This window comes from Urocitellus parryii, chromosome 5 (assembly GCF_045843805.1).
Source record: "Urocitellus parryii isolate mUroPar1 chromosome 5, mUroPar1.hap1, whole genome shotgun sequence".
In the NCBI taxonomy this organism is placed as follows: Eukaryota; Metazoa; Chordata; class Mammalia; order Rodentia; family Sciuridae; genus Urocitellus; species Urocitellus parryii.
In genome coordinates this window covers 147,152,437-147,211,556 of record NC_135535.1, presented here as the reverse complement: position 1 = coordinate 147,211,556, position 59,120 = coordinate 147,152,437, and the positions used below count along the sequence as shown (strand labels likewise).

The following is a 59,120-nucleotide window of genomic DNA, read 5'->3' as shown; positions in this document are numbered from 1 at the left end:
AATTATCCACCCAGGACCTTGGGGCGGGTGCTACCTAGAGGTCAAGTATGAAGGAAGGAGGCAAAGGGGAGAGAGATACTTGCTTATTTCTACAAAAAAAAACCGTGTTCACTTAAAAAAAATTATTATTCTTTCCCAACAGCCTGAAATTTGTTCCAAAATTCTTTTGAAAGAGCAGTTTAGAGGCAGCAACTGGGGATTGGGACTAAACTTGAAAGAGTACTTTGAAGATGCGTCTTCTATCGAGCTACCTGCTTTTACTTGTTCTTACGTAGGGTAGGGGTTGCAGGGAGTTGATTTGCACAGAATGGGTGGCCTCCCATTTCTGCCTCCGAACTCTCCCAGCACCTGACAGCTCCTCTCACCTGGAAGCCCCAGGGGTCTATAAGCCCGTCCCCGGGAAGCTCTGGGGCGCGCGTTAAATGAACAAAGGCAAAACTCCTTCTGTGGTGTCGTAACGCCAATCCTGGCGTAGAGACGAGAAGGACCCCAGAAGTCCTCCAGATCGCAGTCATGCCCACCGGCGCCGAGCGTCAGCCCCGCAGCTGGGGTCTGGTCTGGCAGCCTCTGGGCATGCTCAGTGCGGCGCCTGCCGCGGGTCGCGCAGTCGGAAGCTCGCAGCGGCCGCAGCAGTGCGGGCGGCGCTGACGCGCGCGCGGCTGCGGAGGGGACTGGAGGACGGCGGGAGGGGGCGGGGCGCGGGAGGTGGGGCCGCCGTCGCCGTCAGGGCCCCAGGGAGCGCGGGGCGCCGCTGCCGCCGCTGCTCCGCTCGGTTCCGTCTCCTGGGCAGCGGCGGGACCGGCGGCCGCGGCGGCGGAGGGACGAGAGCTGGGAGCCGCGGTCCGCAGAGTTGGGCAGGGGAGCACCCCGCCTCCGCGGCGTCATGGGCCCCCTTCCCGGGCCTCAGCGGGCACCAGCCGCGGGAACCCCCAGGCCTCCTCGCGGCCGAGCCTGAGCGACCCCCGGGTTCTCAGGCACTCGCTCCCTACTCCGTATTTTTTCCTCCTTTCGCCACCGTTACCGCTTGTGCACTCGGTTATGGCAACAGAGCCGCCATCCCCCCTCCGGCTCGAGGCGCCCGGCGCCCCAGAGATGCGGACCCCACCGGTGAGCGATGCCGCCCCCGAAGGCGCCCCGCAACCAGCGGGCGACAGGCTGCGTTTCCTCAACGGCTGCGTGCCCCTGTCGCATCAGGTGGCTGGGCACATGTACGGAAAGGACAAAGTGGGTAAGTGAGGGTGGCGCGGGGCTTCCAGCTACCCTTCTGTCTCCACGAGCTCCCTGGCCAACCGAGGCAGCCTGGCGCTCACCACGGTGCTGGGACAACCCCCCACTCCGCACCCAGGGCTGCACGCCGCACCCCTGGCCTCTTCCGCCCTCCCCGGGAGCCTTGCTACCGGTGCAGAAAGGGGCTCGGAAAGTGGGGCTATTTCTAGGGTGTGAGGCTCAAGCTTACTGGAGGGGCGACGGGGAAAGGCGTGTCTGGTCTCCCCAGGGAAGGGTGGGTGTTCGTTGGAGACGGTGTTGTTAGTAAAAATAAGGAACTTCATTTTTACTGGACGGGGAAGTGAATTCTCCCTCGAGCGCAAGATCTGTTTATTATAGGCGAGTGGCTATTGCAAAAGAAAAGGAATGAAATGCAGATGATGCTAATCTAGTGCTTCTCAGTTGGGTGCAGCTGCATAGCTGGAGGGGGAAAAAAACAAAAAACTGGGCCTCCCCTCATACCCCCCCGGGAAGCTTGCTTGGCTTAACCAGGATCTCTGCCTCCTTGTCCCTTGACGGTGTGTGTGTGTGTGTGTGTGTGTGTGTGTGTGTGTGTACGTGTCTGTCTCTCTCCTGGATTTCTCTGGGAGGCGTGGTTCCAGTAGTGCAGAAACTCGGATTCAGGGTAGGAAATACACCCCGCTAGAATGATACACAGATAAAACATTCATAAAACTAGCATGGCCTCTGTAATACATTTTGTAAGTTCACAACTTTTAAGGTATAATATGAAGCTTATCTCAATTTAGGAACTGTAATTCACCTAGTTTACTCACAGTGGTTCCTAGAGCCATGATTACGTGAAGAATCTGATAGATGAGTACGTGTGAGTATTGCAGATCTTTGACCCGGAACAACCACTAGAGACTGTTTTTTGCTGGTATAATGATTCAGGTTTAGGTTGGTAAGTAATAAGGACATTTTTAGACCACATGACTAAGGTTAAGCCTGGTTAAGTGATAAACCTAAAGTCATACAGCTACTATGTGTTACCATGTGATACCCAGGGATTTTCCTTGGAGTATTGTTTTTTTCATTGTTCTGTACTTGCAGAAAGTACACAGACTGGGACTCAGTTACACTCATGAAATGTTGAAAGAATGACAATTGACTGCTCTGTTAGTACATCAAGTTAGGAAACAGTATTTAAGGTGCTTAGCGTAGACATTTCCTCCTATGGGTCATATCTGTGTATGAGAGTTTGAGTGTACCCATGGAGTCTCTGTTAATAGAGACTTACTTACTCATTTATATTAATAAATTGTGATGATACTATTCCTAATAATATTTTAGATAGAGGGCTAAAAGATTGTTTACCTAAGGGTCCTAGAGCCCAAGTTACATGCAAAGGGGGAAAAAGTCAAAATCCCAACATAAATAAAAACGATCTCTATGAAGATTGTTACTTAAGAACATAATCACTGCTTATCAAAGTATGTAATAGTGTTCTTATTAGAGTTACCTGAGATTAGTAAAAAATTAATTATGGTGACTTGAAATTACATTATAAACAGTGACTGAAAGAGTTGATTTGTCACTCAAATTTCCTAATTAAAGTAGTAGTTTACATTTTGGAGGATGTTTTTCCTGAATATTGTTTATTATTGTATTCAATTTAAAATAAACCTTTTTTTTTATTAAGGTTTTTTTGACAAGGAACTGTCTTTGTATCACCATAATACAGTTCTTCAAAGATAACGGGTGCTGGCAATCTAATAAATATTGTGGAATTTAATTCTCAGGTACTTACAGAGTCATGCATCTATTGTTAGTATTTTGAAAGGACACCTATATGATGATAATCTTCCCTGTTCATAAAATGAATAACTAGATGGTTAGTAATTCAAAGTTCATTATGTCTCTGCACTATCATGAATCACTTACAGTTTAAAGTACATTATTAATCAGACTTTGGTCTGTCAACTGAAGTAATTCTCTGTAAACTTTGTTAAGGATATTGTGTGAATATTTGTTTTTGTATTGTTTTTAAAGTTTTGTTCCTATTTACGTGGCCATATTTTTCCATTTTAGGTTTGATATCTTAAGTATCTCCAAAAAGGAGTGTTATTTTTGGTAGTTTAAAAAATAAAAAATGTGGAACTTGATAGAACAAATGTGCCTAAACAGAAAATTATGTTGTTGTAGCTAAGTATCAAGATTATATTCATATTTCTGATTATCAGAGTTATAGTTTACATTCTCCACTCAAATCTGTTTCATCAAATACACTTTAATTTTGAGTTCCAGGAGTAAAACTTTTTTTTTTAATTGTAAAAATGGTTCATAATCTTTTAGGGAAAAAAAATTCTTTAAGTAATGCCCTTCCCCACATTCTTATTCTCCCAGGGACAATCACTGGTAACAATTTTCCATGCATCCTTGAGCCTTTGTTTCTGGGCACATACATAAACACATTAATACAATTCTAATTTTTCACACAGATAGATATATCAGCATTTTTTTTTTCTTTTGTAGTGCTGGGGTTGAACCCAGGCAACCTAATAAATATTGTGGAATATAGCAAGGGCTTTACCACTGAGCCACACCCCCAGTCCCAGCTTTTTTTTTTAAATCCTAATTATATCGTATAGTATAAACATATTTTTGTACTCCTTGATTTTCAATGGGGTTACATCTTGATACACCTATTATAAATTGAAGAAAATTGAAAATGCATTTAATACTACTATCTGCCAAATGTCATAGCTTGGCATCATAATATACTTTTACCCTTGTGATTGTGTGCCTGTAGCTTTGGAAGCTGTAGCTTTATGCCACTGTCTAACAGCGTAAAACAATATGCAACATAATCTTAGACCTGGAAAAGATTAAAATCTGAAGTATGATTTCTCCTGAAGACCTATTTTTTTGGCACCAAAGTTGAATGATTGTTAAATTGAACCATTGTAAGTTGGGGACTGTACTTTATTCTTCCTGTGTTATATTCTGCAGAGTAGATATATAAAAATTTGCTTAACAATATATTCTTATAAAAGTATATTTTAGAGTTTGGCCATTATTTGTTATAAATAATGTACTAAACATTCTTTTACATTATAGCATACCTTGTATAACTTTCCTATTTCTATAAGAAAGTTTCACAAAAGTGTAAAATTACATTAAAAACAGTGACCCAGAGAGAGTTAATTTGTCATCCAAGCCTAATTAAAGTAGTAGTTTAGATTTTGGAGGATGTTTTTCCTTAATATTGTATATTATTGCATTCCATTTGAAATAAATTTTTTTCTATTAAGGTTCTATCAATTTAATTTCCCAAAGCTCTCTAGAGTTAGCATAAAATCCTTTTCTGTTTTAAGAACAAAGATATTCTCTTCTGTAGCCACAGTATATTTATTAAATGTGGGAAATTTAATAGTGATCATATTTTATAGCCCCTTTTCTTATTTTGTCAACTGTTCCAGTAACACCAATGTCTTTTATCCCATTTGTTTTTCTCAGGGGAAGAGCTGCTTAAGGATATCAAATTGCATTTAGTTATGTCTCTTAGTCTCCTTTAATTTGTAACATAACCTCAGCTTTTCTCTTTCATAATATTGTCATTTTGAAAAATAGGCTAGTTGTTTATAAAATGTTCTTCAGTTTGAGTTTCTGATTCAAGTGATGCATTTCTGGCTAGAATATTATATATGTGTACCCTTTATAAGGTAGCATGTCTAGAGACCTGTATCTGTCTGACCTTTATTAGTGGTTAATTTTGGTCAACTGGTCCAAGTGTCATCTGGCTTCTTCAGTTTATTGTTGTTATTTTTCCTCTTGCAATTAACAAGCTATCTATGGGGAGACACTAGAAGGTCATGCAGATATCTGGAAGCCTCATTAAACTGTGCCCCTAGATTTGGCATCTATTGATTATTCTTGCATAAGTCTTTGATGGTTACAAAATCATGAGTTTTCCAATTCTAATATTCCCTGTAAAAATTTTCATTATGAGAAAGAGCCCTCCTTTTACTTCTGTCCATGCATGTCTACATTTATGATTGGTTTGGAGTCATGGATTTCTGTTTTATAATGTTTAAGAACTTTTCTTGCCTCTCAAATTGTACTGAATCTTGCCATTGAGATTGACTTTCTGTCACAAAATTACTTTAGAGATTAACCTTCCTTTCTCACCCTGGAATCAGCCATTTGTCCAAGGAGCCCTGGTTAATTGGAATAATATTTAGAAACTCTGATTTGGGTGCTATATGTGGTGTAACTACTGAGTACCTTTGCTTCCAGGTCTTTTCAGTGGATGTAATTTAAATGAATGTATAAATATTCCAGGAATCATAATTTTGTACTTCTAATTTCATTCCAATCTGAGTGCTTTCTTTTCTTTTTTTGTTTCTGAATTTATATTTCTCTTCTTCCACATTGAGAACCCTGACTCCTGGTGTTATCATAGGTTTATGATTTTTGCTCAGTCCTATAATTTTCAGAATTTCTACTCCCATACTTCTGTAGAAAACAATCATAAAATGAAGAATTCAGCATGAGATTTTCTTATACTAAGGGTATGTGGTTGGCAACTGTTGAAAATTTTTTTAGGTTAGATTTTTGTTGTTATTTCTCCCCTCTTTACAGTAATAGCATTTATTTGAAATATTTGGTTTCATGTGTTTCTGTTTAAATTCATTTCCATTCCATTATATACAGGAATGCTTATAAACTAACATGCTTTTGAAAGTTGAAACTCCTCCCCTTTGTTCAGAATGCCTTGTAGATAGCCAGTTTTATTGTTTTTTGATTCGATTTTACTGAATTTCTTATATAAATAAGCCCATTTATGAGAACTTTATTTCCCCTTCTTTCTGAGGCAGCAGGTAGTATGCTGTATATACTGTTTTGCACTTTGCTTTTAACAGATAATTTATCCTACCAATCAGCATAGAGCTTTTCCTCATTCTTTTTTCGTTGCTCAGTTGTGTGCCACTGTGCATCTGTACCACAGTTTATTCATTTGGTTTCCTGAATTTGCTTTGGTCTTTTATTTGTTTTCATTGCTTTATTTATTTATCCTAATAATACCTCACTGTCTTGATTCAAGTACTATATAGTTAAGTAGTGATAAATAGTAGCTTAAGCATCTTATTTTCCATTTCAAGATTGTTTTGACTTTTTCTGGCCCTTTACATTTCCATATAGAGTCAGATCACCTTGTCACTTTCCCCAAGAAACCTGATGAGATTTTGTTTGAGTTTGCTTTAAATCTATAGATTGTTTTGGTGAGAATTAATTTCTTCATAATCTTGAAATATTGTGAACTTGTTATATTTCTCCATTTATTCAGTTCTTCTATAATTTCCTCTATAAGTTTTCTGAGTAGAGTTTGCTAGATTTTCCATAAGTATTTAATACTACTATGAATTGTGTTGCCTTTTAAAATAACTTTTATTTTGAAAAAATTCCAAACTTAGAAAAATGTTTCCAGAATAGTGTGATGAACTATACAGTTCATCTAGATTTACCAGCTACCAATATTTTACTACATTTGCCTTATTACTCTTTGTAGATGATGATTTTGTAAAACTATGTAATAACAAATTATAGACATCATGACCTCTTTCCTCTAAATAATTGTATAACTAAAAATAAGACTATTTCTTACCTAATCTTGATCAAATGATCAATTTCAGAATATAACATTTGGCTTTTGCCATTATTTACATAATATTTCTTATACTTGACCTTAGTTAAAGGCTGAAAAGCGATATACTAATATCCTTTATAGCAGTGCTTTTGACTGTGCAGCATCAGACATTGCATTTAGTTGTCATAACTTTTTTAGTTGCCTGGCATTTAGATCAGGTCTTTATTTTTTTTAATCTTTTTTAACCATGAAAATTTTCAAGAGTTATAGGCATATGGCATTTTATAATATCCTTAAATTATGTTTGACTGATTTTTTTTTCAGGTGTGATTAGATTCAGGTTTTGCATTTTTGGTGAAAACATTGTTATGTTGTGCTCTAAAAAATCATGTTAAGAGGCACAAGATGTTAATGATAGTGTTGATGTAACTTTGATCATATGATTAAGTGATGTCTGCCTAATTTTTTCCAATGTAAAATTATCATTTTTACTATAGTAATTAAGTAATTTGAGAGGAACATTTTGAGATGGTTGTATACCCTGTTCCTCATCAAACTTTATATCCAGTGATTAAACATCCATTGATGATATTTGACACACTCACTTATTAATATGATGGTTGCAAAACAAATAGTCAAACCTTTTCTGTTACTTTGGTTAATCAGCATTCCCCTCCTTATTTATTTATTTATTTATTTATTTAAAATGATATTGGTCATCAAACCCAAGGTCTTATGTGTACTAGGCTAGCACTCTACCCAGAGCTATGCCCTAACCTTTTTAATTTTATTTTGAGCAGGGTCATTTTGTGTTGCCCTCAGACTGAGGGATCATAGATCATAGATGTGTGCCACCATGTCCAGCTTTCTTCATTATCTATTAGGATGGAATATTCATTTCAAATTTGAATGAATAGATACTATCTATTATTGTTACTGGTGATTTTAATGCTGATGTTCTCCCAGATTTGGGCACTGGTAGCTTCTTCAGGCTTGCTACTATATGTTAATATTGCTTTTTTTCTTGTATTTTCACTTTCTGGCATAAAGGTTTTCTATGTTCATTTTGTGCTTTTCATGTTCACACCCTGAAATGAGCCATTTTTCTTCAAGGAAACTGGTTCCTATGGGGATGAATGGTGTTTAGAAATCAAGATCTGGATTCCAGGTGTGGTCATTGCTCCTTGCATGTAGTTCTGTTTATTCTTTCACCAGATTGGATAAGAAATATTTAATTTCATATTGTTGAAATTTTGAGTTCATTCTTATAATTTAGCAGAGTTTTTTGTTTTTGGTGTTTTTGTGCTAGAGTTTGAATCCAGGTCCTTGCAAATTCTATTAAGTATAGCCCCATACCTATAATGTATTTATTTGTTTATGTTTTTGTGGTGCTGGTGAACCAACCTGGGCCCTCACCCATGTGCTTTACCACTGACCTATCTGCCTAGCCCACCCCCCCACTAAAATTCAATACTACAGGGTTTTGGTTTTCTCCCATTTTCTGTTTATATCTCCTTTCTTCATTGAGAACTTTGCTCAAAACATTTGTATATTTAATTTTTGAAATATTTAAACCAACTTGCATTCCTGGAACAGAGTTCACATGTCCATGATAAATTATCCTGTATATATTGGTGGGTTTAATTTGCTTGTGTTTTGCTGAATTTTTTTTTGGCTATGTTCACTTGAGATCATGTTCTATATATTTTATTAAATCTGTTGTGGTTTTTAAAAATCATGATATATATTGGCTTTGTAAAATTGGGAACTAATTGATATTTTTTCTGTTTTCTGATGAATTTGGTAATTTTTTAATTGATATTGTTGTTTGATAAAATTTACTCATAAAGCCATTGGTCCCTGCAAGTTGTCTTAGGTTTTAAATTATGAATTCAGTATTTTTAGTAGACGTGACAATTCAGATTTCTTATTGTGTCAGTTTCAATAATTTATGTCTAAAGGAATTTGTTCATTTTATCTGAATTGTTGGTTTTACTAGTATGAAATTTCTGATTCTCTTACTGTCCTTTTAATGTTTGTAGGATTTGTAGTGATATTGTGTTTTTTCACTTATTCCCCAAGAGAATATATATTTTCATGTTATTGATCTCAAAGAATCACCTTTTGATTTCACTTTTTCCCTTTCCATTGTCCATTTCTTATTTCAATGACTTTTTTGCTCACATTTTTCTATGTATTTGGAATTAATATATTATTCTTTTGCTAGCATCTTAAATTGGAACTTTTTTTTCTTATATAAGCACTTAGAACTACACATTTCTCTTTTAAGAATTTGAATTGGATTCCACAAATTTTGATATGTTGAGTTTTCATTATTTAATTTAAAATACTTTCTAATTTCCTATTTGCTTTTTGATTCATAGATAGACATATGTTGTTTACTTTCCAATTATTTGGTATTTCCCCAAACATTGTGTTGTTATGTCCATTGTGGCTAGAGAATATTCTCTGTATGAGTCTAACTTATAGATTTTAAGACTTTTTAATGGCCTAGCTTGAGTTAGTAAATGGTCCATTTGTGCTTGAGAATGTGTATTCTGTTGGATGTAGCTTTTTTTGAAATGGAATTTGGCCATGTTGGTGTTGTGGTTTAGATATGAACCCAAAAGCTCAGGAGTGAGACAATGTAAGCAAGTTCAGAAGTGAAATGATTGGGTTATGAGTCTTAATCTAATTAGTGCATTAATCCCCTGATAGGGATTAACTGAGTGGTAACTATCTGTAGGCAGGTATAGTGTGGCTGGAAGAGGTTGGTTTTTGGATTATATATTTTGTCCTTGGAGACTGCGGGGTGTAGGCAGGGGCATACTCTCTCTCCCTCTTTCCCTCCCTCCTCTCTGCCTCCTAGTGCCATGCCCTGAGCTGCTTTCCTCCACACTCTTCTGGTATGACATTCTGCCAATCCCTGGGCCCAGAGCAGTGGAGCTGACTGTCTGTGGACTGAGACCTCTGAAACCCTCAGTGCCAGATAAACTTTTCCACCCCTAACGTTGTTCTTGTCAGGTCTTTTGGTTGCAACAGTGAACAAGTTGGTCACTAAACACTGAAACAATTGGTCAGGCTGGCTTCAAATCCTAGCCTCAAGTGATCCTGCTTCCTCAGTCTTTTGAGTAGCTGGGACTCTGGGGTGCATGCCACTAAGCCCCGCAGGATATGACATTCGATGTGTCGAATTGGTCAAGTTGTTTGATAATGTTGAAGTTTTATATATCATGTACTAATGTTTTATTGATTACTAAGAAAGTCATTGGGGTTTTATTTATGGTTTTGTTAATCCTTTCACTTCTGTCAGATTTTGCTACATGTCTTTTGAAACTGTTATTAGGTATGTATATATTTGTGTCTTCTTAATGAGCTGACCTTATTATTATAGAATGTTTTCCTATATATAAGAATCCTTTTCTTGAAGCTTATGGTGTCTGATATTGTGTAGTTTGATGTATAATAATATTGATATATCATCTTTCTTATGACCTGTACTTGCATATTACCCTTTTCCTTCATTTTTACTTATAACCTACATGTCTTTATATTTAAACTGTTTAGGATTTTGTTTTTTTCCATCTATTTAATATTCTGATTGTCTTAGCTCCATGTTTTTGTTTTTCATTTGTTTTTAGAATATTTCAGCCTTTGTCTTGTCAAATATTTTTTCAGTCCCTTTCTCTCATTTAAAAAAATTTCCCTTAAGTATTTTTTTATACTTTATTTATATAATTGAGTTTAAACAGAAGATACAGTTAGCATATGCTTATTTATCATGTCATAGTTTTACTTCTAATAATAAAAGCAAGACATGTTTCTGGAAGAAAAATTTAAAAAAAAGAAAAGAAAGAAAACTTACCTAGAATGTTCCTTTCATGGATAATTTTTTTTTTTCCCTTAAACTGGGGATTGAACTCTGGGGTGCTTAACCACTGAGCCACATCCTCATCCCTTTTTATATTTTATTTAGAGGCAATGTTTTGCTGAGTTGCTTAGGTCCTCCTTAAGTCGCTTAGGCTGGCTCTGATCTCTCAATCCTAATGCTTTCAGCCTCCTGAGCCCCTGGGATTATAGGTGTTTGCCATTGCACCTGGTGCAGATGGAAATTTTAACTTGTGTTTATTTTTACATAGTTATAGTCCTCCTGAATACACAACTTTTGTTGTTGTTGTTGTGGTGGTGGTGGTAAAAGACCCAATGTAAAATTGACCATCTTAACTATTTGTAAGTATGAACTAAGTGTTAACTGAGTTCACATTATTGTGCAACACATCTCTGGAACTTCTTGATTTTTTTTCTGTATTAAACTGCTTTTTTAAAAAAAATTTTTGCATTCTTTAATTTTGGAGGAAAATAAAACAACAACAAAAAACACAGTACAACATCTAACTCTACTGCCAAACTAGATAGGGGATAGGGGCTTGAGGCCCTCGTTTCTTGCCGTAAGATGCCAAGGACAGGAGAAAACCCACTAGAAAATCAATCAACAGAGGAAGCCAGGTGGGAAAGGGCCATTCAAGGCTGTAGGAGCCTTGGGGACACTATGTAGAGGTCAGATTTCTCAGTGGCAACTCCTAACCTACTACTTTTAGGCGAGAAAAACTTTATAACCATTGAATAATTCCCCTGTTCCCTTTTCTCCCAGCCCTTGGTAAGCACAGTTCCATCTTCTGTTTCTAAGAGGTTGACAATTGGAAATCTTTTCATCCAGACTTTTTATGTATATAACACTCTTCATTAGTCCCACAGAAAATGTCATAACCAGAGGAGCAAAGGATTTACTTGTTCTAAGTCCTTACTTTGAGGAATGGAATTCCTTTTTCATAATTTTTAGTTATATTTTAGTACTCTTAAAGTCCCCAGATCTTTTTAACTGCTTACAAACTCATCTTATCCAAATGGATTAATATTTACCTTCCTTCTAATCTATAGTAGGTCTTAAACAGAATTGATTGCTGTATTTCTTAAGCTGAAACTCTCTGCTTTTGTTGAGTTAAAGACTCCCCACTTTGAATGAACTGATTATAAAAAGGTTCCCCTTCCTACACAAGACTTGGTGGCTGCTCTCAGCCCTCACTTTTCCCAGTGGCTACATATCCTTGTACTATCTATACAGCTGTGTACAGTTCATGAGAGTCAGGAAAATTTCTTAAGTTGCTTTCTTAAAATAGAGGAGAGACTTCTAAAACATTACCAAGTAGGAAATCCATATGTGGCCACCATTGGCATTTTTATTTTGTGTTTATAAAAACAGGATCAATTTGTGCTGCTGCTTTTAACTTGTCTCTTGTTTTTAATGGAATGTCTATTACGGAGGTATTTTCATAAAAATTTACACTTACATTTATTAGAATATGAGGGAACTGTAAGGGTGTAGCAGTTGGAGACAATAAAACCAAGTGATTTAGAATTTGTGTTCTAGTGCTTTGCATATAAAGTACTAAAACATGTTTGTTAAGTATTAAATTTTCTAATATAAGTAAAATTGAATCGCTGAACTTATGACAGTGGTTTGCCTATTCTGGAACAAATATATCCTGTGAATTAATGTACCCTATAATTAAAACACTAAAAACTTTCTAATTTTTGTTCCATAGGTATACTGCAACACCCAGATGGCACAGTTTTGAAACAGTTACAGCCACCTCCAAGGGGCCCGAGAGAGCTGGAATTTTATAATATGGTAAGTAAGGTAAGATTTGTTTGTTGCATTAAAAGTGTTTTTCAGAGTTTTTTAGTGGTGACTCACGGTAAGAAATATGTTTGACAGCCTGTCCTAGTTCACTATGTATAATAGAAACAAAAACTTCATGAAAAACAATGCTTATGTTTTACGGTATTGGATGCAGTGTAGTATTTTCTATTCTATTCCATTTCTCAAAGGTTCTGAGTCACTAAATTGATTTTAACCTGGGTAGTGACCCACAATATGATAAACACTTAACTGAGAGTCTCCATTGTGTCAGAAATGTTAACTTACATAAGTGTTTTTACTATAGAATTTCTTAAAAATGCTAATCTGCATTGTGAATCTCTAAAAGGGAAAGGAAAACATCTGGTTATCCATAAAGACTAGGAATTTTTTTTAGTACATTCATAATATTCCGTGACCGCCACCTGTATCTAATTCCAAAACATTCTCATCATCCAGAAAAAAACCCTCTAATATTAAACCACGATGCTGCATTATTCTTTCTCCCAGCACCTTAAACCATTAATCTGCTTTCTAATGGGCTTCCCTGTTCCCATTTCATATAAATGGAGTCAGACAAAATGTGGTCTTTTTTCCCTTAGCTTTCATTTTTTTGTAATGTTTTTAAGGTTTATGTACATTACGACATACATCAGTGCTTCATTTATTTTTATAGCTGAGTAACATTCCATCATGCATATATACTATATTTTGCTTACCCACTCACCTGTTATGGATGTTTGGGTTGTTGCACCTTTTGGCTTTTGTTAATAGTGCTATGAACATTCATGTACAAGTATTTCAGACTTATTTCTACTTTTTGGTATATACTTAGAAATGGAAATATTAGGTTAATTGGTAAAGCTGTTTATCCTGAAGTGGCTGGACTATTTTATATTTCTTCAGCACTATATGAATGTTCTAATTTTTCTACATCCTCACCAACATTTCTTATTTTGTCTTGAGTGGAATTCTAGTTACTATAAAATGTTAATCTTAATGTAGTTTGTTTTGATTTGCACTTCTTTAATGGCTAATGGTGTTTAGCATCTTTTCATCTTATTTGCTATTAATGTATCTTTTCCAAAGTATGGGAAAGATACCTTTCTGCAGGTTGTCTTTTCATTTGCTGTCTAGTGTCCTTTGAAGCACAAACTTGATTTTTTTTTTTTGTGTGTGTGTGTGTTCATGTGTGTGTGATTGGGAATTGAATCCAGGACCTTGCACAGTTTAGCATGTGCTCTACCGTCCAGCCCCAACCCTTTTCTGTTCTGAGACATGGTCTCACTATGTTGCCTAGGCTGGTCTTGAACTTGTGATCCTCCTGCCTTAGATTCCTGAGTAGGCTGGGATTACAGACATGCACCACCACAGCCAACAATCTTTTGAATAGGTAAAGCCCAGTTTTCCTATTTTTTTTTCCTTTTGTTGCTCATGCCTTTAATATCATATCTAAGAAGCCATTGTCTAATCTAAGGTCATGCAGATTTATGCTTTTTGTTTTCTTTTAAGAGCTTTATAACTTTAACTCTTAAAATTAGGCTTTGGATCCATTTTTTATGAATGGAAGAAGGCATCCAACATCCTTTTGCATATGAATATCTAGTCATCCATTATTATTTCTTAAAATCGCTGTACTCTCCCCACTGAATTATTTTAGTAGCTTTGTCAAAATCAGTTGACTAAATGTAAAGGAGAAATGCCTAAAGGAATTCTGCCAGTAATGAAGGGTGAATTTGGAAGCAAGAGGCTGCAAATTGATATTGGTACAGATTGGTTTGTAAGTTCTCAGTTCTGTTCCATTAATTTAGATATCTGTTTACACTCTTATTATAGCTGTGTAATAATTTTTGAAGTTGGGAAATATGAGTCTTTCAACTTCATCCTTTTTGAAAATTGTTTTGGGTGTTCTGGTTTTCTTGCATTTCAGTTTATATTTTAGGATCAGCTTGTCAGTTTCTGCCAAAAAAGCTAGCTGAACTTTTTTTTTTTTTTAATGAACTTTTTACATTAGTTTGGGAACTATTGTGGTTTTATCCTTTATTCTTTTAATGCTACATTTTGTGTTGATTGAATTTTACATGTTGTCAACTTTTCATTTTAGCAATAAATTGTAATTTTTTTTATGTCAGTGGCTTTGGTTTGCTAGTATTTCATTGAATATTTTGCATTCATAAGGGATGTTGGTCTGTATTTTTTTATAGTGCTATATATGATTTTTTAAAGAATTCATCTACTTTAAAAGAACTCAGCTCAAAATAACAAATAATGTTAGACTTACATGAAAATTCTTTAAATGATGGGACACTGTAAAACCACTCTTCCAGTTACCAATTTATTGCCTCTCCGTTCCAAAATCACCCATCATTACTGCCTCTGTGATAATGAACTTAATCCTTGTAGCATTTCTCCTTTATAGTGAGATCATTATTAAATATCCCCAGTAGAAGGCATCAGAGAGAGATTGCAGGAGAAAGAGGCTGCAATATCTGTTGATGATTCTATCTGTGTTCTATTGGTCAGCAGTATAGGTGAGGGTTTCTTGCTACAGTTGAATATCTGGAAATATGTATCCTCTGTCACCACAGAGCCCTGGCCCAACCTGGTTATCACTTTGTGGCACTTCCAGCACAGAGGGCTTCTGTGTATGAATTTGTGCCCTGACTCCTTCATAGTCATCTCCTCTTCATATTTGTCTTCTGCCACCATCCTGGGATGGACATCAGGCATTCTAGGTTTCCTACCTATATGGCAGACCAACTCACCTTTGGGCCTGTGTTCTTGGTTACTGTCTGTGTGGTTGCTTCATGCATATCCAGTTGTGGGCCAGCTCTGGGTAGGTTAACCAAGTGGACTTCTCTGCTATTCATTGAGCTTCAGTTTTGCCTTCTGCAATGAGGTCTAGATATCTGTTCACACTCTATTATTGTAGTTGTTTAGTAAGTTTTGAAATTGAGAAGTATGAGTCTTTCAACTTTGTTCGTTTTGAAATTGTTTTGTCTATTTTGGGTTCCTTGCATTTTGATTTGCATGGAACCGAATGAGTTCTGCTTAGGAAACAGGCCTACTTTCCAAGTTTATCCTTCTTAAGCCAGAGAGTATCTTAGAAAATTCTCATTACATCTTCTGATTGCTCTTTCATTGCTGCTTAGTAATTCTTTATATTAAATGTGCATTGCTTAAATCACTGAGGGCTTCTTTTTCATTATTGCCCCCAGAAATGATGCAGGTTCTTTATGGGGAAAGTTATCTGTCAGTTGTGCAATACAGTGTGGAATGCTTCTTGTGCATTCCAGAACACTTTATATTTTAACTCACCATGGTATGTAAATATATTTGAATAGAGAGCCCAAGTGCATATATGTGTGCTTTCTTTCTTTCTTTTTTTTTGGTGGGGGAGGGCAGGTGAGGGTATTGAGAGTTGAACCCAGGATCATTTTACCACTAGGCTACATCCTCAGCCTTATTTTATTTTTTGAGACAGGGTCTTGCTGAGTTACTGAGGGTCTAAGGTTTTTTTGTTTGTTTGTTTGTTTTGTTTTTTTTGCGTGGCTCTATTGTTTTTCACTTGTACTGAATGCTTTATATAAGTGCATGGTAATTTTTCACTGGTAGTGCTTCCGTTGTTCCTATATTAAATATGTTTCTAGTATTTCTCCCCCTATTAAAGTTCTCTTAAGTTTAGGGACCATCTAGCAGAAGAAGATATCAGAAGTTTAATAGATAACAGTGAAAGGAATAGGTGGGTATATTCATTTGTTATGGCTGCCAGAAAGAGTAACACAGATTAGTTATGCAGAAATTTACTATTTTACTGTTTCGTAGGCTAAATTGGGGTGTGGTTTCTTTTGAGGTTCTCTCTCTTTTTGTCTTGAAGATGACTTTTCTCTGTCTTCTCCTGGTCTTCCCTGTGTGTGTTGATGTCCTATACTCCTGTTCTTATTAGAACACAATTATAACAACTTAGGGACTACCTTAATAACCTCATTGAATCTTAATTACTTTGTTTTTCTTTCCCAGTATTGGGGATCAAACCCAGGGCCTCACCATTGCCAGGCAAGCAGCCTATCAGTGAGCCACATTCCCAGCCCCCATTATTAAAGACTGTTCACTGTCTTAGGTACTGGGGGTTGCAATTGGGCATATTACTTTCGGTGAAGCACAGTTCAGCCTATGATAATGTGTTTGATTCCTATGAAGTGAAAGTTTGTTTTCTTTCCTTTTTGTGAAAAGTGACATATTACTGAAGCATAGGCTTTGGGATTGTACAAATTTGTGTTCTAATTTTAGTTCTAACATTTAGTTGTATGACTATGAACCATGACTGATTTTTCTCCAAGTTTTAAAATCCCGTGGATATATTAATACTGAATTATTAAGTTCCAGTGAGATTTAGATTGCATACGGTAATCTAGATATCATGCTTGAATAATGTTGCCACATTCTTGTTCTGCTTAATACACAACATTTCTTTCTTAGTACACAATATTTTTCAGGGCTGTTTTTGTGGAGAGACAATAATGTATTTTCTTTCCCTTTCCTTTCAGTTTCTGGTAAAATGGATTCTATCATACCATAGACATTCTAGCAGTTGGCCCTAATGAGATATTACCTGTATAAATATGTATGCTCACTTGTAAATTTGTTTGCAGTTTAGACTTGCCTTAAAGCAAAGAATTTCCTTTCCCCCCATCAAACATTTATATTTACTTGTCAATCTGGAATATACAAGCAGACTTAATAATCATTACATTTGTATGGAATTGTAATTTTGAGGATGCATGAGATGCATTCCCTTGAATTAGAAATTGTATTCTGTCGGGGATATTAGGTCATAAATTTTGAGTATTGGGTTTTTTGGGGGGCAATATTAGTCCTTTGTGTGGTGAGAATAGGTGGGTGTGTATATATTTGGGCAGCCATACGTTGTATATTTTTTGAACAAACCTGATTTATAATATTATGTGCTATGTTTTCCTAAGTACACTTTTTTTATATTGTACCAAATTATAGGTTTTGACTTGCAAAATGTGGTCACCATTCTATATGTATATTCTATATTCAGGCATTTAGAGAACCTAATAGGTTATCAGGTGTATTCATATTCTATTACTGTAACAAAATACCTGAGATAATCAGATTTAAAAGAGAAAAGGTTTATTATGGCTCACAGTTTTAGAGGTATCAGTACATGATTGATTGGCTCTGTTCCTTAGGTTGTGGTGAGGCAACACATTATGGGAGGAGCCTATGGGTGGAACAGAACTTCTCACCCCTGCCCAGGAAGCAAAAGGAAAAAAAAAAAGAGTATGTAAAGAGATTGGGGTCCCCCAATCACCTTTAAGGGTATGCCCCCAATTATCTAAGGGCCTCCTATATACTAGAATCTACCTCTTGAATGTTCTACCAGTTGCTGACTATACCAAGCTGGAGACCAAGCCTTTAAAACATGGGCCTTTGGAGGATATTTAGCATTCAAACTATAGCATCAGGTATCTCCAATTTCCTCACTTATTTTAAAGGCAGTGTATATAGTATGATGGCTCAGAGTTAAAGCAGTAAGTCTCTTTTTCTTTCAGTTAGTTTCACTAATTAAAATTTGTGTGAATTTTAGTGAATTAATTACTAGTTCTTAGTTTCCCTATAGTAATAGCTAATAACATGTACTGAATAAGCCAAGGTCTGTTCTACGCATTACATTAAAAAATCACCACAACCAATGATTTTCAAATGTTTTTTACTTTATTGCCTCATCATTTAAAAAAAAAACCCAAAACAAAATTATACATTAGTATTTAGAATAAAAATTATTAGCCAGGTGCAGTGGCACACATCTGTAATCCCAGAGGCTCAGGAGGCTGAAGCAGGAGGATCCTGAGTTCAAAGCCAGTCTCAGCAGTTTAGCAAGGCTTTAAGCAACTTAGCAAGACCCTGTCTCAAAAATATAAAAAAGGGCTTGAGATATGGTTCAATATACAAGCGCCCTTGGGCTCAACCCCTTGTACCAAAAAGAAAAAGAAAAGAAAGAAGTCTAATTTTAAGTCTCCTCTGAGATTCAAGGGAAATTCTTATCTGTGAGCCCCTATACAAATAAAAAAGAAGTTACATACTTGAAAGATGCATTGGCACAGGGTAAATACACCCATTCTAAAAGAGAGGAAAAGGAAAGTAGAAAGGAGGGATCAGACCAAAGCAAGACAGTAACCCAGCAGGGCAAACATTAAATTTTAAGGTCCATGTATGGCATCCTGGGCACACTGTGGCAGGAAGTGGGCCTCCAAGGGCTTGAACAGCCTTGCCCTTATGGCCTTGCTGGCTGCAAGATACATGTCTGTTCTCTTGGATTGGCTTTCTTTACTGCCTGCAGCTTTTTTTCAGCAGGAAGTCCATGTTCTTGGCATCTCTAACTTCCTAGGGTCTTTTACAGCTTTGGCTTCTCTCTCTCTCACAGTTCCATGTGTCACCCTGTAGGGCAGCTTGCAGGGACTCTGACTTTATTATTTACTGCCTGGCCTCCTAGGCTTTCGTTCAAAATCTTGGTGAAAGCTTTTGTGGTGTTATGACACTTGTGTTTCCTTGCCTACAAAACTAGTATTGCATGGAAAACACCAAAGTGTGCTGTTAGCACAAGCAGTTCCTGTGCCTGACTGAACCATGGCTGCACTGGTGTTTCAGTCAGCTTTTTCACTGATGTGACTAAAAGATCTGACTAGAACAATTTTAAAGGAGGAAAAATTTATTTGAGGGCTCACAGTTTCAGAGGTCCTAGTCTTTAGAAGGCTGGCTCCATTCCTTTGGGCTCCAGGTGAGGCAGAACATCATGGCAGAAGAATGTGGCAGAGGCAAACAGGGTTGATCAGGAAGTAGAGGGGGGGAGACTCCACTTGCCAGATACACAAACATATATATATATACCTAAAGCCAGGTACCAGTTCCCATGTCCGCCAGCCACACCCTACCACTTCTCTTAGCACACAGTTAATCCCTCTCAGGGGGATTAAATCACTGATTAGATCAAGACTCACAACCCAATCATTTCTCTTATGAGTCTTTTTGCATTGTCTCACACAGCTTTTGGGGCACACCTCACATTCAAACCATGACAGCTGGCTTCTGAGTTCCTTGTCAGCTGAAATGAATGCCAGTGGAAAGATAAATGAGGTGGTCTTGGGTGGGCAGAATGTCTTGGAACTGTCTTTTAAAAAAAGATTGTCCTAGAAATTCTGAAACAATTTTCACTTAGACACCTTTGAAGCTGTAATGGGTGGGTTCCTACAGATTCCTGAGATGTCCTCAGGACACATTTTCTTGTACCTGCATGAAATGCTTGGCTCCTTTTTAAAAAAAAAATATTATTTACTTATTTTTTAGTTTTAGGTGGGCGCAATATCTTTATTTTATTTTTATGTGGTACTGAGGATCGAACCTAGTGCCTCACTCATGCCAAGCGAGTGTGCTACCACTTGAGCCACATCCCCAGCCCTACATTTTTTAACTAGTGATTCAGTTGCTTAACAGTTTTCAGGGTTTTTTTTTATTTGTGATAGTAAAATGTAGTTTGATTCTATTTTTTTATAGAAAATTGCCCACTTGGTAAAGTTCTTGATGATATTAAAAAAGATATCTCTGCTGTATCTGGTATGACTTCCTTTTCAGTCCTAATGTTGTGTTTGCTGTGTCTTTCTTTCTTGATCATTTGGTTGCTAGCATACTTGGAGTGTATTATTGTGTGGAAAAAAAGAGAAAGAAGCCATGATATTTCACTGTTCAGTATTTAGAATTTTATTTACTCCCCATGTTTCAGCTGAACAAAACTAAAGCCTGGGTCCAGGATATCCATAAATCTGTAGTATCTTCTAGAATTATTAAGGGTTATAAATCATGGAATTAAGACTTATATTGTATTAAAGGATAATTTTTTTTTAAAGAGAGAGAGAATTTTTAAATATTTATTTATTTATTTTAGTTTTTAGTGGACACAGCATCTTTATTTTTTATTTTTATGTGGTGCTGAGGATCAAACCTAGCACCCTGCGCATGCCAGGCGAGCGCACTACCGCTTGAGCCACATCCCCAGCCCCAATTTTTTTTTTTAATAAGAAAAAAATTAGTTGGGCATGGTGGTACATGCCTGTAATCTCAGCTACTGCTACCTGGAAGACTGAGGCAGGAGGATCAAAGATTGCAAGTTTGGAACCAACCTCTAAAACTTAGCAAGACTATGTCTCAAAAATAAAAAAAATAAATAAAAAGGACTAAGGTCATGGCTTAGGGATAAAACACTCTGGGGGGGCTGGGGATGTGGCTCAAGCGGTAGCGCACTCTCCTGGCATGCGTGCGGCCCGGGTTCGATCCTCAGCACCACATACAAAGATGTTGTGTCTACTGAAAACTAAAAAATAAATATTAAAAAAATTAAAAAAAAAAAACACTCTGGGTTCCAGAGTTGAGATGATGTTTTAAGTAGGCACTCAATTCCCTCCTTCCCTGGGGCATGGAGGGCAGTTAATTGTTCATTGAATCTCCTCTGACCAAAACTTATTTACATATTTAGGGTTAAGAATTATTTTGCATTTGATGTCAGTTACCTGCAACTTTCACTGTTGTGAAATAATCCAAAGGACAGTGAAAGGGTAGTATTAGAGAAGGAAAGTGTATACATAGCTTTTCATTGGAGACATAGTTATATTTTTTGCTTACTCCAGATTTATTTCCAATTAAAACTCACACCAGATAATTGAGTCAGTGATATTGTGTTTGAGAAATGTGCAGGGCAACAATAAGAAACTAACCAGTTTTATATTTCTCTTTGTTTCAGGTTTATGCTGCTGATTGTAGTGATGGTGTTCTTCTAGAGCTTCGAAAATATTTGCCAAAATATTATGGCATCTGGTCACCTCCCACTGCACCAAATGGTAATACTTTCTTAAAAGTACAGCTTCTAGTTTCAGTTCATAAGATTGGTTTTCTGAATTTATATAAAGGGAAAATTAGTGTGTATTATAAAAATACAGAATATATGTGTTCTTACTAATCTTTCTTCACCTCACTAAACAAAGCTTTTTAAAACTTTTGCATTACCATAACCATTTTCTTAAATGGCATATACAAGTTAATGATCAGACTGTTGTTATAGTTGAATGAAAGTATATATACTAGTACTTAATACTGTTTTAATTTATATATGTTCTTCTTTCCTCACTTATTATATAATTTCTCTTTCTATTTTGAGTAATAAAAAAATTCAAGAAAGGGCTGGGGATGTGGCTCAAGCGGTAGCGCGCTCGCCTGGCGTGCGTGCGGCCTGGGTTCGATCCTCAGCACCACATACCAACAAAGATGTTGTGTCCGCCGAGAACTAGAAAATAAATGTTGGAAAATTCTCTCTCTCTCTCTCTCTCTCTCTCTCTCTCTCTCTCTCTCTCTCTCTCTCTCTCCCCCTCCCCCTCTCTTTAAAAAAAAAAAATTCAAGAAAACAAATTTCTCTGCATGACTTCTCTCTATTCTATCTTCCTTCTTCACCCCTGCCTTCAGGCTTTAAGTTGCAGTCTTTTGAAAAGCACTGCAAAGCTCCTTAGAGGATAAAATAATCTATATTAAGAATTTAATTTTCTTAGTATTAGTTAATACTTGCAGCAGTATCTACCCCTTGAATAACTTTGCTGGAGCAGGTAGAATTTAAGCGAGTAGCCATTGTTTGAATAAGTTTAAGAATAACCTATAGTTCCTCCTCTACAGTTGTTTTGGTTGGGTCTTTAAGTCATAGCATTGAAAAAGCTGATTGATACAGAAATCAATAGCAAAATGTTAGACTTAAAACTGGTAATTATGTTAATTATAAATCAACAAATTCATTTAAAATTTAAAAAAATTATTAGACTGAATTGAAAAAGTTAATATTAGCTTTGTTTTGTTTATAGGAGGCAACAAAGACACATTTTAATTATAAGGAAACAAGGATGTGAATAAGTAAAAGGACAGGAAAAGATATTTAAGATATGTAAACACTAACAAAAATAAGCATAGCTGTGTTTAAAAAAAAGAATAACCTCTATAGTATTTTTATTTTTCATTTTTGGTAGTACTGAGGATTGAACCCAAAGGCACTCTATCATTGAGCTACATCCCCATCCCTTTTCATTTTTTGTAGTCTTGTTAAAATGCAAATTTATATGCATTCAGACATTTTGATTATTCAGGTTTGAGTTTAGTGATATGATTTGTAAATAAAAGGTACAAGTTTTCTGATGTAGATCTTGAACTACATTTTGAGAGTAGAAAGACAAGGAGACTCCACTTTGAGCTTATTCTTCTCCTCATTTGTTTCCTTCAACTCATTGACTTAGTATGCCAAGTTTCATTAGTAAGAAATCATGGTATCTCCCTGTGATTATCATCAGTTAGGTTAGTTGTAAATTGATGGCTCCTTTGTTTAGGACTGTACTGTTCTTCAATTGTATGGAAAAACTGAAAGTGAGCTCAGGCTCTGTTAACATAAGGCAGAATATGCTTTATCTGAAATGTTTGGGACCAGAAGTGTTTAAGGTTTGTGAGTTTTTCAGATTTTGGAATATTTGCATATGTATATGAGATATCTTGATGGGAGGTAGGCCTAATCATGAGATTCATGATTATATGCATCTTGTAGTCTGAAGGTAATTTCTTTTCTTTATTCTTTATTTTTTTGGTACCAGGGATTGAACCCAGGGTCCCTACTATGCAACATGCCTGGCCCTTTTTATTTTTAGTGAGACAGGGTCTCACTAAGTTGCTTCTACCTTAGTTATCTGCAAGTTGTGCACTTGATAACAGTAAACTCTTTGAGCTCATTTTCTGTATGTTATGTTAAATTGTCTTATAAAACTAATTCTATTAGTTGAATATAACTGGAGATTTTAGTGCTAGGAAGATGAAAAGATGAGTTGAGGAAAATAAAAAAGAGGGTAGAAAATTTAAATAGTAGGCAAAAAATGACAGGTCATAAAGTATACATGATATGGAATGGTCCAGTGATATCAACAGTTGCCTCAGACAATTTCCTATTCCTTTCTTACTTAATTTGCTCTGGAAGGTGTTGGACAAAACTGCACCATGCAGATTTCTCAGTTTAAATTTTGCTAGACTTCATGGAATCATATTTCTACTTTTAACCTTTTGATTATAAGTAAAATAAATGTAAGATGGCCAGCTTACACGTACGTTTAGGGTACAAAATCATGAAAATAAATATTTTAGTAGATTTAAAATTTAATAAAGTATTATTTAATATGGTTTGTATCTGTGCTTTACATAACTTAATGACATTATTTTTAAAATTGGTGTGGGCACCTTATGTTCTCAGGGAAGTGTTTTATTTTATTATTTAAAATTTTTTTTTTTTAGTTGAAGATGGATACAATACTTTGTTTTGTTTATTTATTTTTTTATGTGGTCCTGAGGATCGAACCCAGTGCCTCACACATGTTAGGTGAGCGCTCTATCACTGAGCCACAACCCCAGCCCCTCAGGGAAGTGTTTTATAAAACTAATATTTTTTTCCTTCATAATCCAAAGTAGTAAAATGCTGAAAATAGTAAAAGTCATTTTACTCAATTTGCTCGACGAGATTATTATATAGCAACTTGAAGCATAATTGCTGACCACATACATTATTTTCTTTTGAATTTTCGACAGCTTTATTTATTTATAAAATATTTACTTTTTAGTTATAGGTAGACACAATATCCTCATTTTATTTTTATGTGGTGCAGAGGATCAAACCCAGTGTCTCACACATGGTAGGTAGGTGAGCGCTCCACCTCTGAGCCACAACCCTAACCCCTGACAGCTTTATTGAGATGTAATTTACATATTATAAAACTCACTTATTTGAAACATACAATTCAGTGGTTTTTAGTGTATTCACAGAGTTTTATGGTCATCACCATTATCTAATTTTAGAACATGGCCGGTGGGATTTTTTTTCTTTTATTTTAGTTGTAAATGGACACAATGATTTTGTTTATTTTTTTATGTGGTGCTGAGGATTGAACTCATACATGCTAAGCATGTGCTCTGCCACTGAGCTACAACCCCAGTCCCTGGTAGAATGTTTTTAATATTTTTATTGGCAATTATCTTTGAAGATTTGGGGCTAGTTATATGTAATAAATCTCATTTGTACTTGTGTATAAACACTTAGAAGTATATTACATGTACCATAAAGAGACCTTTAGATATTCGATAGTTATTTGGAGTGATAGAAAAGTTTAACATCAAGAACATGAAGTAGGTTTGAGCAGATGGAGAGTTTTCAAATAGAATTGGTAGGTTTCTGGATTCAAGCTTCTAATCAGGTTTCAGGAAGCATGTACTGAAACAAGCCAGCACACATCCGTTCCTCACCTCCCTTTACTCCAAATTTGGGGGCTCACAGTCTCTACTTAGAATTCTTTCTACTATAAACTTTTTTTTTCTGAAAAAAAAATGGCTGAATATTGATGTGGAAAAGCAATTATCTCTCCTTTTTTGCATTTGGCTTAATTTTTTGTGGTGATTCTTCACCTGGCCTTAACTCCTTTTTTGGGAGGTTCAGAAAAGAAGATAGTAGGTCTGGGGTTATAGCTAAGTGGTGGAGTGCTTGCCTGGCACTTTTAAGGCACTAGGTTGATCCTCAGCACCACATAAAAATACATAAATAAAATAAAGGCATTGTGTTCATCTACAACTAAAATTTTTTTGAAAAAAGTATAGTAGATTGTACAGATAAAATTGGTGAAAAACGTACTGAAACTTGGAATTCATATTTTAATAATTTATATAATCATTAATGTTCATTAAAGGGAACTTGAATAAGTCATCTTTCAATTCCCTGAGTGTTCCCCACCCTGACTCCTTTTAAACAGATGGCTAGTTGCCTTCATCTTTGTTGTTTAGTTATCCGTGATTTAAATTTTTTTTTCATAATTCAGATGTTTCTGATTTTCTTCCTTTGATGCTGGGAAGTTTTCTGGCTCTCTTTCTTACAGTATCAAGGCTATGTTCAAGCAGTAGAAAATTTGCTATAGGTTTTTTTAAAAAAAAATATTTTATTAGTTGATGAACCTTTATTTATTTGTTTATATGTAGTGCTGAGAATCTAACCCAGTGCCCCACACATGCTAGGCAAATGCTCTACCACTGAGCCACAACCCCAATCCTATAGGAATTTTTTATACTTAACATATTATAAAACAATGTAAGTGTCGTATGTAATTTACGTTTACATGTCGTATGTAATTTTTTTTTTTAAAGAGAGAGAGAGAGTATTTTTTAATATTTATTCTTTAGTTTTCGCAGACACAACATCTTTGTTTGTATGTGTGCTGAGGATTGAACCTGGGCCACACGCATGCCAGGCGAGCGCGCTACTGCTTGAGCCACATCCCCAGCCCAACAATGATTTTATATACGTGTGTGCACTTGCATGCGTGTGTGTGTGTGTGTGTGTGTGTGTGTGTGTGTGTGTGTGTTGACAGTACTGGGGATTGTACCCAGGGGCTCCTGTATGCCAGGCAAGTGTTCTACCACTGAGCTATATTCCTGCCCTTAATAATATATATGTATATTTATACACAAATATACATACATATATATATATTATATAGACAATTTGAGACAGGCTCTTGCTAAGTTTCCCAGGCTGGCCTTAAACTTGAATCCTCCTGCCTTAGCCTTGCAAGAAACTGAGATTACAGGCATGTGCCACCATACCCAGCATGAGAATTATATATATTTAACAAGATAGAAAAGTTTTTTTTATTCACAGTAACCTATATAATCTTATATTATGATCAACAACATGAAAATATATAAATATTTTAAGCATACTAAAAATGTTCTTGGTAAAGGCAATGAGAAATCTTAATAGTCTGTTTATGATAGCATGAAGTATATTTTGGAATGATTTCTACCACAAATTTTTTTAAAAAATATTTTTTTAGTTGCAGATAGACACAATATATTTATTTTATTTATTTTTATGTGGTGCTAAGACTTGAACCCAGTGCCTCATGTATATGAGGCAGGCATTCTACCCCTGAGCCACAACCCCAGCCCCCACAAATTTTTTTAACTATACTAGTTCTAGATATATTTTTCAAATGAATTAATGTATAAATATTGGATTGACTATAGCCCCTTAACTACATTTCTGGTTACTGTGACCTCATGAAATGACCTTTACATATTTATGAAGAATATATATCCTTTTATTTATTATATAGATACCATCACTAATCTTTACAGAATGTCTCTCTTAGATCTAGGGTTAACAAACGCCAGGCCTAAGACCTCTGGAGGACTGGCTTTTTAAGAATAAATTGTCCTGAGTAGAGAGTTTCCACAGTTTGAAAGTTAAATCTAATTACTTACATTATCTTTATAATTTGTACCAACATACATACATATATATGTAAAAATCAGCTGTATTTTTTAATATTCAAAATTTTGTCTCTACTTGCAAACCTCTTACAAGCTAATCATACCATTATATTGTAAGAATTTAAAAACATCATATAGTCTAATTTACATTTTTGATCTTGGTCATAGTAAACCTAAACTATTCCAGATACAGCATATTTATCCTATCTTTAGTCCATCAGATTTTTTGATGCAGTTTAGAACATATCTTCTTTTTGCCATCATTGTTTTTATCATTAATATAGCATCAAAAATAGGTTCCATATTTAGTGCAGTAATCTTTAACATCTATGATCTCAATTAATCTGTAACTCTTCAGACTTCAAAAAAAAAAAAAAGCAAGCTGGCAATGTTTGAGCAAGAAAGTATTGAACTAGTAAGATGGAAAACTGAGTAGATTTAGCCAATATATTATAATAGTTGAGCAATTATAAGGCCCTGTTTTGACAGGATTGTGTTTTGTAATCATGGCAAATATTTTAACTTGAGATAAAATCAATATGTAATAGATGTTTTTGTTACTATTTAACTGTAGGCTAAGACTTGATATTAGTCTCAGGGTTGATAAATATCCATTATTAAATGCTTAATTGGGTTGTGACTGTCTTTTTATTTTGTAGTTGTTAACTTATATGGAAGGGTATGCATATACTTCATAGAATCATTTTATATTTTTGTTTATACTGAATATTGAAGTTTGACCTGAATCTCATTGTTGGTCTAATCTAGTTGGTAGATTTTAATATTTATCAATGCTATACATGTTTAATATTTATATATACTTATAGGTAAAATTAATAAGTGTTCAGTTAGTATCAGATATGCACCAGGCATTATGCTAAATAAAATGCTGTTTATACTCTTAAAAAGTAGCTCTGTAAAGACAAGGATTTTACCTGTTTTGTTTACCTGTATATCCCAGAACAGTACCTTGTGTGGTAATTATATGTAGAGTATATGCAGTTTTACTTTTGAAGTAAAGGAATGTTGTAACCTTCATTTGTGGAACTAGTATTGACACTGCGCCATACAGTATCTCATTTAATCTTTGTGATATCTCTGGTAGATTCTAAAATTATTTCCATTTTATATATATTTGAGGTATAGAGAAGTGCTACTGAGGTCACAGACTAATACATGGTAGAGTTGAGATCTGAACTTATTTCTGTGCTTCCAAAGTAATTGCTTTAAACTTGATCATTTTGGTTAAAATTCTTTAGATGTAAGTTCTAGAAATGAACTTGATTAAACAAAAAGGGAGACTTTATTTATAAGGATACAGGGGTAGCTTTTGAAAGCCAAGAGTTACATATCTGAGCCCAAGATGGGGCCAGAATTAGAAATCAAATTGTATAAAAGCCCAGGGCTATCTCTCTCTGTAGTTTTCTTAATCCTTCCTCTTCTCTCCTTGGCGATCTTGTGCTAGCTCCTCAAGTAGACTCAGAGATGTCACCAACAGGTTTTTTTCTGAATCCCTGTTCTAAATTGGTAAGACTGGCCAAGATTGTGTCAGATTCACTCCTTCCTCAGTGAATTCCAAAGTGTGACAATGACTGCAAACAAATCACTTCTGAGGGTCTGTGGTTAGCTCTTGAGCCGTCACTGTAATACCCAGTGACATTCTATTTAGTCAAATTGAGTGTTGTAAAAATTCTTTGCCTGTGACAAGTAATAAATATATTTTTACATCACAGCTAAGTGTTTCTAAGATTGAAACCAACCCCATAACAATATTTAGTCTTAGGTTATATAAGACAGTCTCATATTTTCTCATTCTTTCATCTATTAAGTTGAAATAATGGGTAGTGACCTACAAATGGAAAAGTACTGCTCCATTCTACCCCCAGAGGGGCCTAGCTGAAAAAGTGCCCTTTGTTATCCAGTCTGTAGCATTACCTTATGAAGCCGTCTGTAGAAAATGCCTTTGATCATATAAGTAACTGAATCTCCAGATTGACCTACTTTGAATTAAGCTGTGTTCTGTGGAAAGAATTTACTAGTAGCATTTTTCAGAGTGAATTAATACTCAGATTTATATACAGATGACAGGTTATAAAAAAACAGTAACAATCTCAGTGTTCAGATCATGTCCCAGTTTTTTTCCTGCTTACCTTCTTCAGAAGCTTACTTGGAATTCATAACAACATTTCTTTCCTAAGAACTTTGTATCTTTAAAGCATTTTTTGGTGTTTACTTTTAATAATTTAGAAAAAATGATATGAGAATCTCAAGTTCTTATTTTTATTTAGAGAAAATTGAGTTCAGAGAACTAAAACAAAACACCAAACCAACCCTCAGTAGGCCTTAACTTTAGGTTTTATTTCTGAAAGCTAGTAATAATTAATGTAGCAATTATTTGATCATTTCAATCATAAAGTTACATCAAGAACCTGAAACTAAAGTGAATTGAGCCAGTGAAAATAAAAATCAAATAAAATCCGTTACACTCATCTCTATTTACAGAAGAAATGACTCTCTCATAGAGTGAGAAAGGAGGGCCAAGTCCAAACTCCCACTGGGAAGTAGGATTGGAAAGGGTAAACACTCATAATTCAGCAAAGTATTATATTTATACTATAAGTAGATTACATTTATACTTTCCTCCTTTCCAAAAAGAGAGAAAAAATAGGGATTTTTATATTCAGACTTGCAAAGTCTCTATCCCAGCTTCTATCAGTTCTATTTTATCATAAACAAATGACAGATGAATGAATAAAGAAAATGTGGTACATATACACAATGGAGTATTACTCAGCCATTAAGAAGAATGGCTTTGTGACATTTACCAGTAAGTGGATGGATACGGAGACTATTGTGCTAAGTGACATAAGCCAACCCCCCCCCCCCAAAAAAAAAAAACCCAAAAACAAAGGTTGAGTGTTTTAGCTGGTATATAGAAGCTAACCTACAATGTGTGGGGGGTGTGGGAATAGAAAAAAGTTCAGTAGATAAGACAAAGGGGAATGAGGGGAAGGGAGGGAGGATAGGAAAAGGAAAGACAGTGGAATGTACCACAGTGAGTCTCACCATCATGTACATCTACAAGAATGGGGTCCTAATTAGAATAAGATATTCCATGCTTATATAATTATATCAAGATGAATTCTACTGTTATATATTATAACTAAAAAGGACCAATAAAAAAAGAAACAGTTTGTTTTTAATCACCAAATCAACAAGGGGAAAATAACCTTATACTGAGATATAGATGTGGGGTTTTCCTGTTGCATTTCTACTCCCATGGACAGCCTTGTCTTAGTAAGATTTTTGGGTTCTTTTATCTCCAAATCAATGATGATAATTTGAATGTTAAGGATCTACCATAACAGAATCTTTAGTCTTTTCTGATGTTTGGAATCGAAGCCATGGTACTGAAGTTCTTATACAGCTATATATATAAGAGAGAAGATGGATCCGTTTCCTCTCTTTTGCTTGATTGGAGATGGTAGGGAAGACCGAAGGACACTGCATATCTTCTCCTACATCACTTGGTTGTCTTTTAAAGTATAGAAACTTGACTGTGTTCCAGCTCCTTTATCAAGACATTCCCACTTGTCCCATGTTTACTGCCTACACTTGTTATGTTTGTGTCCAATCCTTTTGTTTTTTCTTATCCTGTTGAAGATGTCTTAGAAGTGTGAAGGGCTCCTTCTTATACAGTTGGTGCTGCTCTCATGGGTTACATTTGCTCTTTTGTCATATTGGGCCTAACTTGGGTATAGTCATAACCTTCCTCCCGTATTCCTTTGTCTAAGGGAGAACATTTTTCTCTTGAGGAAGAAGATCTTTCTCCCTTTTTTTTCCCCCACCTGTGTTACTGAGGATTGATCCCAGGGGTACTTTACCATTTAAACATCCCCAACTTTTTATTGATTTTTTTTTTTTTTTTGAGACAGGGTCTCACTGTGATGCTGAGACTGACATTGAACTCGTGTTCTTCCTGCCTCAGTTTCCTGAGTCTCTGGAATTAAGTGTGTGCCACCACACGTGGCAGATGTATGCCTTTTAAATCTGAAGGGCTTAACTAAGTTATCTCAGTTTTGGTTCTGCTGGAGGGGGATATATATATATATGTGCGTGTATATATGTACATATGTATATGTATATAGGTTGTATATAGTGTGTGTGTGTGTATTGTTGTAATTTAATAACTTTGCTAGTCCTGGTGAGACAGGAACAAAGAAAAGGACATCAGAGGGTAAGTCTTCTCTTACCTCTAGTACCTGTTTATTTAATTCTGAGAAAATCGGCTCTTTGTATGACCTTATTTATGTTGATAGATAGCAGGATATAATCTTCCCTTATCTTGAAAAGTTTTCAGGAGAAATGCTTGTTAGTACATTCATAAATGAAAATGAATCATGATATCATTTTACCTAGGAAAAGGGAAAAAATTTCCTTTGCATACTTTTTTCCTCATTGGACCTTCCTTTCAAACTCCAACTGTAAGCAGCTCATCTGTGTATAATAACTGGGGCTTTTATAATTTTATTCTTGAATCTCCATTTAAGTTTTCTGTGGGAACATGCAAGCAGAATGCCAAAGTGATTTACAGACCAACTTTTGGGGAATGCTGCATTCTAAAAAGCAAGATATTTGTTTTCTCTTTGAAACTAGTAGACTGAAATGTATATTTGCAATGACCATCATTTGGATGTTTTTTTTTTTTTTTGTGGGGGGTACCAGGGATTGAACCCAGGGACACTTAACCACTAACCCACATCCCCACTGTTTTTTATTTTTTGAGACAGGTCCTTGCTGAGTTGCTTAGAGCCTTGCTAGGAGGTGGCTTTGAATTTGTCATCCTCCCATCTAGGCTTCTGGAATCATTTGTATTACAGGCATGCGCCACCATGCCTGCCTCCAATTACTAATTTTAAATGGAAAATAAATATTGTTAAAGTACTAAGATTTTTTGCTTAACAATACATAGATACCATAAATAGTATTCAAAAGGGGTATGAATGTATTCTGGGACAGCTCTTGAAATAATAATATTGCCCTTTTTTTAAGATTTTTTTTAAACATTATTTATTTTTATGTGGTGCTGAGGATTGAACCCAATGCATTACCCATGCTAGACATGCACTACACCACTGAACCACAACCCCTGTCCCCATTATTGCCTTTTTGATGCCAGTGGAAACCTTATTATCTACTTTATACCTTTTGCTTATAGTTGAATACTTATTAAATTCATCTCCTGCTAGAGTTTGTCAGTGAAATTTATACTTGTTATAAATTTGTTGGTTACTCTTTTTTTTTTTTAGGTAGAAGAGTAATAATTATGGACTCTAAATTTATTTCAGCTTATATCTTTGTGTGTGTGTGTGTGTGTGTGTGTGTGTGTGTGTGTATATATATATATATATTTAATAACTTTATTTTATTTTTATGTGGTGCTGAGGGTCGAACCCAGGACCTCGCATGTGCAAGGCGAGCACTCCACTGCTGAGCCACAACTCCAGCCCCTAAACTTCTCATTTTGTTTTTCTCTTGACAGTTACTTGAGCTAATTTGTCTATTTCTAATTAAAGTTTTTATTTAATAACAGATTTATACCTAAAACTGGAAGATGTGACCCATAAATTTAATAAGCCCTGTATAATGGATGTAAAGATCGGGCGAAAAAGCTATGATCCTTTTGCCTCATCTGAGAAGATTCAGCAACAGGTCAGCAAGTACCCATTAATGGAAGAGATTGGGTTCTTGGTGCTTGGCATGAGGGTAAGAGTTATTATTGGCATAACTATATACATTTTTATTTCTATGTTTTTCCCTTGAAAAACTATGAATATTATTATACTAATATATCAGAAGATAATGTTTTGAAATTAAATTATCTATAACTCCCCAATGTATGAATTATATACCTTAGGTAATGAAGGTAGGGATTTTTAGGGTTATTGTCTCTGGTCCTGGTACATAGTAGGTGATTAAATAAATAGAAAACTGAACCTCAGCATTATAACTTTGGTAATTTTGTTTTAAAGAAGCTTTAAGTTTAGTTACAAAATAAACATTAAAAGTAAATGTGATGTTTTGTATGATTTCCTGGACACTTGTGCTATTTATATATTCAGTAATTTTACTATATTTTTAAAATGGAAAATAAATTAAAATATAGGTTGCTTCAACCTTTGTGGTTTAAAATAGTTGTTTTATTTCCTAACAATTCTGTTGACTGGCATTTTTAGTTTTTGATTTTTAACTGATACAAAATAGTTTTACATATTTGGCATACCATGTAATGTTTTGATACATGTTTAATATTTATATCAGGGTAAACATATCTATCACCTCAAATATTTACCTTTTCTTTGTGGTGAAAATATTCCCAATTCTTTTTTCTAGTTTTAAAAAAATATACAGTATATTATTATTATCTATGGGTTCCTTACTATATATATTAGAATGCCAAAACTTCTTTTCTCTTTCGAACTTTGGATGTGCAGTTCAAGTTGTGCTTAGGGAGACAGTTCTTTCATTGGTTTCACCCACAGCTCCTTATGTGGTTGCTGGTGTCAGATAACTTAACTGGGACTTGCTGGTTTAAAATGACCTTGCTCTTGGTCTACAAGTTGGCACTGATTGTTGACTGGCTTTTATATGTGATGTCATCTGTCAGAAGGCTAGCTTAAGCTTTTTCATGTCACAGTACTACATTCCAAGAGGCACACACCAGCAGGAACTGCAAGTGTTGTTCAGCTGATAGGATTGGGAAATAGATTCTACTTCTGATGGTGGGAAAAACCAAGTCACGAGTTGAATTACAGAGTGCAGGAGGATGAGAGAGAATTGTTCAGGCTGTTGTGCAGACAGTACCACGCAGTTGGGAAATAATATGGAATAAAATTCTCTAAACAAATGGTATGTCTTCTAGGTGTGTGGAGATACAATTTGTGGATAATGCCAAATGATTGCTTACTTATATAAACATAATGAAATCATCATGTAAGATAATATGTGAGTCTTTTGCATTTTAAACAGGAGAGCTAATAAGAAACATTATAGGTAATTGTTAGTGTGGTAGTAATAACTGCACAATCGAATTTGATATGATTATAAACAAAACAAGAAAAATCACCCAAACATTTATTTCATTTTAGATAACAATAAATTGTGGGTATACAGAAAAGTAATGGAATAATATTAAAACAAGAAATAGATATCCCATAGCAATCTGACTGGACAGCTATTTAAACCTCCACTCTTTTCAAATTTCTTGTCTTTCACTTTAGAAAAAATAAAAACCATCAGATAGGATTTACCTTAATTTCCTGCTAACAAATATTTATACTTTACCTACAATTGCCGTTTTCCTTGTGTTCCTTCCTGTTGAATTGGAAAATTTTTAATCCTTTTGTCTAAAGGCATCCCTTCTTTATTATATCCTCTAGGTTTCACTCTCTCCCACTATCTCAAGAGCCTTATATTTCTGTCTGTAGTTTCCTCAGCGTTTTTAACATGAATGAGTGCTAGAGTTTGCAAGTAGAGATAATTTGACTTCACAATCTATTAAGATGATCGTGTGATTTTTGTCTTTAATTCTACTTATGTGATGAGTTACATTTATTGATTTGTGTATGTTGAATCAATCTTATATCCTGGGAATGACCAACTTGATCATGAAATGCAATCTTCTTTATGTGTTTTAAAATACTAATTGCTAATATTTTAATAATATTTATATCTATTTTTTATAAATTTTATTTATTTATTTAGTTGTTTATAGACAAGAATGAAAACAGTCCTAAAATGTATATGGACTAATAAAAGACCCAGTATAACCATAACAATTCTGGCACTATGAATAAGCTTGCAGGTATCACAATATCTGACCTCAAATTATACTATAGAGTTATAACAAAAACAGCATGGTGTTTTCATTAAAAGAGATATGAAGATCAGTGGAATAGAATAGAAGACACAAGCAAACCCACACAAGTACAGTCATCTCATCCTTGACAAAGGAGCTAAAAAACAATGTTGGAGGAAAGAGACAGCCTTTTTAAACAAATGGTGCTGAGAAAACTGGATATCCATATACAGAAGAATGAAAGGTGACCCCTATCTATCTCCTTGCACAAAAGTCAACTCAGAATGGATCAAAGCCCTTAGAACTACAACAGAAGCTTTGCAACTGATAGAAGAAAACATTGGGTCAACACTCCAACATATAGGCTTAGGCAGTGACTTCCTTAGTAAAAGTTCTAAAGCTCGAGTAATAAAACCAAGAATCATAAGTGGAGTGGATCAAATTAAAAAGCTTCTGAATAGCAAAGGAAATAAGTATAAAGAGAGCTGGGCATAGCAAAAAATGCCTATGATCCCAATGACTTGAGAGGCTGAGGCAAGAGGATCACAAGTTGGAGGCCAACCTCAACAACTTGGTGGGACCCTGTCTTAAAAAATAAAAAGGACTCAGGTTGTATATAGCTCAGTGGGGTAAAGTGCCCCTGGGTTCAATCCCCAATACCAAAAAAAAAAAAAAAAAAAGTGAAAAGAGATTCTTCCTTTTCACATGGGAGAAAATCTTTGCCAGCTACTTTTTCAATATTTAAAGAACTTAAAAGTCTCAGTCAATAAATAGGCAAATGTAAACAGACATTTCTCAAAAGAAGAAATAAAAATGAATAAGAAATACTTGAAAAAAATGTTCCAAATCCTCAACAATCAGGAAAATGCAAATCAAAACTACACTGAGATTTCATCTTGCCATTTAGAATGATAAACATCAAGGATATAAATAAATGCTGGTGAGGATATGGGGGAAAAGGAACACTTAAACATTGTGTGACTGCAGATTAGTATCACCAGTATGGAAATCAGTATGGGTGTTTTTCAAAAGACTGGAATGGAACTACCATATACCCAGTTATTCTACTTTTTGGAATCTATCCCAGAGCTGAAATCAGCATACTGTATTACTGTTTATATTCCAGTGTTTATAGCAGCACAATTCAATTCACAATTGCCAGATGAATAATGTGTGTGTGTGTGTGTGTGTGTATATATATATATATATATAAAAATTGGAGTTCTACTCCACCATGAAGAAGAATAAAATTATGTCATTTGCTGGCAAATGTATGAAACTGGACATCATGCCAAATGACATAAGCCAGACATAGAAAGTTGTGGGTCAAATCTTGTGTGGAAGCTAGAGAGAAATAAGGAATTTAAAAAGGGGATCTCATGAAAACAGAAGTGAGAACCGTAGAGTAGAAGAGGTTGCAGGGAGAAGGAGAGTGTAGGAACAGCAGAATGAAATTGACTGAATTATCCTGTGTAAATGTGTGCATATATTACATTGAATTCTGCTTTTATGTGTAATTATGATATACCAAGTTTTTAAAAAGTTAATAAGTAGAGGGAAGACCAATCAAGTAAAGGGAAGGGGATTGGGGGAGAGAGGAGGAGAAGAAAAAGGGAAATACTAGGGAATGAAAAAGAACAAATTATGTTACATACACGTGAGAATATGTTAGTTAACCCCCACTGTTATGCATAACTATAACATGCTAATAAAAACAGTAAAAAGGATATTAAACTATTGATCTTCTCTTGTCTTCTTATATCTTCAACTTGTGCCTATCCACTGTCTGGTTTTGGTTTAAATATGTTCAGATCACTCAATTCTTTAAAAAACAGAACATCAAAATCACTCCTGTTGTAGATTTAACTTGTCTCCTTTTCAGAACCAAACTAGTTACTTCCATTTCTTTACTTCCCACTCAGAATCTAGCTCATTATAATCTGGCTTCTGCCCATCATGTTACCAGATTGCTCTTCACTAAAGTCCCTAATAACACCCTCATGTCACTAAATTTAAGTAGCATTTTTCATTATTCATTTTACTTTACTTTGAAAAGCAGCCTTCAATATTGGCCAAGTTCTCCTTGAGACATTTTTCTTTTTTTTTGGTGACACCCCACCTCCAGTCTAAGACCACTTTGCAATCTCCTTTACCAGCTCATTTCTTTCTGTGTATTCTTTAAAAGTTGTGGTAATTTCTTGTTTCCATTTTAATACTCCGTCTCTTTTTTTGTACAGTGCTTTCTGTTCTTTTTGGTTACTTTTTGGTTTCACATATAACTCCCAAATGTGCATATCTTCAACCTCCACTTTGTCTTATATCTTCTAATTTGTGTGTGTAACAGCCTACCAGACATTTACTTAAACGTCTCAAACCCAATCTGACACATTTATCTCTCTCTCAAATGATCATAACAGTAACACCAAATCTCTCTTATTCCCTATTTAGTGAATGGCCTGCCATACATTCAGCCTTACAAAGTAGAAACCTGGTAGTCACTGTCATCCCTCAGAGCCATCTCTTGATTCCCAAACATCTCTTGAATCTCATTTTCACTGTTGTCCCTCTCTGAACTTTGGTCTCTCAAATTCAGTTTTGCTCTTTTCTAATTTGCTCTCTAAACATTGTAAAATATATGTCTAATCACAACATTCTCTTGTTTAAAAACTCTTTATTGGGTTTCCATTACCTTTAGTGTACACTTACAGGATAAATAAGTAAGCATTGCGTAATTTAGCTTTGCTAGGATGTATTGCTTCCCTAGATAAATAAAGGTTTGTTTGCATTTCCTTATATTTTTTTAAAAATTTAGTTTGTGGTGCTGGGGATTGAACCCAGGTCCTTGAGTCTGCTGAGCTTCATTCTCAGCCCCCTGTTTGTATTTCTTTAAAAGTAGCTTTATTGAGACTTAACTTATATATCTTTGAATTCATTCAGCTAAAGTCCAGTTGGGGGTATAGCTCATTGATAGAACATTTGTCTAGAATGGACAAGGCCCTGATTGGATTCCCAGCACCACAAAAGTAAAAATAAATAAACAAAGCTGTCCTCTGGTATCTGGGAGTTCTGCACTCATGAGTTCAGTCAACTGTAGATCAAATTTTTTTTTTTTTTAAATCATATTTGTACTACCGTACAGACTTTTTTCTTATTCTGTAAGCATTACTATATAAAACATTTATGTTGTTTTAGGTAATATAAGTTATCTAGTGATGATTTAAAGGATACAGATGGATGTATTCGTAGCTTAAATGCAAATTCTGTGCCATTTGTGTAAGGAACTTTAAGTGTCCTTGGATTTTGTTATCTGCAAGGGGTCCTGGAACCAATCCTCTGTGGATATTGAAGGAGAAGTGTATACATTTAATTGATTTTCATCTATTTATGTAGTTGGACAATCATCACCACATTTACTTTTTTTAATCACTCTTCAAAAACACTTTATACTCATTAGCAATCACTCCCCATATCTTTCCAACCCCTCTATTGGTATATGACAACTTATCTATTTTCTGCCTCTGTAGATTTGCCTCTTCTGGACATTTCATATAATTAAAATAATGTGGTCTTATGACTGTCTTCTTTTAATATTTTAATATATTAATATTTTCTTTTAATATTTTCAAGGTTCATCCATGTTGTAGCATATATTAGTACTTTAATTGCTGAATAACATTCTACTATATGGATAATACACATTTTATTTTTCCACTTGTTTATTGGGGGACTTTGGGTTATTTCCTTTTTAATGAATATTTCTGTAAATATTTCTATTTACGAGTTTTATTTCTTTTGGGTAGATTTCTTAAAATGTGAAATTTGTAGCTACTATGGTTAAGTTTATGTTTAGCTTTTTAAGAAGCTGCTAAAGTAGTTGTACCATTTTACATTCCTACCAAAAGTATTATTTTCTCATATCCTTGACCCATGTTACTTTTTTTATTCTTTTTTTTGGGGAGGAGGGGATCCACCTGGTAAATGTCTCGTAGTGTCTTATGGTTTTGATTTGCTTTTCCCTAATAGTTAATGTAGTTGAGCATCTTTTCTTTAACTTATTGACTTTTATCCATCTATCTACAAAGAAATGTTTGTTCAGATTCTTTGTCCACTTCCAATTGGCTTGATTTTTGTTACTGAGTTGTATACAGATCCCTTATGATCTAATCAACACTTGATTTCATAACTATTTTTTCCCGTTCTGTGGGTATCTTTTCACTTACTTGATGGTGTCCATTGAAGCACAAAAGTATTTAGTTGTGAAGTCCATTCTATTTATTTATCTATTTTTCCTTTTTTAAAAAAAACCTTGTGCTTTTGGTATCATGTGTAAGAAACCATTGCTTATCCCATAGTCATCAAAATCTAATTGACAGATTTAAACACTTTAACTTTTAAAAAATAATTTCTTTAGTGGGTGGTAAGTTCATTGAACTTTTAAAAGTTACAGTGGTTTTTAGACTGATAATGATGACAGACTGGGATAATTTTGAAATTAATGTTCCCAATTTTAAAAATTACCCTCCAGGATTGTCATGCCTTTAAATAAATTCTTGGTATTATCAAATAGACCGTTAAGTTTACCCAGTATATTGGTTTTTAAAAAAATTTTTGTTATGTTTCCTGTTATAATGAAGAGGTTTGGTAGGTAGAATAATTTTCTTATTTTTTGTGAAAATTTAGGAATTTTTTATTTTTAAATGTCTTTAAGCAATTATTCTGTTTCCTTGATTTCAAGATCATATAGACTAATAAGACTAATCATTGACTTAACAAAAGTTTATTGACATATGTGTTATAAAAGAGTAGAGCTGGGCATGGTGGCATACACCTGTAATTCCAGCAGCAATTCAGGAGGCTGAGGCAGAAGAATTGCAAGTTGGAGAGCAGCCTCAGCAACTTCGTGAGACCTTGTCTCAAAATGAAAAATCAAAAGGGCTGAGGGGCTGGGGTTGTAGCTCAGTGGTAGAGCACTTGTCTCGAATGTATGAGGTACTGGGTTCTATCCTCAGCACCACATAAAAATAAATAAACAAAGATATTGTGTCCATCTACGATGAAGAATATTAAAAAAAAAAAAAAAGGGCTGAGGATGTAGCTCAGTGTTGAAGTGCCTCTGGATTCAATCCCTAGTACCTAAAAAATAAATGAGGTTGAAACAAAATAGGGCCTGTAAAGCAAAGGAGTCAAAAAAATGGGGAATAGAGTGATTTTGGAAAAGGTGGAGTTTTTTTAAACTGGCAACAAGGTAATAGTAGTTGGAAAACCAAGAAAGAGCAGAACGTATTTGTGAAACAATTAAGAGTTTATGTAAGGTGACTGGAGTATATCATATATGGGTAGGTGGGATGTATATTATTTTGAAAGTATCAGACTTAAAGAACCAATTTAGAAAACTGAAAGATAATAACTGACTTAAGAGAAGTGACTTGCTTTGGAATGTAGTATTTTTAAATAGTGATAGTGTCCATATGGGCTAACAGTTGTACACATGGTTATTTAATTTTCTGTATTGTCTGAAAACATGCGGTGTGTGACTGTAGTGATTTATTACATTTATACACCAAAATTAATTAAAATATAATTTGTAAAATTCACCTGAAAAATTTTTAAATGCATATATTTTGCAAAATTTACCTGAAACATTTTAAATACATATATTTTAAGATTGTAGATGATTTTGTTTTTAGTGGTTCCAGTATTTTTTAAAAATCTATATTTTTTAAACATAAATCTAAAAGAGACACAATACCTTTTATTTTATTTATTTTTATGTGGTGCTGAGGATTGAACCCATTACCTCATATATATGAGGCAAATGTCGTACCAGTGAGCTGTAACCCCAGTCCAGTGTTCCAGTATATTTTTGGCAGCAACTTAATTGTTTTTTTTTTCCCCCTTTGGTACTAGGGATTGAACCCTGGGGCGCTTAACCACTGAGCAACATCCTCAGCCCTTTTTAAAAATATTTTATATCAAGACAGGGTCTCACTGAGTTACTTAGGGCCTCAGCAGCTTGGTGAAGCTGGCCTTGAATTTGAGATCTTCCTGCCTCAGCCTCCCAAGCCACTTGAATTATAGGCATAAACCATCGTGCCTGGCTTAAACTTAAATTTTTGATAAAGAAATACTTGCCCTTTGGAGAGGTTACCTTACCTAATTACTGATTCCTAATTACTTGGAGAAAAAAGCCAGCCTCAGTCTCAGCAACTTGAAAGTTATACTCGCACCCTAAAAACACACACGTGTAGCAACAAACAAAGGAATTTTTAAAAAATGTCTAAGGCGATATGCTAAGGCGAATAGAATGCTGAGCAAAAGCAAGCTTGATCTTTATTGACCACACTGTCTAAAAATCAGATTTTTTATATATTTCTGTTTTTCTATAACATGGGATTTAAATTTCTCTTTTCCATCAATAGATTTAATGTGAAATGTATTTAGATGTTTGAATTTTTTGCACCTGACATCAATTCATGTAGAAAGGGCAGATTATATGGTGAAATACCAACCAAGAAGAGCAGTAGCTTGCTCAGCATTCTATTCTCCTTATCCTATCTCCTTAGACGTTTTTAAAAATTCCTTTGTTTGTTGCTACACATGTGTTTTCAGGGTTGGAGTATAACTTTTAAGTTGCTGAGGTTGAGGCTGGCTTTGAATTTGTGATCCTCCTGCCTCAGCATCTGGAGCCCTTGGGATTGCAGGCAGCTGCATAGCACCCAGTGGGAGTATCTTTTGATTTACAAATATCTTTGCTACTGGCCAAAAGTTGGCAGTAAGTAGAGATTGGAGAAACTCTCAGATCTCTTTCCATTCCAGTTTTAGTGAAGTAGAAATAAACATAGGAACAGAGAAAGTCAATATAGGAGTTCCATTGAAACTATTTAGCTTTTAGTCTATAGGTGAAATTTAGGTATTCATATGTGAGGTTTAATTTGGCTCAGAAAATATGCTCCTGAATAATAGAATAGTGACAACTGTGCTTTTAGAATCTTGCACGTGTGTGTGTGTGTGTGTGTGTGTGTGTGTATGTGTGTGTATGTACACGTTGCTAGAGATTGAACCCAGGGCCTCACACATGCTAGGTAAGACTGAGCTATGTCCCCAACCCTGTTCTAAATTTTATTTTTGAGATAGGGTCTCAGTCAGTTGCCCAGGCTTGCCACGAACTTGCCATCTTTTTATGTTGCCTTCAGAGTAGCTGGCATCACAGGCAAGCGTCACCACACCCAGCCTTAGAATCTTAAGGTTATTTGTTTATTCATTGGTCCTAGTGATTGAACTCAGGGTCTCACTCATGTTAAACATGTGCTCTACCACTGAGCTATGTCCCTAACCCTAAACCCTTTTGAAACATGTAAAATAGATGTTTTTTTTATATATATTATGATTTTTTAAAAAAAAGTTTTAGTTGTGTTTCACAGTTCTTTTAAAAAATAATTTGTCCTGTAATCGAATGTAATCTTTGGTGCTTTTTTGCCATTTATAGTACCATTTTGTTCAAAAGAAATTGTCTTTCTTTGGCTGGGGGTGTAGCTCAGTGTTCTAGCTCTTGCCTGGCATGCTTGAGGACCTGGGTTCCAGCTCTAGCACTTACTGCCTTAAATAGGCCTATATGTGAGAAAGAATGTGGTCTGAATTTTTTCAATGTGGTGAAACATTTTAAATGGTAATTAGCCATATCAGACTGGAAGTTAAAATGTATCAATTTCCAAATATATTATTTTTTGTTTGTTTAAAATATTTATTTCTTTTAATTGTACACAATAACTTTGTTTTCATTTATTTAGTTTTTATGTGGTGCGGAGGATCCAACCCAGGGCCTTGCACACGCTAGGCGAGCATTCTACAACTGAGCCACAATCCAGTCCCTAAATATATTCTTAATGCTTCTTAAAAATAATTTTTGAGAAGATGCATACTTTTATGGTTTAGATTCCAAAAACTATAGAAACATATAGTGAGTAGTTCACCTCCACACAGGATATCTTATAGTTTTTTTTATCTGCAGTGTATCCTTGTGGAGATACTTTAAACTTATACAAATATGACATCTGTGTGTTCTATTATCACAAAACCTACTTTGAATACTATTTTGTGTTTTGCTCTTTTCCCCCCACTTAACATATACCAGAGATCTTTCTATTGTGGCACAGTATTGTTATACCACAATTTAATAAGTTCCCTTTGATGGATTTCTAGTTCTAGTCTTTTGCTGTTATAAGTAATGTTACAGTGAATGACCATAGACTACCTCATTTTATCAGTGTGCTAGCATATCCTTGGGATAAATCCTTAGAGGGAAATTGCTGGGCTCATATACATTTATAATTTTGACTGGTATTGGCAATTTGTCTGACATGGAGCATGTCTTTCAACCGGGACAATTTTGCTGCCCTGGGAGACATTTGGCAATGTCCAGAAGAGACTTTTTCAGTTGCCACATTTAGAGGGAATGGCTATATTCCTGGTAAGTTTGAGAGCTGTTTGATTTCTGTGAACTCTTCAAATCCTTTGTTTTTCCTTAAGTGTAAACATTTCTTATATTCATCATATAATAAATCTCAGCTAGTTTTTCAATTTGTATTTTGATTTCTTAGTTTTGGTTGCAAAAGCCTTCTCTAATTATGTTATTCAAGGATTCTTTCTTCCATGTTTGTTTGTTTTTTTAGAAGAGGACTTTTATCATTTCATTTTGTGCATTTTGGTCTTCGATATATTTGGAATTTACTTTGGTGTACAGCATAAGGTATCATTGTTTGATAAATAATCCATCCTTTCTCACTGGTTTAAAATCCTATTATCACATAACTAAATTCTCTTATGTGTTTGATTCTAAAATATTTTTAATATCTGGTAGGAGGGAAGGTTAGTCCTATTGTTTTTTCCTGGCTCTCCTTTTTTTTTTTTTTTTTTCCTAAGTGAAATGTTTTTTGGAAGAAAGTGCAATCCTTTTTTTGAGTTGGGGCCTCATATTGTCCAAACTAGCACCTAAAATTCCTAAACTCAAGCTATTCTACTGCTTCAGTCTCTTTGTTGGGACTATGGGGGTATGCCACACCTGTTCAATGTGAACTTTAGAATTAACTTACGTGGTTAGTTGTAAATTATCTGAATAGAATTTATATCTTTTATGAAGTGGAATTGTCTTTTTGGAGAACATTCATGGGTGTTTGTTTTAGGAATGTTCTAAAGATGTCTTCATATAGATTTTATACTTACTCAGTTTATATGTCTTAATCTTTTGATTTCATTTGTAAATGGGATCTTTTTTCCATTTTCTGACTGGTTTTATGATTATAAAAGATTGTTTTCTGTTTACTAATTTGTACTTAATCACCATTTCAGATTTTTATTATTTATATTCATTTTTCAGTCGATTTCTAGTTTACAGCAATTACCTATGAAGAGTAATAATTCTATACTGTCCTTTTTATATGATTAAACCTCTACTTTTTGGTCTTATCTATTTGCATCTGCTACTAACTCCAGAACAATATTAGATGATAACAATGACAAAAGATATTGTGATAGAATACTTTTTGTGGAAGCTTTTTATATTTTAAAAGAAATACTTCCTCATTTTTCCTTTAAACCTGATGCTAACTTTTGGTAGCTTGAGATAGATAAGATTATCTACAGTGGATATTATATTTGTTAAATACCTTTTCAGCATCTGTTGGTATGAGTACATGATTTTTTTCTTTTCAAACTATTAGAATGAATGATATAGGTTGATTTCATTTTTAACTCACATTTAACTCATATTGCTGGGTTAACCTCATGTGGTCAAAGAGTATTCTTTTTTTAGTGTTCACTGTTTTTCTTTCCTCCTTTTGATAGGTTTATCATGTTCACTCTGATAGCTATGAGACACAAAATCAGCACTATGGAAGAAGCTTAACAAAAGAAACTATAAAGGATGGTAAGTATTTAAAAAAGAAAATTTTTTTATAGTATCATTAATACTAATTCTGAAGTCATTTCAGTTTTAGTTTTCCTTCATAATAATAATCAAATTCATAATAATTTTTTTAAATGAAGCAGATTCACAGAATTGGATTAATCAGAACCCTTGGTTCATAATGCATCCAAATCATGGGACCACAGATGGCATTTTTTTAACATTTTCATTCATATCTTACTAATAAGTGTGTTAATTTTTCATTACTGTGACAAAAATCCCTGGGACAGTCAACTTAAGGAGAAAATGGGTATTTTGGCTCACAGTTTCAGTGTATGATCATTTGACCTATTGCTTTGGACTTAGGGTGACACAGTACATCTTGGCAGGAGCATGCTGTGGAAGAAAACTGTTCTCCTTCTGGCATCCAGGAAGCATGAAGAGGGGAACAAGGGGCCAGGATCTCAATATGCCCTTCAAGGGCACAGTCTCAGTGACCTCATTTCCTCCCACTAGACCCGCCTCAAGGTTTTTCCACCTCCCAGTAAGACTAAACCTTCACACATAGGCAGGGGACACTATATAGATTTAAACTAGCCCTATGCTTTTTAAAAAAAATATTGAACATTTGTGAATCAGCTATCTAGCTCATACTGAAACTAAAGGTTATCTTTAAAATAATTTTTTAAGTAAAGACTATGAGACATAATATATCAAAATTGCTTGTTATGTAAGAGACTTTTAGGATACATGCGTGTATAATGCTTTTTTGAAACTTCCAGTGTGTAGTTGAGCTATGAAACTTTTAAATAGTGTCAATATATACTTCTAAAATATTTGTGGTCAAAATATCACAAAAACAAGGATATCCTATATCTCTGAAACGTTCATTCTTAGCTCTACTAAGATAAGGACCAGTTTATGTGTAGCACGAGTTTGTGGAAAATGTTTATGTTATGTATAGAAAATAAACATCCACAGTGTGAGCCTGACAGTTAATGTTTCCTTTGGTATACTTAACCAACAGCCAGATAATATTCAGATTGACTTTTTAAAGAATATTTTTCTGGGATACAGTTTGGTCCTATCTGAATATATTTCTTAACAGTTATTGTTCCAAGGTGAAGAAACAAGTTATTTAAAAGCAGAAATAAAATTGTACATACCCATAAATTCCCAAGTATGACAAAATTTTAAGACATAGTTTTAAGAGATGCCTAATGACACAGGTTATTTAAAACATTTAAAAGTTTCTGTTTTGCTTAACAGTCATCCTGGAGAAGTGCTAGTCCCAAAAGCAAGTTTTAACTCTTGTGAAAAGACCAATCAGTATTGAGGAAAAATAAAAATTGGTAGAATTATGATTTGGTATTTGGTTACAGGCCATTGACATCATTAAAAATGGTTATATGACTCTAGGATTTAGATTAACTCTTAAATGTGATTCTAACAAACAGGTATTTTTTTCCATAAAATTCCTCACAGTAGCAAATTTTGGAATGGCATTTCTTCAGAGAAAACATAGAACTAAACTTCCAGTCTACCTGTCATAAATTTATTTTTCTTTTTTCTTTTATTTGACTGGAGTATTTCACTTTACATTTGTGTCATTTAAATGTTTTCTTATATGAGTTCATCACCAAAAATTGAGATCTAAGGTTTCTATGTCTAACTGGAATTCCTAGAATTCCAAATTTAGCTAAGTAACTGTAAGAATGGTGGGGAAAATACGAAGAATTTTATCTACTATGAATCCACTTTCCAAATGATAACTATTTTATACATTAATTCTAATCCTAATGTATTGTTTTATAGGAGTCTCCAAGTTTTTTCATAATGGGTTCTGTCTAAGAAAAGATGCTATTGCTGCCAGTATACAGAAGATTGAGAAAATTCTGCAGTGGTTTGAAAGCCAGAAGCAGCTTAGCTTTTATGCAAGTTCATTACTATTTGTTTATGAAGGTTCATCTCAGCCAACCACTACAAAATCAAATGACAGAACTTTGGCAGAAAAGTTTTTGTCCAAAGGACAATTGTCAGACACAGAGTTACTGGAGTACAACAATAACTTTCATGTGTTAAGTTCCACAGCAAATGGAAAAATAGAGGCTTCAGTAGGCAAAAGCTTATCCAAGATGTATGCTCGTCACAGAAAAATGTATTCAAAAAAACATCACAGTCAGACTGCATTGAAAGTTGAAAATATGGAGCAAGACAATGGGTGGAAAAGCATGTCACAGGAACATTTAAATGGAAATGTACTTTCCCAACTGGAAAAAGTTTTCTACCATCTTCCCACTGGTTGCCAAGAGATTGCGGAAGTAGAAGTTCGAATGATAGATTTTGCTCATGTGTTTCCTAGCAACACAATAGATGAGGGATATGTTTATGGTCTAAAGCATTTAATTACTGTACTTCGAAGTATTTTAGACAATTGAATCTTTTGCTGCAGTCTTTTTAAGGGGTGGACAAATCATCATAAAGAGCAGCAGTCATTATCTCTGCACCTGTAATGCTGTGTAAAAACTTTGTATTGTGAGTCAACATTTTATTTGTCTTTATACTTTTGGTAGAAAGGTTAACTTTTTTATAATCTTACTCAGGAATACTAATTTGTTCATTAGAAAACTATGAAGAATAAAGAAGCAGGAATGTTAAGCAGGGAATGTGGTGGTACATGGCCTAAACATCTATTTGGCTCAAGCAAAATGCAAACCATTATTCAGTAAGAGTTTATTTAGCTTTCTGTAGCCAATGTATCATGAAATCTGTCCACCCAAACTTGAAAATGAGCCATATCTAACCTATGACATAATTAGAACACCTTTAAAATCTAGAAAGCACAGGTTGATATCCTTAGTATTGCTATGTATAAAGTTATTAAAACTGGAGAAAATTCTACTTCAGAAATAAGTACCATTTAGGTTTTATATTAAAAGTTCAGACCAGCATATCAAAAGGTGCTTCTTAGTGAAATGATTTAGAATTGTTGCATTCCAAAAGCAGGTTTTTCCATTTAATTTTCATTTATCTATGTAATACAAAATATTATACTTTGTGAAATACACAACGGAAATGGACAACAACAACAACAACAAATATCTTGAAATTAAAGGCTCTGATGATTTTTACCAGGGTCAGAAGAGAGAAATTATTTGCAAGAAACAAAATTTTTTCTTTAAAATTCTTTTATTGCAAGTTCTTTTGTGGCAAAAATGGAATCTATATTTACTACAATGTGAGAAGACATTACATGATATGTAGGTATACATATAATACTTTTTCTCAAACAGAGGCTTCAAAAAGGTGAATGATTGAAATTTTTTTTTCCTCTAAACAATATTTTAGAGTGTTTTGCTTTTAAAATTCATGTATTTGTGGTCCCACTTAGTTAAGCAGTGGTATAGACGTTTGTTGCTAAATATAGTGTTTCTCAGAATTTGGTTAAGCAGTGAAAAACAGCATCTGATCATGTAAGTGTTTTTAAAAATACTGTGTGTAAATTAGTACATTGTATAGGGTTTGGAGCATATCTAAATCTGTGCTTCTGTTTCACTATTATTCGTAACAGCTTTAGATCATATCTAAAGAGAAACTAATTTTATTGGGGGCAGAGGCAAAATCACATTTGTAAATATTACCTTTGTTTTACACACACACCACCTTTTAAAAAATAACTAGGTATTTTTTCATTGAAAACTTGTAAGACTTTAAAATTAAATTTGAAAATAATTTGATGTTAATGCTTTCAAAGCACTTTGATTCACTAGTAATACATCTAAGTAGTTGAGCAGTTTTACCATATTCCTGGAACACATTTTGAAGTTATGATTTAAGATCTTTTCCTCCTCTTTTTACCTCAGAATCACAATTTAAACTTTTAAATCCAAGTGCCATTTTTATGTGGTATGGAGGAAATTTTGTTTCTTAGCTTCCCAACTCTCACTGAGGGTACTTTGCAAATATCTAAGTCCAAACAAAGTCACCAGATAAATTTCTATGAATACTATACTTAGCAAATCTTTTAAACTGGCATAACTTTATATGCATTTTGTTATTTTTATTTAGAATTAGTGTAAAATATTTTTCCTTGGGATGTAATGTTTCTCTGTATTCCCAAGTGGGTATTGGCCATACATTTTTGTGGAAATGAAATTCAAGTCTTAATTAATAGAAACTTTTTTATTTTTACTCTTTTTTTTCTTCAATATCGACTTTTGTTGTTGTTGTTACTTAGATAGTGTTAAGCTCATATAAATGAACACTATGTTGAATCTTCAGAGGATTTTTGTATGGGATTGTGTCAGCCTATGTACATTAAATTTAATAAATTTAAGTATTATCAGATTATTTGCACATTTTAGTTCAATAAAGTCTGAATCAGCTGTTCTAGATTTTCTTTATCTGTATTTGGAAATAGAGTTTTGTAAAGTCAATGTCTTGCCTTTCTGATAAAATAGATCATGTTTTGTTTTAATAAAACAAGAAGTGCTTTTATCTTTGTTTTTCAGGGAAGGGATTAACATTTAATTCTTTTTGTTTACATTTTTTATCACTGTTACCCAATGACCATTTTATGTTATTACTTTATAAGTAAGCTTGTATGTAACAGAATAAGTATCTGTTTCTGTAATCTACATGTGACTATTATCTAGTCCTGTTTTAAGATTATGCGGAAGTATGCCACTGTGGGGATGAATGATCACTATTCAGCAAACATGTTTGAACATGTAAATGTTCAAGAAATAAGCAAATTAATGATATGGTTTGGATTAATAGGATTATTAATTTTTTTCTCCCCTAGGAAACATAAATAATAATGTTAGTGTATTTCTTATGAAATGCACTCATATAAAGGACTTTTAAGAAATTGTGGATGTGAATACATTTCTCAAATGAAATTTAAATTGTAAAATAGTTTTATAATAAAGTATTTACATTAATTGATATTTTAATATGGATGGAAGTTGCATAGATTCAAATAAATTAAAATCACGATAAATGATACATATTTTATCTAAATAGTTTTTCAAGAAATAATTATGAAAATGTGTATATTAAATGGCTCTAACATGGAGCTTGTGGTATTTCAAATTGGTATTCATGATTCTTTGTTCTATGTGTCTGGAAAGATTGTACTTATTATGCCTCTTTACACTACAATTTGCTACTGTGGGCCTCAAGACTGTTCTACTGAATTAGAACTTTTAAAGAATTTTGGATTAAGTATAATTTAGTATTTATGATTTCCAAGATATTCTTATCATGTCTGTAAAGTCTCTACCAAATTATAATATTTGAAAAGGAATTAATTTCCATAGTTCTTTGAGTTGTAGTTTTCTTGCTTCAGGAACCTGGAAACACATTTTTAATTTTATCTTTTAAGGATATTGGAATATTATAGGATAAACAAACTAGAACAATGAAATAATTTTATCATGAAATTACAGAAATCGTGTCCACTATTTTAAAGCATTGTCATCTTTTTAGTACCATTTTATCTTAGAGTTTGACATTTAAACTTGATTTGCTTTAAAAATTGTTTACAGTGCTTTGTAATTTTATTCCTTATCCAGTGCCTTTAACCTTGATTTGGTATATTTGTAGCTTCAGTTTTCCTTCCTATTGTATCTTATAATGTCTTTAATAGCCCAGGAGGCATCAATTTCTTCTTAAAAAATTGTCAGTTTGATTATCTGAAGATGTAGTAATTACTCATTAATATTTTGGGAAACAAGTACAGTTTCCTTTGGAGGCCAGGCTCCTTAGTTTATTCAAAAACATCAGATGTAATGTGTGCCAAGCATTTGTAATCCCTGCACCTAGTATACAGTTTGAACTAATCAGACAAGGCCCTAACTATTTTAAGCATCCTGTCTAGGCCAAGTGGTGTAGGAACTCAATTTAAATAGAGATATAGAGAAAAATGCATTTAAAGATAACTAGCATTTTGAGCTTGTGTAAAGATTAATAAGTACTGAATTAAGGTGAGGCAACTAACCATTACAAAGTTTAGATAATTTTGCAGCTTTGTAAACTTCCTTTGACTCTTGAGTTTGGGTAGTAGCTATTGATAGTGTAAAAAAGCCTAATTTTTCAATATTCTTGGTGGTAAAGGTACGTTTACTTAGACTGTCCATTTAGAGTAGTGTTTAACATAACATTACTGTGAAAAAAACACATTCCATTACATATTCATAAGCACATTAACTGCATATTTTAAAATTGTGTTTTACAGTTTAGTACAAGTAATTTTAAGCCTCAATCTTAAATCACTGGTATTTAAAATTTGGCAGTAGGGGGTTGTGGTGGCTCATGCTATAATCCCAGAGACTTTGGATTCTGTGGATTATGAATTTGAGGCCACCCCAGGCAATATAGGGAGACCCTATCTCAAAAATTTAAAAGAAAATAAAAAGTCTGGGGATATGTAGCTCAGTGGTAGAGCACTCCTGAGTTCAATCCCTAGTACTACAAAAAAATTTTTTTAAATATGAAATTAACATTTTGACTCAGTGATTTTATTGAAATTTTAAATAGTTCAGGAAAATTGTTAATATTTCAGGAAAATTAGAGTCATCGTTTTTTGTTAATGTTTTAAATTCTTATTGCTTAATTTGATGGATTCTAGTAAGAGGAAAAGGTACTCATTCAATTAAACAAATTGGCTTGTACTTTCAAGAATTGTTTTTAATGTCATCATTGGGGTTAAATTTTGGCCTGGTGTTCGCCTAAAATATATATAAACAGTGTAATTATAAAGTGAAATAATCTTAAGTATGATGTATGATACACCTGCATATAAATGAAAATGGAGTGCACACAGACACTTTACTATGGGAACTGTACTGGAAGATTTATGAAAGCATGTGAAATTGCACCTAAAATTGTGTTATTAGTGACTATAAGCAGCAATGCTAAATTTCTTGTACTTGATGAATGAATGTACTTAGTCACAGTAACTTTGGTTTAAATGTCTAAGTAATGTCTTTAGTTTTTTTTTCTTTCTTTTAGTGTGTTTGTAATTTGTACTATTGATGGGGGTTATTCTTGGACTGCAGGGGTTATTGTCAATGTGTGATTTGTGTTTTTGTTTTATAGAATCATCTAATGTGATATACCAATTTTTATAAGTGATATTTAGATAATTCTAATAACTGTGTATATTTGACAACCTATTAAAATGTTTTGCATTGGAGTTTTTTTTTCCCCCATTACTTGTAACATGCTTATAGCCTCATGGTAATTTAAAAGTAACTCATTCAGTCAAATATTTTAGTGTGTGTTATGTACCAGAAACTGTAGGCATCACTAGGGATTCAAAGATAGAACTAAGTGTTAGTAGAAAGAAAGGTCCTCTTCAGGAATCATTTTGTATGAATATTTTTCTATCATATGAACTAAATAAAGTCCAATTTACAGAAGTGGACTATAGGAGAAACAAATTGACTTGGCTGTGAAAACAGTATAATTTTAAAACAAGTAGATAAGATTTTTGCATGTATTGAAGTTTAGTGAATTGGTTACTTAATCAGTGACCAAGTTATTCTTTTCATGTATTAAGAGGAGGATACGCCTACACTTTACCAACCATAATTTTTAACTTCGAGATTTAAAAAGTTGAAGATTCAGTTCCTGTTCACAAAATATATGCTGTCTGGTCTAATGGGTGTGGGGGGGCATGTAAATGTGGGGTAAAATGTTATTGGAGCTATGACTGCTACTTACCTAGCAGGATTATGAAAGAGGGCAGTTGGAACAGCACAAAGAAATAAAGGGTCATGGTTCATAACAGCAAATGTAAGTCAATGTCTAGAAATGTCTCATTCAGCCTCTGTGTGTATGTACATGGGAAAGATCAATACTTCTCAAAGCACCCCTCCCCGTCTCCCTGCCCCTGTTATAACTGGCTGCCCGCTGCTGAAAATAACAGGGAACCCTGTCACTATGGTCTCCTCGTTACAGCTAAATATAAAGACTTCATCTTTTAGATGAAGTGAAATACAAAGTGAAAATAATTATAATAGTAAGAGTGAAAAATAACCTCTTGTGGATTTTGCTTCAATGCCTACTCTTCAGTAGTGATGCTACTGGTCCATGGACCGTACTTTAAGTACCAAGATTTGCAAGAAGTTCTCAGAATATATGAATGTGGTATAATTCATATGCTTGGTTTGACGTTGAAAATTATGAATTTTTAAGGAAAGGTAGGAATGTCTTTAGAATTTTTTTGTAATGCTGAGGATCAAACATGAGACCTTGTGCATAATCAGCAAGCACTGTACCACTGAGCTACACCCCTAGCCCTTAAAATTTTTACTACAGGTTAACATAATTTGACAAAGTGCCTTGGGATTGCCTTTTTTTTTTTTTTTTTTTTTAAAGGATCAAGGTAGAAGTCATCATTTTGGAAACAGTTGCCATTTGAGTACATTTAATCAGGGTAGCTCTAAATATTTCGAAGCAAGCACTGGGGACTTAAAAAAGTTTTTTTTGTTGTTGTTATTTGTTTTTAATGGAGAATTTCCATACAAAGAGAAAGCTTTTTTTGAAGGCAATTCATTGATTGGGAAGAAACACTCATTCAGATTTGTTAATTAGGGCATCTAGCGGAAGGCCAGCAAATACTGACTTCAGTTGCTTATCCAAGTCTATTAGAACATTCTGTGGTTTGACCTTAAGCAGTAGGTGTGAGTGCATTCCTCTGGATCTCCACTTTAGAAAGCCTTAGGCTTAGTTATGTAATTAGCCATCAACGGAGGAACACAAAGAAAATGAATATGATGGGGTGGGACATATTATTCTATGGAGAGATAAACTATATTATCTCATGCATTTTGAAGATTATAAACTTAAGGTAAACAGATTTAGCTTATGGGATTCGGATCCAGTTCAAAAAACGTCATGTTTGCTAATTTGTAAAGAAACTACTACCACAGTCTTAAATTTCCATTTTCCATACTCCTTATAGTAGTTGGCCCTAACCCATCCAGGTTATTTCAGAGGCAGAACAAATCAAGCAATGGTCTGACCAGCTTGACCACTCTCTCAGTAATTGTTGCTGCACAATAACCCAAAATGTAAGTGGCTTAAACAACTTTATTGTTTGTATGGCTCTATAACTTGGTTGGGTGGTTCTGCTGGTCTTGGCTAGAATTACTCATGCTTGTAGGAAGGTCAGCTGGTGTGTGGCATGTGGATTGATATAAGTCTCCTACATCTTCTCAGCAGAATAGTCCAGGCATTTCTCTCCTTTTAAGGGTCCAAGAGAAGCTGAAAGTATGAGAACAGGATTAAAGTTTATGTTAAAGTTGCTACTGTTGCCAAATCCAGAGTCAATGTAGGAAGGCACTAAAGAAAAGCATTGACAGAGAAGGGGTCATAGCGCAAATCAACACATGCTCCAACCTCAGAGTAGCTCACACAGGGCACCAGAAAGGTGAATCTTGTCATGGTTCATGGTTTCATCAGTCAGCCCCTTCAGAGATAAGTAAGACTAGATATTTAATTCTAAGGATCATAACAGAGGCAGCAGGATAAGTATCATATGCAAATCTTTAAAAGCCTTTTTCTTTTTTACTTTCATCCAAGTTTCCATTGATTACTTCCTCTAGGTAGAGCCCAGGGGGCAGCTCATCTTCAATTTTAAATTACTGTGTTATTGTGGTTTGTTATCCTAAGCACTCTCATCTTATTCATGAGCCTCCTTGATGAAATGTGTCAGTTGATTTTCTTCCAAGTGTGTACAAACTGTAAGCTTCTATGACAAAAGTTTCACACACACACACACGCACACACACACACAAATGCACGTTTTATATGTAGTATTAATACCAGTCCTTTAATTGATGTTAGAACTATTTTTTCACTGAACTAGTAATTCGGGTTCAGTATTAGATGCAAGAGCTACTGAATTCTAAAATAATATTTGAACTTCAATATCCTATTCTATTGTCAGTTTAGTTGATTCATGTTCCTCTAAATCAGAATTTCATATTAATTCATTGTTGTTTTCTCCCTACCACTTTCTCTTATTTTATTATTAGTATATAATATCCCAGCAAGAGTGAAAATTCATTTTTCCCAGAGTGGATATTATTATTTTTACCCACATATTAGCCTGTTTTGTGTTCCTAGAAAAAAAAAATATCAGAAGCTGGAAACTTTATAAATAAAACAGATTCATTAGGTTCATGGTTTTGGAAGCTAAAATTAAGAGATTTGGTGACTCCCTTTGTTCAACCCCAGATGAAGACCTTCTTACTGCCTCAAGCATGGTGAGAAGCATGACAGGTCACAGGCAAGACAGGAAGCAAGGGAGATTAGGGAGCCGGGCTTTATTCTTTTTATAACAACCTACTCTCGTGGGAACTAATCTCTGACAGACCATTAATGTTTTCCAAGGGTGGGACCCCCTGACCTAATTACCTTCCTCTGTTCCTCACCTGTTAAAGCTTCTACCACTTCTCAGTATTGATGGGCTGTGAACTGTGAGCTTCCAGCACATGAACTTTTGGGAGACACATGCTATATCCAAACCACAGCAACCCTCCAGTAGACCACTGCTTAAACATCTTTTACTGACCTTTTCCTTGTCCCTGTAACTATCATCTTATTTCTTCCCTTTTCAGCAAAATTCTTCCATTTATTTCCACTTCTCCTATTTTCTGATAAGTTATTCCACTGAGGCTTTGAGAGTCTCATCCCCTCCACCCCAGCAACAGAAATGGTTATTGTTGAGGACACCAGTGACCTCTATATTGTTAAATTGAAGTTCAATTCTCACCTCCCATTTTACATGACGCAGTAACATTTGACACATTTTGATGTGCCTTCCTTCGTATGTGTCTTCTTTATTCACTCGTTGCTCATTCTCCTTTTTTCCCTTCCAACCTCCTTTTTTCTCAGACTCTTTTCCTGAGTCTTTCTAACTTCATCATCCATTGGTCTTGGTGAATTCTGAAGACCAGTTCTCTCTTTTATGTAATAATTCTACAGACCAGGGTCTCAAGCCTATTAGATCTAACCATTTTTAATAATGAATACTTTATAAAACCACACTTGCTATCCCAAACTGAAATGTACAGGTGATATTATCTATTCAGACAAGTAATTTTTAAAATGAAAATACAAAATACTAATGAAAAGTCAAAGCAGATCTAAATAAATTGAAGACACATTGTGTTTATGGAGGTAAAGACTCAATGTCTTTTAAAAATATTTTTAGTTGTAGATGGATACAATACCTTTATTCATTCATTCATTCATTCTACCAGGAATTGAACTCAGGGGCACTCAACCACTGAGCCACATCCCCAGCCCTATTTTGTTTTTTATTTAGAGACAGGGTCTCAGTGTCTTAGTGCCTCACTTAGTGCTTCGCTTTTGCTGAGGCTGGCTTTGAACCTCTGATCCTCCTGCCTCAGCCTCCAGAGCCACTGGGATTACAGGTGTACACCACCGTGCCCAGTTTATTTATTAATTTTTATGTGGTGTTGAGGCTCGAATCCAGTACCTCACACGTGCTAGGCAAGCAGTTTGCCACTAAGCTACACCCCCAGCCCTCGATGTTTTAAAGATACCAGTTATCATCCAAGTGATCTATGGATTTAAGATAATTCTAATTAAAGTGCTGACTGAAATATTCCCCCATAGAAATAAACAATCTTCCTTGTCAGTTTCCCTTTCCACCTCCATTCCCTGGCAAACAGTATTCTGTTTTCAAATCACATGCATTAGTTTGAATTTTCAATATTTATTTGGTGTGGTTGCTTTCATCATAACTGTTTTGAGATTCATTCTCATAGTTGCATGTATCAGTAGATATTTCTGTTTATTGCTGAATAGAAGTCTATTGTATGCATGTACCATAATTTGTCCATTGACCTGTTGAAAAAAATTTGAACTGTTCCCATTGTTTGGGTACCACCATAACAAGGTTTCTCTGAACTTTTGTGTCCAATTCTTTGTATCGACATATGCTTTTCTTTTTCTTGAATAAACACCTAGAAGTAGAATGACCAGGTTAGGCAGTGGTTTAACATTTCAAGAAAGTGCTAAACTATTTTCTACAGTGACTTTCTGTTCAACATTTTTACCATTCACTTGCTACATGTACTTTACAAGACTGGTATGGTCAGTTTTTAAAGCTTTTAGATATTCTAATTCATATAGCTCATTCTGGTTTTACTTTGAATTTCACTAATCATGTGAAGTATCATTTTTTTTTTGTGCTTGTTTGCTACCTGTATGATTTTTTATGGAAGCGTATGTTTAATTTTTTTTTTGCCCATTTCTTTATTAGAGTTGCTTTTTAAAAAAAATTAGTATTGGGAGTTCATCATACATTCTAGATTCATGCTCTTTATCAAATATGAGATTTGCAAATGTTTTCTCCCAGTCTATGGCTCATATTTTATTCTCATGACAGAGAAGATATTTTGTCTTCTGTTTAAAGACCAGAAATTCTTAAATTTGCATTTTCATCATTTTTTTTCTTTTATGAATGGTGCTTTTGATATTGGATCTAAGAAATCTTTACCTAATCCAAGATCACAAAGAAGTTTATACATGGATAAATCTATCCTATAAATCCAGGGATGCACAACCTGTGTATTATGATTGATAGATTCTTAGTGTTATATATATACATATCAAATAAAATTATAACCCTTAGATTTTTCCAATCACACAAGGCTTTATTTATTTGCAATGCTTTTTCTTCTGTGTAAAGTAGTTTCATGCCGAAATTTATCTCCTGATGAGTAGATGAGAGAGCTTATGCCCAAATAGTTTAAAAGCTCTGCCTAAGGTATCAGGGACTTAGGCGCAAAATGAAACACACTATAATTCCAAGAGAGGCAAACTTTAGCCACCAGTTAGATCTATTACATTAGTAGAGATATGCTAAGGTATTAAGGCATGCTAGTTATTTTTTTCTAAACTAGAAGTGAGTATTAATTGTGAGAAAAATTTAAGGGGAGTTTTTGTAGTTCAGTGGCTCCTCTTTTAGTAAAATTATTTTGACCTTGATAGGGTGAATGCTTCTGTGTTCTCATCAAATGGTAGCACAAAAAAGAAAGAAAAGAAAAAAAAAAAACAGAAAAAAGACCTTAAATAGAAATCAAATAAAAATAGAAAAAAAATTAGGTTACATTTCCATATCTGTAAAAATTCTAATAATGAAGAAAGGAGTATTGAAGAGAAAAGAGAATGGCAGAAGACAAGTGCAATCTTTAGAAAGAATCTTTCTGCGGGAATCAAATTTGATGTGAGGCCAAGAGAATTAGGAGACCCTCAGAACCACACCGTGGGGGTTCCACAACCTAGATCGTTCCCTCCAGTGGGCCAGGTCTGTGGGGTGGGGACAGGTGCTGCCCTCAAGGCACACAGGTCATCAGGGAAGCAGAGGCACTGATACATGAAGACAGTACCTGAGACCACTGTTCACTTTACAGATGGAGAAACTGAGGCTCAGTCTTGTTAACTAATCCTGTCCAAGGTCATGCAGTTAGCAAATGTTATAGGCAAGATTTGGGTCCCGGGCTGGTAGATGCTTATCCTTTTTCTCTTGTCCTAATCATTTCTCCATTTTCTACATTTTAGAGTATTTTATTTATCTTTCTTTAATATGAAGTTAGAAAAGTCCCACCCAAAGACAAATAGAAACAATTTTTATCTGAGAGCACTTGGAGAAAGAATAATATTAGATAAAACTCTGAAAAAACTTCCCTAATACCTTCCTCCTTCCTCAAATATACCAGATAATGTCACTAGGGGTAGAAGTCCCTCCTCTCCAGTAGGAGAATCACCACAGGTGCACAGGTGTGATTTTCCTGGCTAGACAGAGATGAGTCAATATAATATCATTTATAATAGTCAATATAAAGGTGGTCATAGAAGAGGTGGAGGGAGATTTACTATGATGGCAATATTGTTTATTATTATTAGTTCTTGGAACCAGGAATTGAACCCAGGGGGGCCACATCCTCAGCCTCTTTTATTTTTTATTTTGAGGAAGGTTCTCACTAAGTTGCTTAGGGCCTTAGTAAGTTGCTGAGTCTGGCTTTGAACTTGAGATCTTCCTGCCTCAGCCTCCTGAGCTGCTGGAATTACAGACTTGCCACCAAGCCCGGGCAATATTGTTTATCTTGATTGTGACAGTGGTTACACAAAGTATCCATCAAATCTCATGGAACTTTTTGAAGTTGTACTTTGTTGTATGTAAATTTTAATTTTAAAAGTTCATTAAAATAATCAATAGGCAACTGTGGGACCTGCACATCCTGTGCTAGTTACCCTCTTGTAACTATTTATTTTCATGGTACTAAATTATACAGCACGGGGTGAAAAACAGTATGATTGAAAGATTTTCTGATTTATTAAAGTTATGTATCCTCCTGCCAGC

At 34.6% G+C, this 59,120-nt stretch overlaps 1 protein-coding gene across 1 annotated transcript; it reads left to right on the top strand.

Moving 5' to 3' along the window:
- Positions 1-758: 758 nt before the first annotated feature.
- On the top strand, positions 759-49,627 carry Ipmk (inositol polyphosphate multikinase). The gene is made up of 6 exons (XM_077798830.1): positions 759-1,228; positions 12,460-12,545; positions 21,373-21,469; positions 32,548-32,720; positions 44,653-44,734; positions 46,529-49,627. Exons 1-6 carry the CDS (start codon positions 1,039-1,041, stop codon positions 47,149-47,151), a joined length of 1,251 nt encoding a protein of 416 aa, XP_077654956.1. The 5' UTR covers positions 759-1,038; the 3' UTR covers positions 47,152-49,627.
- Positions 49,628-59,120: the final 9,493 nt, after the last annotated feature.

What these genes read in the sequence shown, in the direction of transcription:
- Ipmk (XM_077798830.1), top strand. Translation starts at nt 1,039, where the DNA reads ATGGCAACAGAGCCGCCATCCCCCCTCCGGCTCGAGGCGCCCGGCGCC. An exon ending in AGCTGGAATTTTATAATATG is followed by an intron (nt 12,546 to 21,372) that starts GTAAGTAAGGTA and finishes TCTTTGTTTCAG; the next exon opens with GTTTATGCTGCTGATTGTAG. An exon ending in AAAAGAAACTATAAAGGATG is followed by an intron (nt 44,735 to 46,528) that starts GTAAGTATTTAA and finishes ATTGTTTTATAG; the next exon opens with GAGTCTCCAAGTTTTTTCAT.